A 72,089-nucleotide genomic window follows, 5' to 3' on the forward strand; every position below is an offset into this window, starting at 1 on the left:
AATGCATTGTATTTGGAATGATGTTTATAAGGATGTATGCAAATAAAAGAGCCTCTTGTGGCGCAGAGTGGTAAGGCAGCAGACATGCAGTCTGAAAGCTCTGCCCATGAGGCTGGGAGTTCGATCCCAGCAGCCGGCTCAAGGTTGACTCAGCCTTCCATCCTTCCGAGGTCGGTAAAATGAATACCCAGCTTGCTGGGGGGTAAACGGTAATGACTGGGGAAGGCACTGGCAAACCACCCCGTATTGAGTCTGCCATGAAAACGCTAGAGGGCGTCACCCCAAGGGTCAGACATGACTTGGTGCTTGCACAGGGGATACCTTTACCTTTACCTTACTTTTATGCAAATAAATCAGCAAAGAAGATGGAAAACTGTGTCTGGGCAGTGATGCTCTGTCTTCTTGGTGCTTGAAGGGCCACAGAGGGAGGGCTTCTGGAGTTCTGGCCTGGGTTTTGATCACTGTGTGAAACAGGGAGCTTGATTGAATGGGCCATTGGCATTATCCAACATAGCTTCTTTAATATTCTTATGTCTAGGGTAGTGATGCTCTGTATTCTTGGTGCTTGGTGGGGGCACAGTAGAAGAGCATCTAGAGGTCTGGCCTGCTAGTGCAGTGGTCCCCAACCTTTTTATCACTGGGGACCACTCAGCGCCGGGGACCACTCACCGGGGACCACTCAACGCCTTTTACTGAGGCCTGGTGGGGGGGGTAGTTTACTCCTCTACTCTCAACCACTGCCCTAACACTCTCTGATCGCTATGGTAATGTTTAAACATCCCTTCAAAATAAGATACAGACACGCCACAACAATGAACATAAGGAACATTTTATTTTCATGGAAATTTTAACTCATGACAATGACAAATCAATGGGAACCCTGAGCTTTTTTCTCTGCAACGAGATAGTCTCATCTGGGAGTGATGGGAGACAATGACGCCCAAAGTGTGTTGTAAAGGGCCGAGGGGGGGGGGAGAGAAGGCGTCCTTCGGGGCCTACCTCCAATTAGTCGAAGGACCACATGTGGTCCACGGCCCACAGGTTGGGGATCGCTATGCTAGTGGACTTCTTGATGGCTCCTGCATTTTGACCACTATGTGACTCAGAGGCATTTAAAGCCCCTGCCTAACAGCTAACCCTTTGTATCAGCTGCTTGGCAGGCTCCCCCCCCCATCTGATCCTTTCCAGGCTGCAGACCACAATTAGCCCGGAATGGAGGATATTCTATTAATAGGAAAAAAGCGGTCTGGATTCATCACATCCCTCAAACTACATTTTTCCCCCTATTGGTGGAAGAAATGAGTTTTCACCTCCATGGCTTGCATTTTACACACACACACAAACACATACATTTGAATGATACAGCAATGGTATGCCTACTCAAATGGATGCCCAATACAGGCTTTTCCCCAAAACACTGTGAAGATGCCTCATGTTTCTCTGAATACTGGCAGAGCATTTACCATTATTGGTAACTGTCAGTTTATTTCTATCAACAGTGCCTTCACAAGATTGATACAAAATTTATGAAGCAGACATAATGTAATGAACTAGTTAAGTATTAATTTTCTTTCAATTAAAATATGTTTTGAAATCTTTGAACACCTCTATGTTTTGTCCCAATTAACAAGTATACATTATAAAAAAAAACTTGCCGTTATCTTGGACATTTTGAATGGGAGATATAGTATCTTGAGAAGTTCATCACAAATTTTGACTGATTCATAAAACAACTTATGGATTGCCATGACCTTTCATGAATTTTGATGTCATTTGATGTCACTTATGAAGAACATAAGAGCCTCTTGTGGCGTAGGATGGTAAGGCAGCAGAAATGCTGTCTGAAGCTGTCTGCCCGGTGCTTGCACAGGGGATACCTTGACCTTTTACCTTACACGAAGAACAGAATGTAGGTATTTAAATCTCTGCTTTCTGCTCTTCACAAAGAATACCCAGCTCAGTTGTTTCGTTTAAATGGCTGAGAGCCATTTAAATCACCACTTTCATCTCCCCACGAAAAACTGTGGAGCAAAAAGCAGAGGTTTAAATGTCTCCGAGCCTGGGCATCACTGCCCAGCAGCTGAGCCATGGGAGCAGTTTTCCCTGGCTGGCTCAACTGTTTAACAAGCTTTCTGGGGCAGTGCTGGTTGCCCAATAAAGCCCCTTTAAATAGCTAAAAAGCACTGAACAGGCTGCCCCCAAAGCTCAGCTATTTAAAGGGGCTTTCTTTGCAGCCAGCCTCTGGGGCTATCTGCTTAAGAAAACCTCTTTAAACAGTTCAGTGTCCCACAGGCTCAGTTCATAGAATCATAGAATTGGAAGGGACCTCCAGGGTCATCCAGACTAACCTCCTGCAGAATGCAGGACATTCATAACTATCGGCCCACCCACAGTATCCCCAATTCCATGTCTAGATGATACTCCCCTAAAAACAACAACAGAATCTATGGCCAATCTGGCCTAGAGGAAATTGCCTCCCAACGTCAAAGTGTTGATTGCAGTTCCCTGGTCATACAAGAACGGGTCACAAGAGCCAAATATGGATACAATCACTTTTGCCCAACCACTTCACAGAATTCAGTCTGGAGTGGTGGGTGGAGGCGGGCAGAGGGGGTGGCTGGTGGATGTGAGAGGAGGCGGTGGAGCCATGGCAATGCTCCTCGATTGCTGCGCACATGCTCACGCACATGCATGCCACCTGTGAGTACGTGCACACGCTGCCTCTGCCACCACACCAGCTGCCACCAAAGTTGGGGTCACAGCAAAGAAAACATTGAGAACTGCTGCCCTAGATCCTTTTGGTATATACTGCTGTTGAGATAGGTATCCTCAATCCTATAAGGATGCATTTGATTTTGCCTACCTAAATTCAGAACTTTATATTTGTCACTATTGAAATTCATTTTATTCATTTTAGCCCAGTTTACCAGTCTGTCAAGATCATCCTGTATCCTGATTGTCTTCTGTTGTGTTTGTTACCCCTCCTAGATTAGTATCATCTGCAAATTTAATAAGAACCCCCTCTACTCCTTCATTCAAATTGTTTATTAATATGTTGAACAACACAAAGTCCAGGACAGATCCCTGAGGCACTCCACACCTGTCCAAGAGGATGATGAACCATTAACAAGCACCTTTGGGGTATGATCTGTGAACTAGTTCTCAATCCACCTAAGAGTAATAGGATCCATACTGCATTTTACCAACTTGTCAACAGGAATATCATATGGAATCTTAACAAAAACTTTGCTGAAATCAAGATAAACTATATCCACAGCATTCCTATGATTTAGCAAGGTAGTAACTGTCAAAAAAAGACATAAGGTTAGTCTGACTCATGTTCTCATTCTTGAGAAATCCTTGCTGACTCTTAGTAATTACAGCTATCTGCTCTAGCTTCTCGAGGATTGACTGTTTGTTGATTTGTTATAACAATTTGCTGTAGATGTCAAGCTGGCAGGTACGTACTTACCCGGATTCCCCTTTTCCCCCTTCTTGAATAGGGTAACAACATTTGCCTGCCTCCATCTTCTGGCACTTCATTGTCATCCAAGAACTGTCAAAAATAATGGACTGAGGTTCAAAAATTAAACCCACAAGTTCTTTTAATACTCTTGGATGCAATTCATCTGGCCAGAGGACTTAGTTTCATTTAAAGAAACTAGTTGTTTATGGACTATGTGTCTTATGCATCTTTGATTCTACTCATGGCCTCGATTCACAAGAGAACAGCTAACATTGGTTACCAGTTTGTTTCCGGGTCAAGTTTAAGGTGTTGGTATTAACCTTTAAGGCCATACGCGGCTTGGGTCCTACTTACCTGCGGGACTGTTTGATTGCTTATGCTTTCTGCAGGGCTCTCCGCTCTGCAGGTATGAATCTACTGACTGTCCCAGGCCCCCAGGACGTTCGCCTGGCCTCAACCAGGGCTAGGGCCTTTTCGGTCCTGGCCCCAACCTGGTGGAATGAGCTCCCGGAGGAGCTAAGGGCCCTGTTGGAACTACCATCTTTCCGCAGGGCCTGTAAGATGGAGGGCCTCTTCCACCAGGCGTATGGTTGAGGCCAGGGCAGAGCCCGGGTTCCATCCAAGATCCCTAATCCATCGGCCAGGTTTTCTCTCCTCTTCCTCTTACGGAATTAACGTCTGACCTCTCTCTGAACAAGCGGGGAAAGTGGGGAGAGTTACAGAATAGAATGCCATCTTTTTATTGTAATAATGGGATATTTATGGGGTTTTATGTGATTTTACTGTGATTTTATTTTATTGTGAACCGCCATGAGACCTTTTGGCGAACGGCAGTATATAAATCCAACTATAAATAAATAAATAAACACCCAGCTGCAAGGCAACTCAGTGCCTTGGAAGTGAGTCAGGATGTCTCCTACCTTTTGCGCTTAAAATCAAAGGACTCCCCTCAGTTAACTAGTATTCCTACTCAAATCCCTACCCTATAATAGGTCAAGGAAATCAGACATTGCGGGGCTCCAGTGATTTTCCAGCTCACTGGACACCCCTTCTTGTAGTGACGGGATTGGTCTCTCAACACTTACCTCCTCCATTCCAAGGAGTGCCTGCTGTCCAGTCAGCTTGTTCTTCATGACCCATTGACCTAAGAATGTGGTTTGATTCATTGTAGGCAGGTCCGCCGAATCCTCATCTGTCACCACTGTAATGGTTGGAAGTAGGCTTGTGCGATTCGGCCGCTTTGGCAGCTGTTCCCTCCGGGCAAGCCAGTGCCGTGCTGCGGGGGGGGGGGGGGTTGCGTCTGCTGTCACTCTGCTGCTGGCACCGCCCTCCCCCCCCATGGCTGAATCGCACAAGCCTAGTTGGAAGGTGGGTGGATTTTAAGGGATGAATGGGGAGAGTGGGGTCTCAGTCAAACTGCCATAACCCTAGAAGTTCCCTTCCATCCCCTAACACAGCAAATACCAATGCTCAGGTACTTAACAAAAATTAGCTTATTTCACTAGAGATGTACAGGAGATCACGTCACCAAAGGCAATTTGTGGAACAGAAGAATTGACTGTGACAAAGTTCTGAGTTTGTGATGGGGAACTATAGACACAGGATCCCTTCCAAAGATGCAGGAAGACCTTTCCTATGAAAGAATGTTTGATCTAACCAGGTGCAAAATCTAGAGACAAGCAAGCTGCAAAAGAGCTTTACCCCCCTCTAGAACAGAGTCCGTCCCATGAAATAATGGTATTTGGGAATGCCCCCATAAGAGCTTTACGCTCTGCTGCCACCAACTCGTTAATGGTCCCTGGCCCTAAAGAAGTTCGCCTGGCCTAGACCTGGGCCAGAGCCTTCTCTGTCCTGGCCCCCATCTGATGAAACGAGCTCCCAGAGTAGATCAGGGCCCTGACGGAACTAAAACAGTTCTGCAGGGCCTGCAAAAGGGATTTCTGCAGGGCCTGCAAAATGCCTTCCACCAGGCATTTGGCTGAAGCCAGGCACAATCAATTAACATCTGCAGTGCCCCTGTCCCCCCTCCCCCCTCCCTGAATCCCACTAAGACTCCTGGACTTGTTTGAATTACTATTGTTAAGTGCCAGCTTAAGTGCCAGCAGGTTACTGATGCTAATTGGGTAAATGACCTCTCAGACAGGAAGTCAACTATTTGTTTTCTGATCTTTTATGGCAATGGCATCATAAGCTGGACTAGCACCAAGCAAGAGACTATGGCAACATCTATATTAAATGCTGAACATGTGTCTGCTGCCCACAGCTGTTGAGTATTACAATGGATCTGTCAACTACTAAAGGACTTGGGTACAGATGTACCACTGCCCATACCAAAGTGAGAAGACGCACCTATTACACAACATGCAGAAAGCCGGAGCCATTAAAGTGATTTACTGCACATTGGAAGAAATGCTTGTGGATGAAGCCACTTCCTGAACCCAAATTCAGATTACTTAGAAGTCAAATGTACTTTGTATACTGAGTCAAGGAGTCATCAAGAAGGGGTGTTGGAAATGGCTTTCTGTGCAATGTCTCCTGACTTGAGATTCAAACAGAAACTCTCTTCACCAAAGAGTTAGACACGGACGTTGGACTCTCACCTTCTGATCTCACTGACCTGTCCCTAGAGGGTAGTTTCCTGTTTTGTGAGTCCTCCCTCCTCTTCTCCATTCCTGTACCCTGCAACATCATGGAGCAGAGATGCCACAAGTATCTCTCTCCATCCAGCTATTTAGTCTAGAATAGGAACTTTCTCTTTACCTCTAACTATGTAGTTCTCAACTAATATAGTAAATATGTATTAAAGTGCCACCTTGGTAAACTGTGCTTTTCTTTGTTGTTTTCTCACCCCGTGCACCCAGCCCATTGCACTTATTAGCCACACAAGGCACTCTGCTAACTTTCAGGATATTAAGACTTTACCACAAGTCTACCAATATTTAATATTCTTCAGTTTTAGAGCTGAAGTGGCCATGTGCTTACTGAACTCATGGCTTTAATTCATTCCTTGATAAATTTAAACATAGTAACACATTAGAGCGGGGGTCGTCAATCCTCGGTCCGCAGCCCACTAGTGGGCTGCAAAGGCCTCGGTGATGGGCTGCCATGCCTGCCTCTCCCCCCCCCCCCCGCAGAGAGAAGCTCACCAGGCCGCAAAAGAAGTGGCCGCCAAAGCGGCCACTTCACTCGCGGCCCAGCTAGTTTTCTGCTGTGAGAGCTGGGGGGAAAGACGCAGGCGTGACCGCCGGCACGCCAGCGGGCACAAACGCACATGCACGTTAGTGTACCCTGGTGGTGAAACCACGCATGTGCGGAGCTGCCGTGCATGCACATTTCCACCACCAGGGGGCACTAACGCGCATGCGCGGCGCCTGGGCCGCCGGCTCTTCACCATTCACCACCACTGGAGGTGAACCTTAAAAAGGTTGGGGACTGCTACCTTAGAGAACATTGAGATTTTTGGAGATTTTTGAGAATCAAGGCTCCCTCTCTCACTTGTTCCTGATGAATGGAGCTTTGAATTTCAAAATCACATAGCCTGGAAATCTTACTGGTATTTACTGGATTCAACCCCTTGTCTTCTACTACAGACCAATACGTTTATACTCCTGAAACATTTTTTTAAATTAAATCTCCTGCTTTTCCTCTATGGTTGAAGGCAGCCTACAGACCTTAGATTTTAATAGTACAATATCTCCTACAAGTGAGCATTCCTAATTATGAGGGTACAATGGGACTCACCTAAGTTTCTCCAAATGTCTAATCACCACAAAAACCCTACATAGGAAAGAAGAAGTAGCGTACATAGGAAGGCAGTGCAAATCAGTGGAATGATCAGAGAGACTTAACAGCTGAGACTTAATCTGTGGGGAGATGATACTTCAAAAAGTAACCAGTATCTGTTGTCAGACATTACTACTTGAGCTCAGTCTGAGGTACCTGAATTTAACACTGTCAGAAGAGCCACTCACAGAGAACTCTGCTGGGGACAGTACTGATGAAAGACAAAAATTGGACTATGAGTGACTGAACCTGACAGTGTTAAAGGCCCATCACACAATAGTTATCTCCTCTGCATCAAAAGCTGGTGTCAGCCCGGATCCCTTTCCAGTTGTGCCAGCACTGTTTATTAGATAGCACTGGCAAACTAAATTGTAAGAAATGTAGACTGCAAACGCTAAGACTGCTTTTCTTAATATAAGCTTGTTCTTGCCAGATTTGGCATCCTATTTTTTGCATTTTTCCATGGCTCTGGAATGCAAGATGCATTTTTCTTGTTTGAGCTACTTATTCCTCGATGCAATATTTTTATGCTGAGGCCAAAAAGTGAAGAGCCTTTTCAGTCAGGTGCACTGGCATGAATACCTGCTTGCTTCATTTCTACCCATTTTGTTTCCAGCAGGAAAGGTGACATTTCCTTTTCCTATTTATTTATTTGTCGGATTTATATGACTCCCCTCTTGCCATTGCAGGCTCAGGGTGGTTTATAACATTTATATTATATTGTTTCAGTATAAGTATAATAATAACAAACCCATAAAATCAGTACAAAGTATAAGTCAATCATCAATTTAACATCTGTTGTTGCTTCTGACATTCTGGTAGGGGGCCTGGTAGATGTTATATCTTCATACCCAACCAAATGCCTGGCAGAAGGACTCTGTCCTGCAGGGCCTGCAGAACTGAGCTAGCTTTGTATATAGTTATTATATACTTGCAACTATTTCCCAGGGAATCTCTTTTGTGCATCTGACTGAGGATTAGAAGTATTCATAAGCAGGATACTTAAAATACCTAGTTAGATTCTAACCTAAGCTGCTGCTGAAGCTAGATCAATTACACACAGAGCTGTGGCCCTTAGGTTGGAGTGAAAGATTGGCAGTAAGCAACTCCCGAGGAACTTCCCTTCCATCACTGACACTCTTGGTGGTCTAAAGAGAGGCATTAATCTGCTTTGCTTCAGTTCCCTCATCCGTATAATGGGGATAATAGCATATGCCTCCCAGGGATACAGTGAGGATTAATTAGTCATTGTTTGTAAAATGCTTTGAAGATGAAAAGCACTATACAGGTGTTAAGTGATAATTAGTATCACACTTTACATTCAATAAAATATTTCACTGTGTTCGGAGCACTATCTGGAATAACCAGGAGGATAATATCAGATGCAATTTGTCACTTCTCAATATGCCCAGAAAGGCAGTCTGCTAAGCATGTTTCCCCATTTAAAATCACTGCAGAAAAGAAACAATGATCCATTTTGAAATGCCACTGTAGTGGTATTCCTGGATGTTAGAGGAAGAAGAGAGATAACAATACCTTAGTGTGTCTGCTTTGTGTGTGTCTATTTAACTTCAATTAACTTTCATGGAACCCAACCATGCACACCTGAGCATGCTGATCCAAAACCTGGGTAAATTGGGAGGGTTAAGAAAAGACCTAGCAATCTACATTGTTTTTTTTTAAATTACCAAGAAAATCCTATGCTACAGGTCTCAAAAAAATTTGATATGGTGCCCATTGGCAAGCCCCTCAGGCCAGAAGTTACCCAACAACTGACTGTGAAGGAGAAAGGACCTGCAGCATAGCCCTGGATCTTGTGATGTGCCTGGGGCAAATTCAGCAGAAATCCCAGGTGCTGTTGCTTCCAATGGTGAAAACAAGGATCTGCACTTTACGAAGATGCACTGAATAACAGCTTGGAATGTTAGAGGATAGGCTCAAGGAAAATGGGAAATTCTAAAAAGAGAAACAGTCAGGATGAATATTGACTTCCTTGGCATCAGTTAATTACATTGGATAGATGATGGCTCCTTTCTATCAGAGAATTTTACCATCCACTATTCAGGACACAACTCCACAAGAAGGAAAAGCATGGCTTTCATTGCAAGCAAAAAATTTTCTTGAGCAGTGGAATGTTTTTTGATTAGCAATGATTGAATCATGAGAATTCAAATTTGTGCCAAGCCATTAAATATCATAGTTGTCCAAGTATAGGCTCCAAAAACTGATGTAACAGAGGCAGACAGTGAAAACTTCTATATCTCCATTTAAGACACTTCAAAACAACCCAAGAAGGATGTCATTTACATAATGGGTGACTTTAATGCAAAAGTTGGCACACAAGCAGAGAGAGACATTACTGGCAACTTTGGAATTGGAGAAAGGAATGATGAAGGTGATCGTCTGACACAATTCTGTCATGAAAATTGGTTCACATCAAGAACTTTTCATTCAAACAGCATAAATGTCTCCTATACACTTGGAGATCACCAAATGGATTACACAGGAACCAAGCTGACTATATCTTTTTTTTATATAGAAAATTTTTATTTTTATTTTCCAGAGTTAGAGACAGTGAAATACATGCAATCTACATTGTCAGTACAGAAAAAAGGAGGGTTATGCTCTTCATTTAATACACTTAGTTCCCCGTTTCAATCCCCTTTGTATTATTTTCTTAAATAATTCAGGTAAGGGCCCCATTGTTCTTGAAAGGCCTCTTCTGTTCTTCCGTTAACTATTAGTGTCAGTTTAGCCATCTTGGCAAAGTCAGCTAGTTTATTCAGCCAGTCTTCTATCGAGGGTAGTTCTTGCGTTTTCCATTTCTTGGCCAATTCTAGTCTTGCTGCTGTCGTCGCGTAGAAGAAAAAACTCTGTGTGTGGGTTGGGAGGCACTGCGGAGGAACACTTAATAACATAGCTTCAGCTTTCATAGGAAATCTAAGACCCCACATTTTCTGCGTAATAGTATGTATTTTTGACCAAAACTTATAGACTTTTTCACATCTCCACCACATATGAAAGAAAGAGCCTACTTTATCATCACATTTCCAACATTTGTTGTTACAATTTTTGGCAATTTTAGCGATCACTTTTGGTGTTACATACCACCTATAAAACATTTTATACCAATTTTCTTTAAGTATTTGACTGTTAGTATACTTTGGTATTCTAGACCATACTAACTTCCATTGTTCCATTGTCACATTAATCTCAATATTTTGCATCCATTTGATCATACATGGCTTAACCCGTTCCATTTCTGTCTCATACCTTAATAACAGTTTATATATTTGGCCCTGTAAATGTGGTTTATCTTGGATTACTAAGTTTTCAAACTCTGGTATTGGAGCCTCTAGATTTAACGGTTGCTGAAACTCTGCTTTAAATCTAGATACTAGTTGGTTGTACTCTAACCATTGAATTTCTACTCCTTCTTTCTTTATTGTTTGTATGTCCTTGAACTTGCCAGTCTTTGATATTAAGTCTTTGTACTGGAGACAAGTCAACCTTTTCTGTTGGGCTTTCCCAAAATATGCCTCAATTGGCGATTTCAATACTGATGGTGTTGGGGATAGTCTCTTATTATATCTTGACCATACATTCAAGAGCCCACTAGTCCAGGTGTTTGCTACTGCTTTTTGTTTTTGTTTTCCTGCTGGCCATAGTCTTTCATGGAAGCTGTTACCCATGGTTTTTCTTTCAAATACCAATTCTCTTGAGTGCGGTTCCCGAATCCAGTCCACTATGTATGTAAGTGCTGCTGCGTCTTTGTATAGTTTTAGATTGGGAACGCCTTGGCCTCCTCTCTCCTTCACATCTTGAAGTATTTTAAAAGCAACTCTTGGCCTTTTTCCACTCCAGATAAATTTGTTAACCACTGATTGCCATTTTCTTAGCGTTTTCTCCTGGATCACTATTGGTAACATTTGGAACAAAAAGTTGAATTTGGGCAACAAGTTCATCTTGACCGTGGCCATTCGAGCTGACCAGGACAGTTTTGACTCGTTCCATCTTTTGATATCCAATTGCATAGTCTTCCATAGTCTTTCATAGTTACCAGTGAAGAGTTCTTGGAAGTCTTTGTCTAGGTAGATTCCCAGATATTTCACCCATTTGGGATTTGTCTCACATCCGGTTTTTCGGTTGATATTTTGCACATCAAGATCTGTGGCTCCCTGTAAAATGATTTTTGTTTTATCTTTATTTATTCTGTACCCTGAATAGTGCCCAAAGTCTTTCAGTAGTTCCAGGAGAGGGGGAATTGACGCTTTTGGGTTCATAACAGTACACACTACGTCATCAGCATAACATTTTAATTTAAATTCCTGATCATCGATTTTGATTCCCATGATCTCCTCTGTAGCTCTTATCTTAGTTGTCAGCATTTCTAGTACCAGGTTGAATAACAGTGGAGACAAGGGGCATCCTTGTCTGGTACCTTTACCTTTTTTAATAGATTGTTTTGTGAGCATTCCATTTATTAAAATTCTGGCTTCTTGTTCAGAGTATATTTGTCTGATGAATTCCAGGAAAGTACCACCACAATCGATTGCTTTCAGTGTTTCAAACAGAAAGTCCCAACTAACGTTGTCAAAAGCTTTCTCCGCATCCAGGAATATAAAAGCGGCCTGCAACTTTTCTTTACGCACGTAGTCTGCCACATTCAAGACGAATCTTATGTTGTTCCTCATTAATCTTCTTGGCATAAATCCAGTTTGATCTTGGTGTATAACGTCACCGATACATTTTTTCAGTCTTTCTGCTAAGATTTTTGCCAAAATTTTATAGTCCACGTTTAGCAGAGAGATTGGTCTATACGAATTGGGTGAGTTCATATCTCCTCCTTCTTTGTGAATAAGTGTTATTGAGGCCTGTTGCCATGATTTTGGGAGGGATTTTCCAGGGTTGTCTATAATCTCATTCAATAGTTGAAGTAAATGTGGAGAGACAACATGGCTCATCTTCTTGTAATATATTGCACTCAGTCCATCCGGCCCTGGGGCTTTTGGGGCTTTTGTTGCCATTATTGCATCATTTATTTCTTGCATTGTAATTCTTTGATTGAGAATTTTTCTGTGATGGTCTGTGAATTTGCTCATTGATATTTTTTGACAGAATGTTCCAGGGTCTATATTTTGTTCCTTTTTTGTAAATATGTTCTGAAAAAATTGGGTAAGACATGAATGAATTTCTGCTTCATTATTATAATTCAGGCCTGAATATAATTCAAGCTGACTATATCTTATGCAACCAATGACGGTCCAGTTCAATACTTGCTGTCAAAACATATCCAGGTGTTGATTGCGGTTCAGATAATGAACTGTTACTGGCTAAAATAAAAACAAAACTCCACAACATCAAGAGAACATCAGGGTTAAGGAAGTAAAAGTTTGATGTAAATAAAATTCCACTCACATATGCAGTGGTGGTGAAAAATCAATTTTAGCTATTGGATGCAACAGAGAAGATGCCTGAAGAATTGTTGTAGGAAATTCAATCGTTGTTGAAACTGCAGTTAAACACATACCGCCAAAGAAGCCAGAAAAAAAGATCAAAAAGGCTCTCAGTTGATAAGAATAGCTGAATGTAGAAAAGCAGCAAAAGGGAGGAAGCAAGAAAATTAAATGCAGATTTTTAAAAGGCAGAAAAAAATAGGCAGCGAAGCTTACTGCAATCATAAATACGAGCAGTTAGAAGATTAGACAAAGGGGCACACGAGAAATGCTTTTGCACAAGTAAAAAGATTCCAAATGCTTTTTGTTCCTCACAAAAGCATATTCAAAGATAAACAAGGGATAAACATGCTCTGATCACCAAAGCATCAAGAACAGGTAGTGAGAATACACATAAGAATTATAAGCATGCAGAACAGAAGTTCATTCTTTTCAAAATTATTATTATTATTATTATTATTATTATTATTATTATTATTGGATTTATTTCCTGCCTCTCCCAATTGGCTTGAGGAGGGTCACATCAATTTCGGCTCCATTAAAATTCCCATTAAAAACATTAACTACCAACATCACAGCAAAAAAAAAAAACTGTCCTATCACTATCAATATGAGATGGAGAGAGGAAAATGGGAGGGAGCTATGTATACTTCCAACTCCCAGGGGGGGAGTGATGTCCCTAATTCGCTGTCCCTAGCCTCAACCATAGACCTGGTGGAAGAAATATAACTTGAATTTTAACTGGCCATTCTGGAGGAAGAAGTTGAATGAGTCTTGAGCCAACTGCTAAACAACAAGGCTCCAGGCATTGGCTTCATACTCGTGGAACTGCTGAGATGTGTACCAATCAAAACCATTACAGCTCTGTGTCAGAAAATCTGGGAAGCTAATAACTGGCCAGATATGTGTTCATCCCACTACCAAAAAAGGGTGACTCAAAAAACGCTTCCAATTACCGTACATTAGCTCTCATTTGTCATATTAGGATGATCCTGCTCAAAATCATACAACAATGCATAGCAACAACCATTGAAAGGGAATTACCAGATGTTTAAACTGGCTTTTGATGGGGTGTGGCACTCATGATCACAATGCTGTGCTGAATTTTGGAAAGTCACAGTAATATCTGCAGGATGTCTACATCAGCTTTATTGACTACAAGAAAGCTTTGGATTGTATGGATCACAACAAATTGTGGGAGGCCTTGCAAAATTTGAGGGAAACCAATGCATTTGACCAAACTGATGCAGTCACTCTATGCAAACCAATAAGCCATTGTATGCACAACATTTGATGATACTGACTATCATCTAATTGCTCTGGGTTGCTCAGCAATTACAAGCTTGAAATGGACACAGAAAAGAAAGTCTATAAAGCCTGACTAACAAATGTAGATTAGCTAGATCTGTACACCGCCCGTGGTGCCGCGGGCGCCACGGACTAAATAAATCAGTAAGGCGTTCTGGGGCGGGATGTGTCCGGGATGAGGAAGGGTCCGGATTGGACCCTTCCTCAGGACAGACAATTGGAGGGACAAATCGGCAGGCACTAAGTGCTTGCCGATTGGTCCCTCTGATTCCCAGCCCCAGCAACTGCGAGCTGCGCACAGCGTGGCTCGCAGTTGCTCCCGGCCTGACGCGGCGAGAGGCGTGAAGCGCCTCTCGCCGCGTCAGGCCATCGCCCCAGGGAGCTCCCAACAAGCACGGAGCGCGGCTGCCGGGGGCTCCCTGCCCGCCGGCCTGACGCGGCGAGGAAACCCCCTCAGACAGCCGCCGCCCAACACAGCAAACAAAGGCGAAGCGCCTCCCACCGCATCAGGCCGCCAACAAGGGAGCCCCTGCCAGCCACGCTGCGCCCGGCTGCTGGGGACTCCCTTGCCTACCGCAAATGGAGCCGCAGCCCAACATGGCCGCCGACAACATGGCAGCCCGGCCACAGTCTGTCGGCTTCAGGAACATGCCCGCCGACCTCAGGAACCTGCCGACGAGCCGCTGCCGCACATGCCGCACATGCCGCCAGACCGCCTGGGAGCCGCCACCCGAAGCCACAGCCTCCCTTCTCCACTACTTTCCCGGCCCGCCGCCGAAACAAGGACGCCCCGCCGCTGCTGCTACCGACCGCCCTCGACTATGCCTCCGCTTTCAGGTGCGCTTTCTTCCCGAACGCTGCCCTCGCCTATCCCTCCCTCTACCCCCGCTTTCTAGTGCCCATTGTATTTTTGGTACAATGGGCTTTTTTCCTAGTCTATCATATTTCCAATAGCCACTTATGGGTGTGAATGCTGGACAATGAAAAAATCAGACAATAGAAGAAATGATTCATTTGAACTCTGGTGTTAGATAAGGCTTTTGTGGGTTCCTTGGTCACCAAAAGTCACAAGACAAGGGAATATTACAGTGCACACAGTCTGATATATCATTGGTAGACAAAATCACTAAACTCCGCTCACTTACTTTGGCCATATCACACAATCCAACTCAATGGAGAAAACAACGATGCTAGGATTGATCAGTGGAAAAAGGATTTCAGGTAGACAGTGAGTGCAGTGGTTGGACCCTTTCAGGACACTGGCCAGAAAATTGCATGGCTGAGGGAGGTGATACAGGATTAAGGATCTGTCACAAACCAAGGTGTAGACTGCACCTGACTCAGACCACCAGATCAAATCCTCAAGACTCAGGAGAAGCTGAAGGCATAGTCTCTTTCATGATGAGATTTTACCAGGCATTTACGGCAAGCACATAGCAATGTTAAGAACAGGAACCTTGACAGAGACATGGGACAAAAGGGGCTGATATAGGCTCGGGGGTCAGGAGGGATAATATGGTGGGAGAGTGGGTTCACATAGGATGGACCTTGATTTAGAGGCACAAAGAGTTACAGCACTCTGACATCCTTTCCCAGGCCAGGCAGTTGTTGTTGAGCCACTACTCTGCAATCCAAGGAAGCCTTCCCAAGCTAGGAGATAAGGGGACTTGAAGCAGGGGAGAAGAAGCTCAACACCAAAGCCTTGGCTACAAAGGCTTTAAAAACACCAGCAAAAAGGGGGGGGGGTTATGGAAAGGTGAGAACTGAAACCGACTTGGAGGCAATTCTGACAGGATCATGGTGACAGCTATTCTATGGGATCATCAAGAGTCAGACATGCCTGAATGGCTGACAAGAACAACTTTCATGGAAGAACTGTATGCATGCTTCCAATTATAACAGATGAAGAGAGGGCTGAACTGCTTAACTCCTATTTCTCCTCAGTCTTCTCTTGTGAGGGAAATAGTGCTCAATGTGGAGAAAATGTAACACAACAGAGGAGATGGGAATGGAGGCCTAGGATCACTGTTGTGCAGTCCACAAACAACCAGTTTCTTTAAATGAAACAAAGTCTTCTGGTCCAGATGAATCGCATCCAAGAGTAGTGAACCTCTGTCCATTATTTTTGAGACTTCTTGGAGAACAGGTGAGATGCCAGATGATTGGAGGCAGGCAAATGTTGTCCCCATCTTCAAGAAAGGGAAAAAAGAGAATTTTGGTAACTATCGACCTGTCAGCTTGACATCTGTAGCTGGCGAAATTTTAGAACAACTCATCAAACAGTCAGTCCTTGAGAATTTGGAACAGAGAGCAGTGATTTCTAAGACTCAGCATGAGTTTCGCAAGAACAAATCATGTCAGATCAACCTTATCTCTTTTTTCGAGAAAGTGACTACCTTGCTGATCAGGGGAATGCTGTGGACATGTGGAACCTTATCAAATGCTTTCCTGAAATCCAGATAAACTATCCGGATTTCAGTAAAGCGTTTGATAAGGTTCCACATGATGTTCTAGTTGACAAGTTGGTAAAATGCAGTATGGATCCTAATTCTGTCAGGTGGATCGATAACTGGTTGACAGGTTGTACCCAAAGGGTACTTGTTAATGGTTCAGCATCCTCTTGGAGAAGAGTGCAAGTGGAGTTCCTCAGGGATCTTTCCTGGGGCCTGTGTTGATCAACATATTTATAAATGATTTTTATGAAGGTTTAGAGGGGATATCTATTAAATTTGCAGACGATACTAAAATGGGAGGGGTAGCAGACACAACTGAAGACAGAATCAGAATAAGGTTCCACATGATGTTCTAGTTGACAGGTGGGTAAAATGCAGTATGGATCCTAATTCTGTCAGGTGGATCGATAACTGGTTGACAGGTCGTACCCAAAGGGTACTTGTTAATGGTTCAGCATCCTTTTGGAGAAGAGTGACAAGTGGAGTTCCCCAGGGATCTTTCCTGGGGCCTGTGTTGATCAACATATTTATAAATTATTTTTATGAAGGTTTAGAGGGGATACCTATTAAATTTGCAGACAATACTAAACCGGGAGGGGTAGCAGACACAACTGAAGACAGAATCAGAATACAGAATGATCTTAATAGGCTCAAGAAGTAGGCTAAACTGAATAAAATGAAGTTCAATAGGGACAAATGTAAAGTTCTGCATATAGGTAGGAAAAACCAAACATATCAATATAGGATAGGGGAGACTTGTCTTAGCAGTAGCATGTGCGAAAGAATCTAGGAGTCTTAGTAGACCATACATTGAACATGAGTCAACAGTGTGACTCAGTGGCTAAAAAGGCAAATGGGATTTTGGGCTGTATCAAACAAGATTGTATCCAGATCACGGGAGGTGATGGTACCGCTTTACTCTGCTCTGGTTCAGCTTCACTTGGAGTACTGTGTTCAGTTTTGGGCACCTCAATTGAAGAGTGATGTTGACAAACTGGAGCATGTCCAGAGGAGGGCAACAAAGATGGTGATGGGTTTGGAGACCAAGATGTTATAAAGAAAGGTTGGGGAAGCTTTGTCTGTTTAGCCTGAAGAGAAGACAACTGAGAGAGGATTTGATAACCATCTTCAAATATTTAAAAGGCTGCCATATAGAGGATGGAGCAGAATTGTTCTCTCTTGCCCTGGAGGGATGGACCAGAACCAATGGGATGAAATTAATTCAGAAGAAATTCCATCTAAATATCAGGAAGAAGTTCCTGACAGTTAGAGCGGTTTCTCAATGGAACAGGCCCCCTCGGGAGATAATGGATTCTCCATCTTTGGAAATTTTAAAATAGAGGCTGGATAGCCATCTGATGGAGAGGCTGATTCTGTGATGGCTTAAAGTGGTGGCTGGTTACAGTGGAAGAGCGATGGGGTTGTGAGTATCCTGCATAGTGCAGGGGGTTGGACTAGATGACCCATGAGGTCCCTTCCAACTCTTATTCTATTATTCTATAATTCTAAGTTATATTAAGTTGCTTTTACTTCACAGTAATTACCTCCATGTAGCCAGGAATTGCACCCTCTTCACAGTAGATATGCTTACAAGAAAATTTGCATTTAGCTTTAACAGGCTTTGATTTATTCAGAAAGTACCCATACTTGAACCTCACTGCTTTAAAATATGTATCCTGATATTTAAAATTGTTGGGTTATGCATCAGACCGAGATTTCTAACTTTCATTACTGAAGTCTGAAAATTAGTAGAAGTCACTTGAGAAATGACTACAAATAATCTCAAAGGGTCTTTGCCTGCTCATGAACTGCTTGCAGTTTAAGGTATTTTTCTTATGTCTAGGGCAGAAGTGGCATCTTGAATTTCAAAATAATCCAAAATGATTTTTATTAACTTAATGGCAGCGGTATAAAATGAAAATCATTTCAGTTGATATCATTTTAGTCATTTTTAATGTAGTTATGTTGCCATATCAACATATATGTAAAATACATACAGAATACACATAAGTATATTTGTTAAAGGTAATGTAATTAAACACATATCAAAAACTATGATTGTATCTTCTGCAATTTACACACACAGCCGATTCCAACATGTTTGGCTTTCTGTGTAGGCCAACTATGAGTTTGGATTTTTCATCCCTGCAGTGTTTCTCACTCCTCTTCCCTCACACTCACCTGAAGTGCCATAATGCAGGGCTAAACAGTGACTACTCCTCTCACACCCGCATGCCCACAAATATCACCATCTCCACTAACCTGTTTCAGATGGTGGCTGTAGAAGCAGGGGTGGTGACTCATGCCCTTTCAGCTCTTCCTGCCTCCCTATAGTGCCATAGCCTTTGCCTGTCTCGTTCTTCTTCCCCTGCCCACTCACCTCTCTCAAAATGGTAGCTGAAATTTGTGAGCCAGGTTCATAATATCTCATTCTTTTCTCCATATCTTATTTTTCTGTAACGATGGGGGTGGACCATAGATCAGTAGAAAAATACCTCTTATAACCCATGCTCTGGGGAGACCAGGGTCAGAATTATCTATCTATAAACAATAAAATCCATGTTCTGAATGGAAAGATGACTCACTCCCTATGTGATTAATTCTCACTTGACCATGGAGGGCCAGTAAGGTAGGGATATCCCATCCATGACAACCTTCCCTCCACATTCTTCCTCCAGGTGGAAGAGCCTGCCAATATTCTGGCATACCTCCCAAAGGTAAACCTGCTGAGTGGGTTGGCTGGGGAGGGAGAGAGAGGCTGGGTTGCATGTCAGCCCCAGGGAGGCTGGTATTGCCTCGAGAGCCATCCGCCCACCTAAGATCCTGGGGTGGGAGTCCAAGAAATGGCTGCCTGCCAGCAGGACTGGACCCACAGCAGCCTGGAAAGGCTACAGCACGGCCTGCCTAACCTCAGGGCGGAGGTGGTAGAATTAACTCTGTGCAATGTCTCCTGGCTTGTGACTCTGACAGGAAACACTCTTTTCATAGAGTTAGTGAGACAGATAGTAACACTGACAACTCACCTTCCTCATCTCACTGACCTGTCCCTAGAGGGTAATTTCCTGTTTTCTGAGTCATTTCTCTCTCTTCTCCTCCATCCTCCCTGCCTGCAACACAGAAGTCAGAGAAATGCTCTATGCAGGCCTACCCTTAATCTTTATCTGGAAACTACCACTGGTCTAGAATGCAGTGGCCAGGACCCTCACAGGAACACCTTGGAGTTCCCACATCAGTTACATTCTCCAACAACTGCACTGGCTACCAGTTGAATTGAATCAGACTTAATGTTCTGGTAATCATCTTTAAGGCCATATGTGGTCTGGGCCCAGTGTACCTGATGTACCGCCTCACTGTCTATACCCCCCCCCCAAAGAGCTCTATGCATTACCACTTCCAACTGACTGGTGATCCTGGCCCCTAAGGAAGCAAGTCTGATCTCAACTGGGTCAAAGCTTTCTGGAATGAGTTCCCAGAAGAGATCAGGGACCTGCTGGAGCTAGCATAGTTCTGCAGGGCCTGCAAAATAGAGCTCTTCCGCCAGGGATTTGGTTGAGGTCGATGGAACCAACAACATCCATCAGAACCCCAAAACCACTCCCCACCAACTGACCAACCTATGGGATCATAGTTAATCAGGTTCATATTATTACCACCAATTACTGGAATATTGTTAAAACCACTGCTGTTACTGTTTTAGTCCACACTGTTGCTGAATTGTATTATTCCCATGTTCTCCCAAGTTCTATGTAAACTGGCTGAGCCATAAGAGAGGGTGGTATATAAATATAAGAATAAAAAATAATAAATTAATAGAATTAACTGGTGTATATAGAATCACTTGTGCAAAAAATGATGGTTGAGGACCAAGTAAACTGATCATCAGACATTTCATTATATTCTTGAAAACTAGCCATAGAAAATGGGTTTTAAACTGTGGCCAAAGCACTATTTTCAGATAGAAATCTCCTTTTTGTAGCTATTATCTTTAGCATAGGAAATAGCTGGTGACCTGATGTTTTAATATACTACAGCTAGCAATTTTACTGAGTTGGTGACTTCTTGCCAGGAAAAGGCATGAGAAAAGTTAAATGCCACATGCCCAGCACCATGGCCCAAATCCACATCTGCAGAAAGATGACTGAAGCTGATGGAAGATCCAGCCCAAATGAGTCCTCAGCTTTTCCAACCAAACAGAACTATTATAGGGATAACTGAACAAGAAAGAGCTGTAAAACATTTCATAAATTTAGAAGTGCTATAGAAAGGACTTTTTGTCTTCACTATTCTTTCTTTGCCCATTGCTGTGTGGCACACCACAGAGGAAAGCTGACACCTGATTCTGACTTACTCGTTTGGATTTGAATCAAATATATGATTTAAAGGACTGAGTGCATCACATATAACTGCCTCCAGGATACTGAAGGCATTTATCTTGCTGGGTTAGGCCAGTTTTAGGCTGCCTCGGGTTAATAAATCAAGGAATCAGCAGATGCCATGAGGTACCAAAGCAAGTATTCAGTTGAATAGGATTTGTACGGGCAGGCCATCAGTTTGATGAAGCAAAGCCTATGGAAACATTGTGGTTTATAAACAATCCATTTTCATGGAATGGTCTATTCTTGCCAGAAAATGTTGCTCCAGAGGCAATAATTCTGCAGTTCCCATAAACAAATGTATATTCCTGTCCTTTGAAAATCCAGGGTGTTAATTAATTCTGGAAATATAATAAGAATATTACTTATCACCAACATCTATCTCCCTATTGTGTGTAGCATTTTGTTTCATTTTCAGAATTTTATTAGGTTTACTCAACAAAACACACAAATACAGACAGAGAGAGAGAGATTCCAAGAAATACAGCAGCAACACATGCTTCAATAGATATCATGTGGCTGTGTTTGGATGCTGTGACACAATTTACTAATGTAACAGGATTAATTTTTGTTTAAATATTCCTACTACTAGTTTCAAAGCCCATTTGTAAAAATGGGCTTTGAAAGGGGAGTATGGGGAAGGGAGACAGGTGGGTGCAGGCAGCAACTCACGCCGATCGATGGGGGGCACCCTGGCGGGAGTGGTCTGGGCGGGCGTGGTAAGGAAGTGAAGGGGAAAGGCGGGGGCAACTGACCTGGTAGGGATCCTGGGTGCGGAGGCCGGCGTGGCCGTGGGGGTGTAGGCGGCAGAAGGGCGGGCGAGAGTGTGTAGGAGGGCTCGTCGTGGCGTCAGGTGTGGTCCTGTGTCCATGGCGGGGCTGGGGGAGCAAGTAGCAAGGCTGAGGGGTGGTGGGTAGGACGGCAACGGGAAGGCCGGCGTGGCAGCGGGATTTAGCGCATGCGTGGTAGAGGGGTGGGGCGGGGCTGCATAGGGAAAGGGAACCAGGCATGCGCCGGAGTCCGCGGTGGATGGGTGCGGGCATGTGTGTGTGTGGATGGGTGGCTCTGTGTCGTGGTGGAAGCGGGGGCAGGATGGGAAGTGGTTATTGGGGGCGAGGGGGGTGATGGAGGGGTGGGTGCATGTTTGCATGTGTGTGTGGGGGAGCGTATGTGTAGGAGTGGAAGCGGTGTCAGTGTGGGAAGGGTTATGTGGGGGGAGGTGGGTCTTTCGCGGTGGGTGGGAGCGTGAATGTGTGTGTGTGGGTGCGTGTGTCTCATAGGGAGGCGCGGCGTCGTGAGCAGGGGCTTGAGGGAGAGGGGATAGCTGTAGGCATGTGTGAGCCTTGGGGCGGGCAGGACAGGAGCTGGGACGCCGCATCTTCGACGCAGCGTCCCAGCTCCTGTCCCGAGGGCAAGGGGAAGGTGCCAGGAGGGCTCACCATGTAGGAAGGCTGCTTGTCTTTCTGCACAGTGAGTCCCCTGGCGGGCGAGGCCGTGCCAAGAAGGCATTGCCTACTTGGCCCTCGAGTGGCACTCGGAGGGGCGAATCAGGAGCCGCTTTGCGGCTCCTGATTCGCCCCTCCGAGTTTTTATCATGGACAGAGCCCGCCCTAACTCCTCCCCATTAGCCCTTAGGGCTTTATTTTATCCGCTCCGCAGGAGCGGTTAAAGATTATGATGGTCAGTTCATAGTCTGAGGAAGAGTGCTTGCACTCAAAAGCTCACGCCTTGAATAAATCTTTGTTGGTCGTAAAGGTGCCACTGGACTCTGATTTTATTGTACATGCTTCAATAGTGATGACCACTATTTAGAGTAAATGTGGTCTCTAAAAGAGGGAAGCAGAAAGCAGAGAAGTGTTTTTTAAGGCAGTCATAACCTTAGAAATGTGAGAACAATTAATTAGTTAAATTACATATGTTAATGCCTATGACCTTTTCCAGAAAACTTAAGCTAGTTATTTGAAAGAATAACATTGCAATACTAAGCACAATTACACACTTCTAAATCACAATGGAAGTCAAAGGTGGCTATGTTTTTATAATGCAGCATGAAGCTGTATTTTAGTAAAAATCAATTTCTCCTTCACTTTAAATGGCAGGCATAACTTGGCATTTCAGGTATGGAATAAAGAGTGAGGTTCACTAGAGAAGTCATATTTAGGGCAGAATGAACAAACCAGCTCCTCTGGATTCACAGTTATGTTGAAAGGCCATGAAAGGAGACCACTTTGACCCCTCAAGAGAGTTCTGCAAATGGTGAAGTTTATTCATGGGGATGGTGATAGGCAGGTGCATAGACAATTGTCCGTAGACACTGGTACCCACCCACTGGAACTGAGGGAAGAGTGGTCAATAGTAGATGGAGCCAACTAATTCTCATGTATTCTTTAATTTCTTTCATTTTAACACTGTAGAAAACAACATAGAAAACCTTCTAGAACAAATTCCCCTATTGTGGAGAACATCAATCTATATAGTAGTGTCAACCTGATTAATCCTGTCCTCTTGTTACTATATTGTTATAACAATCAGACTACTCAAATGGAGAAGGAAAATTATGCCACATGCCTCCCTCCTTCCTAAAACCCATAACTTGGGTTTGGGTGGATTCAGTGGAAGAGCCACTTAATTTGGAAGAAGACTTTTTACATTGGAGGAAGGCTTCAAACTTGAACCAAAAAGTAAGGTGAGATAATGCTTAATGGGTGAATGAATACATTTTTCTCAGTGGAGTGGTATGATAGAGGTAGCATCCAATCCACTAATCAGTAGAAAAGAATGTGAGTACAGTAGAATCTTTAAGACAAATAAAATTTGTGGTAGGGTATGAGCTTTCTCGCTTTTTCAGGTCATCAGAATCTTTTCTACTGCTATAGAATAGAGATGTATAAGGAATGGTAGAGGATAGGAAGGCCTGGAGGATCATTGTCCATGGGGTCGCGATGGGTCGGACAAGACTTCGCACCTAACAACAACAACATTTGGCTAAATCCAAGCTTGGGGGGGGGGGATGCTAAAATACCTTATTGGCATTTTGGGGCTATTCTTTCAGACAGATGAAGATTGAGGCTGAATTTTGGCTATTCAGGATTTTCCATGACCACTAGACAGTCAATGTTAAAGGGCATTTAAAGGGTTTGCAGTCATTTTGTGAAATTGACAAGTAGCTATGATGCCAGTTTTCATATTGTAAAGGTAGGGGACTCTGTGTTATCAGTCACTGTGAAAAATGGAATGAGTCATACAATCTCATAATATGGAGAAAACATGTTGAATGAACAGAATACACAGTAGAACCCACTGGCACTGAAAGCTTTGATAGTTGGCAACATGTGTGTGTATGTGTGGAAAATATGGAAAGTCAGCCGAAACGTCATCATGCTTTGTGCAGGGTTGCAGTTTGTATGGGGACAAAAGCTCTGAAGAACTTTTTAAAGTCTTCTGCCACTAAATTGTAAAAAAATTATGGTATTTTTGTCAATGCCCTAGTGCAGCTGCACAGTAATTCTAATTTCCTTGAAAATTTGTTTCCTCTTTGTGATTCTCCAATTTGATCCTGCACACTGGTTGTGAACTTGGCAGTTTTTTAAAGCCTCTCCTGCGCTGATTGTATTCTTTCCTCCAAATGGATTGTACAGTGGTTTGCAGAAGGTCAATGTTGCTCAGCTGCCATTTTAATGTTAGGTTTCTACAAACTGCCAAAATGGTTTCAAAAGGGAAAAATGATTTCAAAGCTTTAGGCTTCTCATCCCAGTCTCTCTCTTTTTACATCTCATGTTAGTTCTATTCCTCACTGACAATACCTCCCTGTTTTCCCAGAAGACTTGACAATGGTTCTTCTGTTAGGATCTCGAATCAATAAGCACACCAGTGGATGGGAGAAATGCTATCTTTTGTTGATCACAGTTGTAATTAATTGTTGTAATTAATGTAATAATTAAAGTATTGTAATAATTAAAAGTTGTAATTGTAATTAACAGTATAACATAGATATAACAATCTTTCCACTATCGTATTTCATTAAGGGGTAAGTGGGCAGAGAGTGGGTGGGGCCAGTCTGGGTTAGGGGCCAATCAGAAGGCACGAAGGCTGGGCTGCCATGGGGGGGAATAAGGCCTTCCCCCGAGCACTGAAAGCAAACCCGTGGCCTTGAAGAGGCCATGAGTATGCTTCCCAGGCTGGGATATAGGCCGGGCTTCCATGGGGGGGGGGGTGCGGGTGGGAAGGAAGCCTTCCCCCTGGTCCTTCAAATACATGGGTGGAGGCCGCGGGTATGCTTCCAATACTGGGGGAAAGGCCGGGCCACCGCAAGGGGGGGAAGGAGGCCTTCCCCCAGGGCCTGGAAGCACACCCGTGGCCTCGAAGAGACCACGTACGTGATTCTTGCCTGGGGGAAGGCCGGGCCACTAGGGGGAGGGGGGATGGGGGGCCAGGGAGAGAGGGGGCCAGGGATGGCTTCCCAGAGCACACCCGCACCCTCCCTGGGCCACTGTGTGTGCTTGCCACCAGGGGGGTCATTCAAAGCCCGTTCTTACAAACAGGATTTGAGTATGGTAGATGTAATAAAATAGCATTTATACATACCAAGCAAGTGTATCTCTCATCAGCTGTTAGTACAAAAGCAGCAATACAAACCCCAGCCAAGGTTATGCAGCATTTGACCTCAGCCTACACTAAAGCTTTATTTGCTAAGCCATCCTCCCGTCTTTTTATGCCTAATCTTAAATGGTAAACAGGGTTGATGGATTACACCTGGCTCCCAATTCCTCATTTCAAGGATGCATAACACCTGGGGCCTGTTCCATTAGTAACTATAAGAGCAGGTGAATCCAATCCATCTTGGGACCCTCCTTAATGTTCTACGCTTGTAATTTTCCCCAATTACAAGGAATTTGTGTAAACATGTTTTTTTGAGAGAGATACTGCTTATCATCATGATTCAGCAGAATAAGCAAAGCAAAAAAGTGTATTATCTAATTTGTGTGGAATGGGCCAGACAAATTTAGAAAAATTGTACTCTTTTCTGTTAATTTTGAAAGGTGTGCTGAACATTAAATGTGTGTGTTAACCCAGCAAAAGTTGACTTGTCTTTAAAGAATCTTTAAGAGAAACTAGTATGATGCATGATATGGAGAGCAATATTTTATAACAAGTGCAAATTCCTTTCTAATTTTAATAGCTTTGTAAGTAAGATTGTGGTTTGTTTGTTTTTTTGTAGCCATGGATAGTGCTTTAGCTGCTCCCAAATGTATGGTGGGATTTGATTGAAGCTCCTGAATTTTACACATTTCCTCCTTCAAAATGGCACATAAAGGATATTATGCATTCCTAACTTGTCAGCTTTGGCTGCATTAGAGAGTGCTCAATTATGTTATAATCGAATAGCTGCCCAATATGAACCACATAATGGCTTCCTGATTATCTGCCTTTAAATGATATATGAAATGAATAAGTAACGCTCTTCTCCAATAGAACATAGCTAGAATGTGAAACAAAAAATGATTTCATGTTCCTTTTCCTTCCCAAACATATTTTATTTTAATTCACTGCAGCAGTTGGTCTGTTGCTTGTTTTCCCTTCATCAAGATAAGCACTGATTGAGCCACCTCAAACAGCATTCATCTTCATTTCAGCTTTCAAACAGCTCTAAAGGTGTTAAACATTGTTTAAATTGTTCTGTTTCCCCTTTCCATGTTGTGTTGTTGATAAAAAAAGAAATCCACTCACATTTATAAGAACTATCGGTGGGGATAGTTCAGTATTCATTGGCACTGTATCAAGTCTCATGTGAGTAATGTGCTGCAAAGGAAGGAATATTAAGGACAGAATGCATTATTTATTGGCAATATTGCCATTATCTTTAATCATTTGCCATTTGCGATATTACAACTGTGCAATCAATAGGCTATTGGAAAGTCACTCTAGCCTTCATTCTCCGCCTCTACAGTATGCCTCAGAATGTGTGAGAAAACCACAGTAGAACTGATATAGTGCATATCCATATGTATAGAATATGTCTGGCAGCTTTGGCACATGATAAAATGACCATATGATGGTTACACCATGTACCAGCTTGCAACTCAGCCCACAATGACGGCCTTCTCACCAAGTTGGCAGAAGTGGCTTTGGCAGTGATGTGATCAATATGAGCAGAGATCCTAGCTGGACATATGGTGAAGCTGTCACACACACCGCCTCCTCACATACCAAGCTTTGTCCAGATTCATAGAGCATCTTCTCAAAGTACTATGGGTAGTTATCCTCTCAGTCCAACAGCCTTCCCATGCTATTTGATGTTATTGAACCGTTTGAACATTATACATTATGCTGTGCTCCCAGCATTATTTTATTTTGCTTTCTATCCATGGTACAGAAATTCACAGAGACTTAATGTAGAGATTTCTCATTTGTATCACACAAAACTGTACAACCTGTTTTTAGTTGAAAAAGCCATCACATCCAAACTTTGTAGGTTCTCAGTTATGTGAATCAGTCTTAGTTCATATGCAAGGATGCCAGTTCATGCAGATTGTGACTGATTTCAAAACTGTGAAAATCTCCTCACAATTTGACCATTTCCGCAATTCAGGCTTAATTTGTTATAACACTGAATTTGATACTTAAAGTTTGCTCTACTGGTTCCACAATAAGGCCTTTAAGCAAGGATCAGATCTGCTGACAGCATTTTGCATTTACGTCAGAAGGAGTCCACACCCCCTCCCATCATGCAATTCATCATTTTATAGCCTTTTTTTGTGCTCAGCAACAATGTACTTTTTTTTTTTAAGACTTGTTTTGCAATACATTGAGGGCCAAACTGTTCTCAGTCACAGAGAATGTTGCTGGGAGTGACTGGCAGATTATTGGCTGAATCAATTGATGCAGGAAATGGAGGAAGAAGCAGACTCATCGGATAAACAAAATTTCCTTCCAGGTAAGAGGAAAAAATTGTATTATACCAGAATTCACAAACTGTGCTGCAAACAAAGAGTACATTTGGATTGACAATGGAACAGCAAGATTTTTGTGTGAACATTTTGTGATTCAGTGGAACTTTAGGGTGGCCATTGTGGCATTTTTGGTGGCTATGGAAACAGGCTTTCTTTCTCAAAATATACTAACCTGATCTCTACTTCTTTTTTGCCTTATTATTATTCAGATTTCAGAACAGTGGTTCAGTCATGGACAATGCAGCCAGGGATGTTGTTGTCCCAGTACCCTTGAAATGAAAAAGAACAAAAAGGTATCAATTGGCAGGGACAGTTAACTGTCCAGCTACAGAGGATAACCAAGAGGAGAACATGAACTTTTAAGGCAAGGCAGGTGGTGCCAAAGCCAGAGAATTTTCAGAGGAGACTCACCTGGTGCCTGCCTTACCTTCTTTGAGGCACCAAGCTAAAACAAGCATTTTTACCGAGGCTTTTAAGTAAGAGGCTTTATCTTTATATATTCTATGGCTTTATATATTCTATGGTTTGCTTCTTGCCTGTGAATAATTTTATATATACTACATTAGGCTGATTTAGGTGTATTTTATTTTATTGTTATTGCCCCGGCTTATTCTAATGTGTCTGGCCTATTTTTAAAGCTTGTATTTTAATGGCGTAGTCTTTAAGGCTTGTGTTTTAATGGTCCTGCTTGATTTGTTGTAAGCTTCCTCAAGCAGGTCTCTGATGAGGTGGCATATGGAATATAATAGATTCCTGAATGCTCTGCAGGACCTGAAGGCCTCTGGTGTCTTGCTGGCTTTGGTGGAAGACTGGCAGTCCTGCCTGTCAGCTGCCAATGACGAGACAGCTTCTCGACACACTCTCCGACCTTGCCTCAAACAGGCTCTGTAGGAGCTTCAGGAAGGGAAGAGGGAAGTGAGATGGCTAGAGTGAGTGTGGAGGAAGACTAACAATGCACACTTATGAAGGCGTATGAGATGGCAGTGAAAGCAGCGAAGCATGACTTCTTTGCTGAGGAAATTGTGTCTGCAAGCTCTCACCCAGCACAACTATTTACGGTAATTACATCTCTTACCACCCTTAAGGAGGGGTGCCAAAACTCTAGTGAATTGGATCTGTGCTGGGGGGCATTAGGGATCTATTTTGTAGACAAAATCTTGTCACTCCTCCAGGACCTACCTGCCACAATTGGTACAGTAAGAGAACTGGAAGCTCCGTGGCTGTCATAGGGGTTAGTGTTTCATGGCTTCAGATGGCTCTTGTGAACCAAAGTGGACAAATTGCTGGGATCAGTGAGGGCGACCACTTGTCCCTTGGATCCTTATGTGTCTTTGTTGCTCAAATTGGATGACCAGCAGATAGGAGGCCCTTTGAGGGAAATTGTGAACCTCTTCCTTACATTGGGGGAGTTACCTGAGGGGCTCAGGGAGGCAGTGGTATGCCCTCTCTTGAGAAAAAAAACATCGCTGGACCTGTGGGACCCTGCCAGCTACCGCTCAGTTTCTGGGGAAGGTAGCAGAGCGGACTGCAGCAGACCAGCTCCTAGAATTTTTGGAGGAAACTTCGGACCTTGATCCATACCAGTCTGGCCCTTGCCACAGGGAGGAGACTGCACTGGTTTCCTTAATGGATGATATCTGGCATCAGCTGGACCGGGCGGTTCAGCCATCCTAGTACTTTTAGATCTGTTGGCCACATTTGATGTGGTTGACCATGAGTTGTTGGCCCACCGCCTTGCAGGGTCCAGGATTAGGGGGACTGCACTGAAATAGCTGGTCTCCTTTCTCTAGAATAGGACCCAGAGGGTTGCTGTGGGAGATGAGATGTCGGACCCCTTCGGGCAACCTTGTAGAGTACCACACGGGGCAATACTCTCTCCCACACTTTTTAACATCTTTATGTGCCCTCTAGCCCAGTTGGTCCAGGGCTTTGGACTGGGTTCTCACCAGTATGCGGATGACATCAAGCTCTACCTCATGATGGACAGCTGGCTGGACTCCCCCTTAGATATATTTGCCAGTTGTTTGGAAGCAGTGGCTGTATGGCTCAGGCAGAGTCTTTTGAAATCCAATGCCTCCGAGACAAGAGGTCCTATGGTTGGGCAGAAGGGGGTGGGATCAGGAAGCACATCTCCCCTGCCAGGAAAGGGTGCAACTAACACCTACAGCAGCCACTAGGAACTTGAGGGGGATCTTTGACGCCTCCTTGTAAATAGAGCTCAGATCACAAAAGTAGCCCAAATGGCATTTTTCCATCATTGCCAAGGTCAACTACTAGCACCCTACCTGTCCTCTGAACACTTGGCTACAATGATCCACACAACAGTCACTCCCAGATTCTGTAACTTGCTCTATATGGGCCTGCCCTTGTCTTTGATCCAGAAACTGCAGCTAGTGCAAAATGCAGCTGCGAGGGTCCTCACTAGATCACCTTGGAGGGCTCATTACAACATGTATATCCATCATCAATCCCATTTGATAGAACTGGGGGGGAGGTCAGTATTCCAGATCTTTCCTGGCTGGGCAGAAAGACCCGTATTACAATATTGGAAAGAAATGTCCGTTTTTGGTAAATCAGTGGATTAAGGTCTTTCGACCTCGTTCAAGATATGAACATATGACATAGACATGACAATTGTATATGAACTGTTTTTTTTAAGATATTTGGAAACATTTTATAGAAACTTTTGTGAAGATCTGGCATCACAGTTATATTTTTGGATCTGCTTTATGTATTCCCCACCCCCTAAAATTCTGATTAGCTGCTGGATTTTAAGTTTATCCCCTTATTTTTTTCTGTTTTGCTTAAGAAATAAATTTAAAAAATGAGTTAGTTATGAACAACCTAGAACATCCCACCATTATATGAGATATGTAATACTTGATGGTGCTGATCAGTCATTTAAATTAGTTAAATTGATTATGTTCTGTCTTTATTAGAGAAGGGTTCTGGGTACAATTGAAACTGTGATAGACTCAAACTAGTCTATGAATTTGGCATCTCTGCATTTATGTATTTCCTAATATCTTTTCCTAAATATCTTTTGCTTATGTTTTAGGAGACTGATATGTTCATTCACATCTTTGTATGTTACCCTTTTAATGCTTGATTTATGCCTTCATAACTCTGCATTATGTAAAGGCCAACCTGTTTGCCCTAGGTAAACCTTAAGAGAAGCATTCTTGGCAGGAATGCTTTATTAACACAAAAACAAAATCAAACATGGAAACTAGCCATATTTTTTATGAATACTTTAGAATGAGAAGGCTAACAAAGATGTACAAAAAAACATACAGGTGGTATTTTTTTAAAATGTGCTAGACATTGAAGGAACCTGGCTGTGATTCTGGATGCTTCCCTCTCAATGGAGGCCCAGGTCACAAGTGTACTATGGCTGGCATTCTCCCACCTTCACCAAGCCAAACTACTAGTTCCCTACTGGGCCCTGGAACACCAAGCCACAGTGATCTATGTGACAGTCACCTCGAGGCTAGACTTCTGCAACTCACTCTATGCAGGCCTACACTTAACCTTGATTCAGAATCTACAGCTGTCCAGAATACAGTGAACAACGTCTTCAAAGCAACACCATGGAGGTCCCACATCCAGCCTGTTCTCCAACAACTGCACTGGTTACCAGCCTAAGGTTTTGGTCATTACATTTAAAGTCAAATGTGGTCTGGGTCCAGTGTACCTTAGGGACCGTCTTTCTGCGTATGCCCTTCAAATAGCTCTGCACTCTACCACCTCAAACCGGCTAGTGATCCCTGGCCCCAAAGAAGTCTGCTTGAGCTCAACCAGTATGAGAGCCTGATCCCTACCTGGTGGAACAAGCTCTCAGAAGAGACCAGGGCCCTGACAGAACTAAAACAATTCCACAGGGCCTCCATCAGGCATTTGGCTGAGGTTGACCAAAGCTAAACAATGCCAACTAGAAACCCGATCCTTCTTCCTTTGAACCTATATGCGGACCAATCATGTGTCTGTTAGATTGTTTACTGTTTATTGTTAGAATGTTATTTTCTCTGTTTATTGCTATTGTTATTACTGTTACCTTGATTCAATATAGTCATGGAGGAAGCCAAGGTGGCTCCATAAGCAGTTGTCAAATGATTTGAGGAATAAAAAAGAGTCATTTAGGAAATGGAAGGAAGGCCTTATTACCAAGGATGAGTATAAACAAATAACCAATATTTGTAGGGAGAGTGTAGAAAAGCTAAAGCTCAATATGAACTTAGGCTAGCAAGAAACGCTAAACATAACAACAAAAAAAGGGTTCTTCAGTTATATTTCAAGTAAGAAAAAGAATAAGGACACCATAGGACCACTGCAAGGACAAGAAAGTGAAATTATAACAAATGATGAAGAGAGGGCTGGAAAGCTTAACTCCTATTTCTTCTCAGTCTTCTCTTGTGAGGGAAATAGTGCTCAATGTGGCAAAAACGTAACATAACACCGGGGATGGGAATGGTGGCCTAGGATCACTGTTGGAGCAGTTCACAAATACCTCATTTCTTTAAATGAAACAAAGTCTTCTGAGCCAGATGAACTGCATCCAAGGGTACTAAAAGAACTTGCAGATGTAATCTCTGAAACTCTGTCCATTATTTTTGACACTTCTTGAAGAACAAGTGAAGTGCCAGATGATTGGAGGCAGGCATATGATATCCCCATCTTCAAGAAAGGGAAAAAGGAGGATCCGGGTAACTATCGACCTGTCAACCTGACACCTGTAGCTGACAAAATTTGGAAACAAATAATCAAACACTCGGTCCTTGAGCAGCTGGAACAGAGTGCTGTGATTTCTAAGACTCATTATTGATAAGAGAAAAAAGAAGATCCAGGTAACTACTGACCCGTCAGCTTCACATCTGTAGCTGGCAAAATTTTGGAATAAATAGTCAAACACCTGGTCCTTGAGCAGCTGGAACTGTGATTTCTAAGACTCAGCATGGGTTTTGCAAGAACAAGTCATGTCAGACAAAACTTATCTCTTTTTTCGAGAAAGTGACTACCTTGCTGGACCAGGGGAAAGCCTTGGACATAGTTTATCTGGATTTCAGTAAAGCTTTTGATAAGGTTCCACATGATATTCTTGTTGACAAGTAGGTAAAATGCGGTATGGATGCTAATTCTCTCAGGTGGGTCAATAACTGGTTGACAGATCGTACCAAGATGGTACTTGTTAATGGTTCAGCATCGTCTTGGAAAAGAGTGATGATTGGGGTATCCCAGGGATCTGTCCTGGGGCCTGTGTTGATCAACATATTTATAAATGATTTGGATGAGGGTTTAGAATGGATACTTATTAAATTTGCAGACGATACTAAACTGGGAGGGGTAGCAAACACAACCAAAGACAGAAACAGAATACAGGATGATATTGTTAGGTTCGAGAAGTTGGCTAAACTGAATGAAATGAAGTTCCAGAGGGACAAAAGTAAAGTTCTGCATTTATGTAGGAAAAACCAAATACACCAATATAGGATGGGGGAGACTTGTTTTGGCAGTAGCATGTGCAAAAAGGATCTAGGAGTCTTAGTAGACTATACATTGAACATGAGTCAGCAGTGTGACTCAGTAGCTAAAAAGGCAAATGGGATTTTGGGCTGTATAAAATGGAGTATCGTGTCCAGATCATGGGAGGTGATGGTACCACTTTACTCTGCTCTGGTTTGGCCTCTCTGGAAGTACTGTGTTCAGTTTTGGGCACCCCATTTGAAGAGGGATGTAGACAAACTGGAGCATATCCAGAGGAGGGCAACAAAGATGGTGAGGGGTTTGGAGACCAAGATGTCTGAGGAAAGGTTGACAGAGCTTGGTCTGTATAGCCTGAGGAGGAGACAACTGAGAGGGGATCTGATAACCATCTTCTAGTATTTAAAAGGGTGCCATATAGATGATGGAACCGATTTGTTCTCTATTGCCACAGAGGTGCAGACCAGAACCAAGAGGATGAAATTCCGTCTAAACATCAGGAAGAAATTCCTGACAGTTAGAGTGGTTTCTCAGTAGAACAGGCTTCCTCGGGAGTTGGTGGGTTCTCCATCCTTGGAAATTTTTAAACAGAGGTTAGATAGACATCTGACAGAGAGGCTGATTCTGTGAAGGCTTAAGGGGGTGGCAGGTTACAGTAGATGAGCGATAGTTTTGTGAGTGTCCTGCATTGTGCAGGAGGTTGGACTAGATGACCCATGACATCCCTTCCAACTCTATTATTCTATGATTCTATAATTCCATTATTCTATGAGTTTGATGTATTGTACTTTGTTTACATTCCATGTGAACCACCCTGATCCTTAGGGGAGGGTGATAGATAAATGCAGTCAATCAGTCAAAAAATAAATGTCATAAATCTATGTGGTAAAGTAATGACATTGGAGAATGACTATTTATTAATCACTGGCATTGGAAAGTTCTTTTGTGATGGTCCACTCTAGGGAAATATTCTCCTCTGGCTTTGGGACATAGTGGTTTCTTTTTTGTCCTCCATCTGTCCTTCAGCCAAAACAATGTCTTTTAAATCTAAAATTGCTAAAGATTTTACTAAAACATAAAGAAAACCATCTGCCTTGAGGAATCATTCAGTCTGCTCAGGAACCTGTATTGGTTAAACTTCCTGTTTTTCTGTGAGGAAGGTGTTTTTTTCATGAATCTCATTGATTCCCCATCCTCCTCCCCTGAGGATTCATATCTATTGGGGCCTATTCTATTCTTTTTGTAGGCTGCCTTAGTTAGGCAATTTAGGGCATTTTCCTGTGATTAGTACTGGCATTTTTGGCATCTTTTTTCTTATTATAATTTTGTATTTCTTCTCTCATGAGAGATCTAATAATTTTGTATTTCTTCTCTCATGAGAGATCTGTATAATCATGGCTGTCACGTATCTGATCAGAGGCTTGCATCTTGGATGCTGTAAAATGGTCACTTTGCTGAGGTGCTTCTGATGCAGCTGATGAAGCAACTGGGCTACTGTCCTTCAACTTTTTGGTGGACTGCTCACCTTTAATGCTTTCTCACTCCCCCCACCCCAATCAGTGGCGAAGACAGCCCAAAATGGAATGCTTGTCTGCCATGCCTGCATGGTCTTTTCTCTCAGGTACCAGAATGAACGGGGCTTTCATTATCAGACGAGAAGCCCTCATCCCTGCCAGATTGCGCCATGATTCTGTGTGGCCCAAAAAAACATGGCTCGTGAAAGCAGTCGTTTCATTACCTAAACATGGGTCACTGACTTAATGATTGCATTAGCAGTCCCTGATGCTCGTTTTTACCATTTTTAAATAGTGCTAGATATAGAATTGTTAGATTAGGTAAGAATAGTAAAGAATAGAAAAAGTAGCCTAGATTATATAGAGATAGCTAGGAATAAGGCTAGAGAGGTAATCTAAAGCCTGCAACTCCCTATTGAGGCAGGAAGAAGACTGATGAGGGTGCCTTCCACCAGCAAGAAAACAGGAAATGGAATCAAGTCCTGCCTCTCTAAGCAAGTGGCGGGAAACACCCACTGAGATGTCCTCCTGGCCCAACAAGGAAAAAGAAAAGAAAGAAATCTGGGTATGGGGTGCCTTTTTCAGAAACGCAGGTATCAATGAATCCATAAATATTAAGTTTCTGGTTGCAACTGTGAAATAATGGCTTCATGTCCTGCTTCAAGCAGGCCACAGCTTCAAGTTGCACCGCAGCAGCCTCACAGAGAAAAATAAATCCAAGAGGCAAATCTCTGCTGAGAGAAATGTGGGCTTCTGGAACTCAGTCACTTGAAAACAGAGCACAAAATGAGGGCAAAACCAAGTCTTGGGAGGAAAGTCTTGCAACTGGGAGCTAGGAAGTTTTTGAACTGATGCCCTGGGACAGACTATTTCGCTAAGTCATCTTTGGAGGCACTGGGGAGGAAGTTAATCTGGTAAAACATAGAACATCTACAATTATACTGGGGGCTTTAAAAACTGGTTCTTCAAATATAGCAAGTTGGATCCATTCCTGGATATCGCAGAGGAAAGATAGGGTCACCACAGATCAATCATGGATGTTGCAGAAGGAACATTTAAAGTGCCAAAAATCAAAATGGAAATTGAATACAGTGCAGAGGGGAGGGGTTTATTTGGGCTGGGAGAGGATAAAAAGCAAAGTGCAGACTTGACAACAAATTGATCACAGTAGATATTTTGTTCTAGAAACTGATAAAGAGGTGTGAAACTATTGGATTGTAGAATGATTTTGATTTGATGGGATCAGCAGCTCACACTGTGATCACTCCCCTCTCTTTCTCTGTCTCTCCCTTACTGCTCTATCGTGACAGTAGCCATGATTCCAAGCTCTGCTTTTAAACAGTATTTTTTTCAGTATTTGTAACAAGCAATAAAGAAGCATAGCCTCCTTGTGAGCCTTACTGGGTCATGGCCAATGTCCTTCACAATAACTCTGGGGAAGTCACTTACATAAATAATTCCAAAGGGTGTTGCAGCAAAACAGAAAACAACAGCAAAAAACAAGCCTTGTAGTACTGGTGTCTGATTTATTGTTGCATACGCTTTCATCGATCAGAGCCCACTTCATCAGAAGAATGACGTATGTCCTGTTGCCTGCAGGCAGACTTCCACATCTCACCAAGTGGGCTCTAATCCACAAAAGCAATGTGCCACAATAAATCAATTAGTCCTGAATGTCCACAATTTTTTATACCCTATTCAGGGATATTTTTAGTTACTTTAAGCAGTATTGTCAGCAGCATAAAACTGAGTATATGATATCTTTAGAATTAATATTAATACATGCCAGAAATGTACTACCATGTGCTCACAAATACAGCAGTAAAAATTCATTAAAATCAATGTTTGGAAATGCACAGGTTGCAAATCCAGGCAATTCTAGCTATCCATTTTTATCATGCAATTTCTACAGGACTATCTGCTTCCCCAGTCTATGGCCACAAAACCCCTGTGAGGTTGAAATAGACTAACTGATCCAAGGTCACCCAGTGAGTTCGGGTTTGAGCAGGAATTTGAACCAGGGTCTCTCTGGACCTAAATGGACAATCTGATCATTACATTCCTACTGGGAAATCAGAGTCCAGTAGCACCTTTATGACCAACAAAGATTTATTCAAGGTGTGAGCTTTAGAGTGCAAGCACTCTTCCTCAGACTATGAACTACCATCATTACAGTGGGAATATAAAGCAAAAATTAATTCTGTTAAATTAGTAAACTGTGTCACACATCCAAATATAACCATATGATATTTCTTTGCCAAAACAGCCAATCAGTCCCCTCGAATTCAGTTGTAGTTCACAAAAACACAAGAGAAATAACACTGCCTATGTCAGTGATCAACGGTTCCCAACCCACTATTTGCTGCACCATCTGTCTTCGTCCAAGTGTGACACATTCCTGCAAGTGAATTGCTGGCCTGGCAACTATCTTATCCCAAGACCGGGGAATTAAACTCAAAATTCCATCACATATCACTACCATCACCTTACAGTCACATTGTCCCAAATAAAATATATTGTGAGGAATGTGGATACACGAGTTAAACAAGGTTAGCATGCGTTGTTGTTGTTGTTGTTAGGTGCGAAGTTGTGTCCGACCCATCGTGACTCCATGGACAATGATCCTCCAGGCATTCCTGTCCTCTATCATTCCTCAAAGTCCATTTAAGTTTGCACCAACTCCATCCAGCCACCTAATTCTCTGTCGTCCCCTTCTTCTTTTGCCCTCCATCACTCCCAGCATTAGGCTGTTTTCCAGGGAGTCCTTCCTTCTCATGTGGTGGCCAAAGTATTTGAGTTTCATCTTCAGGATCTGGCCTTCTAAGGAGCAGTCAGTGCTGATCTCCTCTAGGGCCTATTATGCATGGCCGCTGAAATGGCGGCATGGAGAACGCGGAGGAGGAAGAAGCAAAGCAAACCGCTTACGCACGGGACGGAACACAACGGCGGCAAAACCCAGAGTATCCGATTATTCACACGGCTACTCTGGAACCGCTTCTGGTTGCGCCCTGGCCCCGGGAAGCTCCATTTTCTTCTGCATCTCGCTAACGCGGCTTTTTTGGCGGCATACGTTGACTCTGCGCCTGGTTGCAGGCCCGCAGCGTGCATAATTGGTGATTTTAGCTGCCGACATTCCACCCCGAATGCGGACCTTCCACTCCATGCATAATGGGCCTAGGACTGACCGGTTTGTTCGCCTTGCAGTCCAAGGGACTCACAAGAGTCTTCTCCAGCACCAGAGTTCAAAAGCCTCAATTCTTTGACGCTCGGCCTTCCTTATGGTCCAACTTTCACAGCCATACATTGCAACTGGGAAGACCATAGCCTTGACTAGACACACTTTTGTTGGCAGGGTAATGTCTCTGCTTTTTAGGATGCTGTCTAGATTTGCCATAGCATTCCTTCCCCAGGAGCAAGCATCTTTTAATTTCTTTGCTGCAGTCCCCATCTGCAGTGATCTTGGAGCCCAGGAAAATAAAATCTGGCACTACCTCCATTTCTTCCCTATCTCTTTGCCAGGAATTGAGAGGTCCGGATGCCATGATCTTTGTTTTCTTGATGTTGAGTTTCAAGCCAACTTTTGCACTCTTCTCCTTCACCCGCATCAAAAGGCACTTTCGTTCCTCTTCGCTTTCTGCCATTAGAGTGGTATCAACTGCATATCTGAGTTTGTTGATATTTCTCCCTGCTATCTTGATCCCAATATGTGACTCATCTAACTCTGCCTTTCTCATTATGTGCTCCGCATACAAGTTAAATAGGCAGTCTTGCCAAACTCCTTTCTCAATTTTGAACCAATCAGTGATTCCATGCCCGGTTCTCACTGTTGCTTCTTGAACCTGCATATAGGTTTCTCAAGAGACAGATAAGATGCTCTGGTATTCCCATCTTTTTAAGAACTTGCCACTATTTGTTGTGCTCCACAAAAAGGATTTAGCATAGTCAGTGAAGCAAAAGTAGATGTTCTTCTGGAACTCCCTAGCTTCCTCCATGATCCAGCGTATGTTGGCAATTTGATCTCTAGTTCCTCTGCCTCTTCGAAATCCTGCCTGTACTTTTGGAAGTTCTCTGTCCACATATTGCTGGAGCCTAGCTTGTAGGATTTTGAACATAACTTTGCTAGCAGGATAAATGAGTGCAATGGTGTGATAATTTGAACAATCTTTGGCATTGCCCTTCTTTTGGTTTGGAATCCTGTAGCCACTGTTGAGTTTTCCAAATTTACTGGCATATTGAGTGTAGCACTTTTACGGCATCGTCTTTTAAGATTCTGAATAGTTCAACTGGAATGCTGTCACTTCCACTAGCTTTATTGTTGCTTAGACTTCCTAAGGCCCATTTGACTTCACATTCCAGGATTTCTGGCTCCAGGTCAGTAACTACCCCGTTGTGGTTATCAGGGATGTTAAGCTCACTCTTGTACAGTTCTTCTGTATAATTTTGCCACCTTTGTTTAATCTCTTCTGCTTCTGTTAGGTCCCTACCATTTTGGTCCTTTATCACAGTGGTCCCCAACCTGCGGTCCGCGGCCCAGTGCCGGGCCGCGAAGGCCAGGGTGCCGGGCCGCGGTTCCCTCTCCCCGTCCCCCACCGCAGTAAAAAAGCTTCTTACTGCGGGAGGGGGGGAGAGGGAATCAGGGCCGCGCATGCGCACATGCGCAATGCGCAGCCATAATCACGCATGCGCGCTGCATGGGCGGGGCAGTTGCCCCGCCAGTCCCCAGCAGGAAAAAGGTTGGGGACTACTGCTTTATCATACCCATCTTTGCATGAAATGTTCTCTTTATATCTCCAATTTTTTGAAGAGATCTCTGGTCTTCCCTATTCTATTGTTTTCTTCTATTTGTTTGCCCTGATCATTTAAGAAGGCATTCTGATCTTTTCTAACATGAATAGTGAGATAAAAAAATCTATGTCCTTGTTGAGTCCAGGGTATGTCGTAGTTTTGAGTGTTGTAATTTCTGCAATCTCCCTTTCTAGCCTGTTCTTGAAGTTCCTTTGCAATAAAACTGCTACTTTCAGGTCTCTTATTGAATGTCCTGGAAGGTTGAAGTGTTCCCCTACAGGTTTTTCAGTTTTGTGTTTTTTGATGTCAGACTTGTGTCCATTAATTCTTTGGTGGAGGGTTTGACCTTTCTGCCCTATGCAGATAATAGAGGGGCATTGTTGGCATTTGATGGCATATACATTGTTGGAAGATGAGCAAGTGTATAAGCCTTTGATGGTGTAGGTGATAGTGTTAGGTCCAGTAATTGTGGCATTGGAGTATATATGGCAGCAAAGTTGGCATCTGAGTTTGTTGCAGTGTCCATGTTCACATGAGCTGCTGCACTGTTGTGGGTAAGTATAAGACCAAAATTTTAATCTTTTCCAAATCTTGGAAGCATGCCATTTGGAGAGTTACAGGAAAAAAGATTGAACAGGTTAAGTCCTTCAGATATCTGGGGCTTCTTTTTCATTATAACCTAAAATGGTCTCCCCACCTTAATACCAGTCTTTCGTTGGCCAATAATAAATCACAGGCCATTAGTCGCTTCCACTTCCAGAAGGGCAACCAATATGTGCCTGTGCCTCTTCGGGTTTTTCAAGCCTCCGTGATCCCTCGACTACTCTTCGGGATTCCTGTATGGATCCAGTCTCTGAACAAAGAAGCTGACTGTATGTCTGCGGCCTTTTACCGCAGAATTTTATACTTACCGAATTCGGTAACCTATTTGACATTATGTGCCGAGCTGGGTCTACACACTATCGAATCACGTGCTTGGATTTTATCCATCAAATACTGGGTCCATCTTTTCTTTAGTCCTCCGCCAAATAGTCTCCTTGCACTTCTTCCATCTGACTATTATACTTCGAAATGGTGTCAGGCCATTGCCTCTAAAATTAAATCCATAGGCATTGACCTTGATTCTTTAGCTAACTTTGGAGAGGATCATATTTTTCAAACTATCCAAAGAAGAATCCTGGACATTGATCTCCAAATAATTTATGCTGGGGCAGGGGGACCGTGCTCCCCATGAGCTTTTGGTCTATCCTATACCACAAACACTATGGCACATTATTTCTCCAACCTTATAATACCTTCAAATCACAGAGCGTTTATGTTAGCCAGACTTAAACGTATTTCCTTCTGCAATGTTTGAAGGCAGGTATAGGAGAATTCCCAGCAATGAAAGAATTTGCAGGTATTGCCATACAGAACCAGACTCAGTTTGCCATATCATTTTGCGACGTGAGTTGTATAACAACAAACGTTCTGACTTGATCTCCCCACTTCTACCCTTTCCTAACGTCTCAGATGGCAGGGCTCTTGAATTGCTGCTTATTGATAATTGCTCAGAGACCACTGAACGGGTAGCCAAGTTTTTATCTATAGTAATGACCCACAGGGTAAAGAAGTAACGTCACTGGCTTCATCTTTCTGTATTTGCTGCTCTCTTGCCTGCAGTAACTTTCCTCACAGTTTTTTAGACTTGTATTACAGAATCAATTTCTATATTGTTTTATATCGTAATGCCATTAAAGGTTTTGTATTGTATCGTATTGTATTGAAAGGTCCAGTAATTGTGGCATTGGAGTATATATGGCAGTAAAGTTGGCATCTGAGTTTGTTGCAGTGTCCATGTTCACATGAGCTGCTGCACTGTTGTGGGCAAGGAGTTGTTTGAGATTGGGAGCTGTCTGTGTGAAATAAAAGGTTTACCCCCCCCCCCCCAGTAGAATCTATCCCTACTGGAGTATCACTACACGGGAAAAAGTAGAAAATATTGTATTTACTGTTCCAAAGGTTTTGTAACAAAAAGATAATGTCACTATCATTTGCAGAGGAAGAGAGGACAATTTTTTGAAAATTTCCACTCCCCTTCTATTCCCCCATCACATTTTCCCCATGCTGTTTATACCTTGATCTCCATTCACAGAATTTCCAGGGGCTCAGTAGACTGCAGAAGCAAAGGAGAGATGAAAGTGTCCTGATCCCCCAACTTTTAGATTCAGCTTGAAGATTTTACCATGGTGCACAATTTCCAGGTGTAATTGAGAATCATTTATACCTGGAAGATCCAACATGAGATGAATTGACTCAATAAAGGAAGCCATGGCCTTCAGTTCACAAGACCTCAGCAAAGCTGTTAACAATAGGATGTTTTGGAGATCATTAATGCATAGGTTCGGCATGGGTCAGAAGCAACTTGACACACTTACACCCACACTAACACACCCACACACAGCCTTGTTAAGAACAAAGACAGAACTGGGCACAGCTTGTTCATTTCATTTAAAGGGCCCTTCTAGCTTGTGACAGTTATACTTCTTTAATTCTATTAATCAGATAAGATCTTTAAAAAACAAAAACTCTTTTTACATATGCTTACTCTGCATAGAGATTAACTTAGTGTTCCCTTCAGGATGAGAAGAGGTAACAATGAAAGCACACAGCAGGAGATGCTGACATTCATAAAGTTTGAAAGACATTTTGGAATTTCTAATCTTTTTATTTTGCCATATGTACTGTTCCTAGTGTGTCCGAGAAAAAAATATGAAGGTATTTCCTCAATTTTTCAGCGTCCATTTGTATATGAAACCAAACTTTTCATTTTATCATACAAATGAGTAAAGGCCCATATGTACAAAGTTTTTAAAGGAAAAAAACACACCATTCTTTTGTCTTGCAATAGTCTGATGTATACCTAGGCATCACTGAGTACAAATTCTTCATGAGCATTTGGCTAGCCAGAAAATATGATTTGGCTTAATTATTGCTCTCTGAAGAAAAATAACATTTCTGCCTCAACCCCCCCCCCCCCCATGTAATAATGAAACTAGGAAGATTTGTGCCTATTCATCCAAAGAAATTCTGTTATATGTGCAACTATACAACCATATTATAATTCATGCTGCTAAATAAGTAGATGAAAATATATGGACTTTTCTATCATTAAGTATATAGCATGCGACAGATTGCAAAACAATCCCTGATAACTCTGAATCATTTTCTTAGTCTAGAATTGGGTTTCTTCAGTTCACAGAGATGCTGTTATTTTGAAGTCTGAGGGAATTTCTGCACATCGAAAAAAATAGCATCACGCAACACCTTGGTGTAATGCTATTAAATAACATGCCTCCTGCCATTCCTCACCTGCTGGCTCTCTCCCTTCTCTCTGCCACTTCCTCATGCTTCTAATCACTTTGCATGCCAGCTTGAAATGGTGGGAGAGAGGAACACACTATACTCGTGACTCTCCTCCACCTGTCAATCGAGCCAGGCAGCCAATCACCTTTCTTCCTGATTTAACAACCCGCAAAGCAAGCTAATTTTTAAAAAGTAAAACATCTTGTCCCTTAAAAAAAGCCCTTGGTTTTCTTTGGAAGACAGACAAGGGGAGCGTGGACAAGACCATGGCATCCACAGAAGGGGGACAGGGTTGGGGGGGGGGTTGAGATGGGAAGGGAAGTCCATCTTGCTGAGGGGTTTGCAGGCTGGATTCTGCTTTGGGGAAACAGTTGCTTTGTATCTGCTTATCTCTCCCACACTCCAAGCCCAAACAACCCATAGGGAATGTGAGAAGCTTCCAACTGCAGCTGCAATTAAAATAGCAGTCTCTCTCTCTCTCTCTCTCTCTCTCTCTCTCTCTCTCTCTCTCTCTCTCTCTCTCTCTCTCTCTTTCTCTCTCTCACAGGCAGGCAGGCAGGCAGGCAGGCAGGCAGGCAGGCAGGCTGGCTGGCTGGCTTCACCATTCCTACCAGCCATTCCTTCTTTAAGGCTTGCTGGGTTAGTGAGCACATGTGTTTGTTGACAGTTCCCTCTGTACCTAATCATTGCAAACTCATCCCTCACTATGTTTGGGGTTGCCCGGCCGATTCATTTGTGTTTGGGATATCTGGGGCTGTCTGTGGTTCTGTCTAGTATTATCCAAGTGTCTGGGTGACTTCCTCTTGATCCGTGGTGTGGCAGCTGTCAGATTGGCTCAGTCTGATCTTCTCAGGACAGGACTTTGTAAGGATAGAGTGTAAACGGGGGCTCTGATAATATCTATATGTGTTGGGAATTTTTTTTTTTGCTTTGAATGGGTGATTTAATGCATATTTGTTGCTCCAGGCAGTTTGCTTAAAAAAAAGAAAAGAAACTCCCCATTCCTGGGAGAGGGGAGAGGGAGGCGGGTGTGAGACTGGGCACTAGAGGTGGAGATAGCACTACTTCAGCTCCTCACATTTCCTTGTCATGTGGCTTGCTGGGTGTTCTCCTCTCGCTCGTGCTAAATAGTTGAGGAAATCCACTTTTTGAGATTCCCCAACTATCGCTTTAAAATGGAGGATGTAGCTGCCGATTTGCTGCTGGGACACTGGATGTTGACAACATAATGCAAAACACCAAAAATATTGTGTATGCATAAGGTGAGCATTTCACTTTTTTATCGGGTGCACAATAGCCCTGAGTTTCAGTTTCTAATTTTGTGAAACAAAGAATGTAGCAATTACAGCAGAAGTTCATTGCTCTAACCAAGGCCATATCCTGCTATTTAAACAGCAGCACAGGATTTCTATGCAGCTGAGATCTTTTCTGCATCAAGAATCTGAAACAGTGCAGCGCTCATTCGGTCCCAGAGCTAATTTCCACTTCTGAACAACATCAACGCTGGTCTGGGGTGATCCAAGGCCTGGTGCAACACAGGCCCTCATTCAACCTGGAGCAAGGGAATGTGGAATTCCTTTGCCACAGGGCATATGAAGGCCAGTGTCACATCAGGTCTGGGACCAACATAATCTAGAAGTGGAAATTAGCTTCTAGAAATTATTATTTATTTGTTTGTTTGTTTGTTTGTTTATATACCGCCCTCCACGAGGGCTCAGGGCGGTTTACCAAAAACAGGGAGGATACAATTAACACACGGTAATAGGTAACAGTAACAGCAGTAATATTATAACAATAATAATTTAACAAGATAATAATAATACCATAAAATAGAAATTGTAAGAGCCTCAGCTCAACTCTTACTGGACCCTGTGGGCAACCGATTAATGTTGGTCATAGAGGGGGGGAGCTTGAGGGCCAATTGGAAGTGGTGGTTTGGTCGACCTCAAAAAAGGAAAAGGTCTGAGATACCTTCTGGTACCTGACACTATTGAGTTTTCAGGTTTGAAAGGGGTTTTTATACAACTATAATTTCAATGAATCTAACAATCTAACTTCCAAATATCTTCAAGTAACCTAGCCTTGTTTTATATTGCTGGATTTGAGTCTGGTAGCATCCCATAGATCAACAAGAGCTTAGTCTCTCAAAGCTTATACTTCTAAAATCTTGTTGATCTCTAAGGTGCTTCTGGGGTTGAATCTAGCTATTCTACTGCAGACCAACAAAGCTACCCTTTGAATCTATTTTATTATAATAATTATTTTGTATCTATGCCATGTAATGCCATACATTAATTCCAGAAACTATCAGTTAAAGATAAACTCTTATAAACCCCATTGTTTTCAGTAGGGGAGCTAAGCATGTGCTTGAATATTTCCAACTGAAATCAATAGGCTCTAGTAGTAGTTAAGTGTGGTTTGACCATGCCTTCTGCCATTAAAACTGGATTATCTATCCACATTGCACACTACCATGAGCCACATTGGGCCATATGGTAGTATGCCGCTTCAGTAATCAGCATCACATTGTTTAATTATTTGATGTGAGAAATAAATGTGTCCAAGAAATCATCATTTGCTGGGTTATCTGAGGAATCTTATGGGAAACACATCTTGCAAAAAGGGATTGACAAATACAATGGAAGGTTTAAGAAACGCTGTGGTGGTGGGGGGGTAATCTCTGCTATAAGACTTGTAGATTGAAAGGGGCCTTTATTATTTTCTTTCTTTCAATCCTCTGTCACAATAATTTCTTTGGTAGATTTTCATTTCTTCCTTCAAATATATTGCAGTTTAACATGAAAAGAAATGATAAATTACATTCAGTTCATTTCTGTTTGTTCATCTCAAACATCTTAGGACCATCAGTGCTGTATTTTGGTGCGTGCTATACCTTTGTTCTTGCAATATATTTTTGTATTAAGTGTGAATGCAATGCATTCAGTGTGCCATGTACAAAACGCCCTAGTTATAACCAGTCTCTTAACAAAAATTGGAAAGAGTCACATGGTTTGAATGTAGCTTTATTTTTAAACTGGGGAAAAAAAAAACATGTTTGTCTTTTCCAGGCTTTTTCAACCAGGCTTTTGTGAAATCTTACAGTTTCTTGTGGGCCCTGGAAGGGTTTCCTGAATGATGATGCCCTGAGTGCCTGCTGCTGCATCCATATGCACCCACCCACCTCTGACAGTGCCCAGCCTCTGGAGCAGAGCTGCCTGCCTCACTTTGAGCCAGCAAGAATGGCAACAGCCATGCCACAACCCAGCTGGAGTTGTGGCTGCCAGGAAGCATCTGGATGCACACTTTGCCATATGCAGAGCATGCATGAGCATGACCCACCACCCTCACATCACCAAGTCCCACCCACCTACCCTGGGTGCCAAATAGGTATGACAATTTTTCTTTTTCTCCTTGCCTGGTGCCCACTTGAACTCATGCCAAATCTGTGATGTGGAGGAGGTTTTTTTTAGAAGGAACTCCTTGACTTGCTGCACTGCATTTTAAAAATTTCCTTAGCCATCTCATTTCTGTTTCCTTTGATCAGTCAATTTCAATAAACTGTTATTGGCATACAAGATCATCATTTCATAGGTTAAGATACAGAGTGAATAACAGAAATGCAAATTAAATTTAAAAACTCAGCAGCTTAACTTTGTGCAAACTCACTATCCGCAGTAGCCATAAAACCCCAAACATTTAGCCGTTTGAACACAGAATGCCCAAATCCTTAGTTGTACAGGTTTGTACCCTTTTCCGGGACACGATGGCTAAGAATTCTGCTATGTGTTCCATTACTGCAGAGGATAGGTCTGTTAATAACTGTGAACAGATTATTTGTTAGTCTGCAAGAGAAGGCAAGAGTATTGTTTATAAAATAAAGAGCAAGAGAAGTAGTGATGTGCATCTGGAAAAAAATGAACCGATTGAATTGATTCTGTGAAGGCAAAGGGGTGGCAGGTGACAGTGGATGAGCGATAGGGTTGTGAGTGTCCTGCACAGTGCAGGGGGTTGGACTAGATGACTTATGAGATCCCTTCCAACTCTATGATTCTATGAACTGTTTCAGTTTTGGAAGAGCCTAATTCAGCCCATTTGAACCCTGTCAGAAACAGATGTTTCAGATTTGGAGCCAGCTGAATAATTTCAGTGCTCTCCAAAATAGTTTGGCTATTGAAATCAATGGGCACCATTTAAATCAATGGCAATTTTCTGCCTTCTCTGTGGCCTGGGGGAGTGGAAGTTTGAATTAGAGGCTCACAAATTTCATTGTATCTGGCAGAGCCTCATCTCTGAAGACCGCTCCAAGTTTCAAGAATTTTAGACCAGGGGGTCCAATTCTACAGGCACCCAAAGAGGGTGTCCACATCCAGCCCCATTCTATTCAATGATGGGAAAATAGATTCTTTGGTTTGGTCTTGCTCCATTATATCATACAGACTAATATAGAGAATCTTTTCCCCATCATATGATAGAGAAGAAGAATAAGAAGAGTTGTTTCTTATATGCTGCTTTTCTCTACCCGAAGGAGGCTCAAAGTGGCTTATAGTCGCCTTCCCTTTCCTTTCCCCACAACAGACACCCTGTGAGGTGGGTGAGGCTTAGAGAGCCCTGATATCACTACTCGGTCAGAGGTAATGACTGAGAGGGGATCTGATAACCATCTTCAAATATTTAAAAGGCTTCCATGTAGAGGATGGAGCAGAGGGGGGATGGACCAGAACCAATGGGATGAAATTGATTCAAAAGAAATTCTGTCTAAGCATCTGGAAGGAGTTCCTGCAGAGCGTTTTCTCAGTGGAAGAGGCTTCCTCAGGAGGTAGTTGGTTTTCTGTATTTAGAGATTTTAAAACAGAGACTGGATAGCCATCTGACAGAGAGGCCGATTCTGTGAAGGTTCAAGGAGGTGGCAGGTTACAATGGTTGAGTGATCGGGTTGTGAGTGTCCTGCGTAGTGCAGGAGTTGGAGTAGATGACTCAGGATGTACCTTCCAGCTCTATTATTCTATGATTCTATGAGTCACTAACAAGTTTAGTATATCTATCTCTGTGCCTAGATAGGGGGAACAGGCTGGTCTGCCACTAAAGACCAGAATTCCTTAGTAATTTTGCCCTTTGCTGCAGAGAGAAGTTAGAAGAAGAAGAAGAAGAAGAAGAAGAAGAAGAAGAAGAAGAAGAAGAAGAAGAAGAAGAAGAAGAAGAAGAGTTGGTTCTTAGATGCCGCTTTTCCTTACCGGAAGGAGGCTCAAATCGGCTTACAGTCGCCTTCCCATTCCTCTCCCCACAACAGACACCCTGTAGGGTGGGTGAGGCTGAGAAAGCGCTGATATCACTGCCCGTTCAGAACAGTTTTATCAATGCCATGGCGAGCCCAAGGTCACCCAGCTGGTTGCATGTGAGGGAGCGCAGAATCGAACCTGGCATAGTTTCTCATAATAGGAAGAGACAGCCCTCAAAGTATAATTATAGTGTAATTCATGGCATATTTGACACAATTGGTTTTTGGCAGAAAGATATTCAGCATCAAATCAAGTGTGTTTAACCATAGTAGCACAAGACAGTTGACCAAAACTCCTAAGAGTATTAACAATAGCCTTATAAGTAGTTAGTGTCTCAAATAAGGGTTTAGCATTAGATAAGTTGCTTTTCAATTTTTAAGAATAACTTAGCATCCATTGGCTGATTTTGGACTGGGATGCTGAGGACCATTTAATTTTTATGTATTGTGGTTGGTCCTTGCTATTGAAATAAAGGAAATCAGCTCTCAATTTTAAGGACAGTTGAGTTGGGAAATGCACACATTGTTTGGACACCGATCTTAAAATGGTAAAATCTCTCAAAGCAGTTAAATATAACACTTAGTTTACAATGCTAGAGCCACTTGGGCCCATTATGCACGGCTGCCGAAACGGCAATTTCGGGTCACATGGAAAACGCAGAGGGGGAAGAAGCGAAGTGAACCGCTTATGCATGGGACGGATGCAACGGCGGCAAAACCCAGAGTAATTGATTATGCACGAGGTGACCCTGGCGCCGCTTCTGGTTGTGCCCCAGTCACCCGGAAGCTGCGCTTTCTTCTGCATTTTGCTAACGCGGCTTTTTCAGCAGCATGTACCGAATCTACGGCTGGTTGCAGCTGGCACCATGCGTTATCAGTGATTTTAGTCGCTGCCATTCCACCCCGAATGCGCGCTATTCCTCCTGTGCATAATGGGCCATGGGGAGACTTAATTATAGTCAGCATGAGAATCAGGAGAACCCAAACCATTTAATATATAGAGGTTACATTTAATACAGAGGTCTACCAAGTATGGCCCTACCTGATTTATTAGTTTGTCTTTGGATTCTCTGGAGAGTGTAAATATGTAAGGAATAAAATCCACATTTTTCCAATTCATATGATTAGCTAGTATTTCATTATTTCTACCTAGTCTGGCATTAAAATCTCCTGCCTCTAAAAAAGGATCTCAGAATGGGTCTTCATAAGACTATCTGGATATGAATTTAGTAATTCCCAGAGAGGAGCAGACACACTAATAGAAGAGAAAGGAGGCATATAAACATTTATCAATAACAACTGGAAATGATTTGTAGATAACTGAAAAGCCTGGGAAAGTGGAGGGCATGGTTCTAATAGATTTATCCTACATTTAAGGGCATTGTTAAATGGCCATTTGTATTATTTCAAGGCAGGGAGTACAAAGGAAGTAAAACCATTAATAGGGATCTCATTAGATGACCAAGATTCTTGTAGAAGAATGATGTCAAAGGTCTTGATAAACTTTAGTAGATCAGGTTTCCTTCTTGGTCTTTTGCCTAGATCAACTTTAGTTTCTTTTATGTAATGCTGCTCTGCTTTTTCTCAGCAGTGGGTCACTGAGGTGTTTTTAAAAGCCACTTGTTAATTATCCACTTGGTGTGGCTATTGCAACAGACGACCAAAGGAATGACCAGGAAAGTTGTTTGTGGACTGCTCCTACTTCTTTGCTGTTATGGAGGGATAGAATGATCTTGTTCCTAAATCAAACTCCTGAAACAAACTGAACCAAAAGCACAGAAATGAAACAGTCACTTTGGGCTGATCTGTTTCACTGCTCCCCAATTAGAAGTAGGGGAGAGAAAAACAGATGGCTGAAATGGCTGCCAGCTGATGGGTAGACCACCAAGGTTAAGGTGACCAGATTGTCCCACTTTTGGAGGGACATTTGGGGGTACCTGGCAAATTGTACTTATGTTGCAATTAATATATATATATATATATATATATATATATATATTACAATACTATTTTTGTGTTCTATGAAATTTTTGTTGCTCCATATAGACCAAATTTTTAATCAAGAACCCTCCCCCCCCGGTCAATGGTGTCCTGCTTTACCAATGTTAAAATCTGGTCACCTTAACCAAGGTAGAAGCCATTTCACCAAGCAGTTTCAATATGACCTGCTTCAAACCAGGGGGGATCAGAAGAAATCAGTGAAATTGTTGACAGCTATTTCAGCAGTCCATTTCACTCTTCTCCCCCCACCCCATTGGAAGAAGGGGAGAAAAATGGACAGTTTAAATGACTCACAGGCATTTCAACCTAAATACTGATGGGCAGGTGGTCCTGCTCAGCTGCTAAATTTAAATGGGCTGAACCCCCAAACCAAGCTGGACAAAGGTCTGGGAAATATTCAGGGAAGGCCCCTCCCATGAACCTCAGTTTGGGTGGGGGACAAGAACTGGGCCACATTCATAATGAATTTTGGCTTGTGAATTAGTTCATACCCATCCCTAGTTATAATACATGAAAACTATGGCTGTCAAAAGCCTATTGTCCAAAATTCTTGTGGCAAGATTTAAATTGGTTGCTATATCCAGTAAATTTGGATTTGTGTGCCATCATACCAATTAAGATATAAACTGGTGGAATAGCAGAATGGATAGTAATGCAGCTACTCTCAAAACACTAACTGAGGAAAACAGTTCATTCTAATTCAAGAGTATACTTTTATGCTGTTCTTCCTCTAACAAAATCAGAAACTGATTATATATGGTGGTGGTGGGGCAAGGCTGGGCCAGTGTTCACATGACAGTGGGGCAAATTTCCGTTTGTGCATGACATCAATGCCAGCCCAGCCTCCTTCCAACCCTGGCCTCTAATGCCCTGCAGCAAGGGAACACTGATTTTTTTTTCATGTTTCCTTTTTTTCCATGGTTGCCACCAGTGGTCATGCTGGGCCAGGCTTCTGCATACAGGAAAGAGCTAGGCCTTGCATACCTGGCTCCTCCCAGGCCTACAGTGTTCTCAATATAATATAATAAATATAATAAATATAATAAATATAATAAATATAATAAATATAATAAATAAATAGGGGCAAAAACACCTTATTCAGATTCATGGCACTGTGGAGCCGAATGAAGCAATTTTTAACCTTCCACAAAGGTGGCATTACATTGTCATGGAAGTAACCCCTCCCCCCCCAGTGAAGTGCAGCGGAACCTTCCACCCCTGAGTTGTGCATGTGCACACAGAACTCTGGGGCATATTGTATACTCTGGGGGAAATCACCCCCCCCCCATTTGTACATTGGAAGTAGTAGAACAGGGAGACCTGCGGGCCCTGCGGGATCTTTCAGCATTCCACAGGGCCTGCAAAATGGAGCTCTTCCGCCAGGTTTATGGTTGAGGCCAAGGCTGACAATATAGACCTATACCCCCTCCCCCTGGGATTTGGGATTAGGACCTGAAGTAAACACCATCAGGACCTGAAATAAACACCATCAGGATCCCCTCTCCACCCGCCAGTAGTGGGAGGGGGGGAAGTTGAGTTGCCGATCTTGCCATGTTGGTAATGCTAGGAATGTAATTATTGTTTTAATGGGGATTTTAGGATGTTGTAACCCGCCACGAGCCGCAAGGGAGTGGCGGGGAATAAATCTAATAATAATAATAATAATAATAATAATAATAATAATAATAATAATAATAATAATAATAATAATAATAATAATAATCTGCTTCACCACAAGAAACTGGCAGTGGCCTGGCATTGCTGCCACCATGCATAATTATTAAGAGTGGCACATTCTGATGTGGTGGTTAAAGAGATATGGCCTCTAATTAGGAGAGATAGATTTGATTCACCATTCCTCCACATGCCGCCAGTTGAGTGACCTTGGACCAGTCACAGTTCCCAGAGCTCTCTCAACCTCACCTACCTCACAGGGTGTCGGTTTTGGGGAAAAGAAGGGTAGGTGGTTGTAAGCCACTGAGACTTCTTCAGGTAGTAAAAAGCATGGTACAAGAAACCATCTCTCTTATCTCTCTCTCTAATTCTCCAGAGTAAGGGGTCCTATTACTTGCCTACACAAAGCTGGCTTCAGATTTCTTATTATCCAGATTCTTAGTTTGTCATCATAGTTGTTACCGGAATTTATCACTTTCTCAGAAGATTCACCCTTCCCTTTGCAGTTAGTGTGGACACATTTATTAGGCCTATTAACATAGGAGAAAGAGGCTATGTAGGGAAATTTTTCCCCTTGTGCTCAGCCTCTTTCTGGAATAATTTTGGCCAAAACAGAAAGTGGGCCACTGCATACTGACAAGTTTCAAGTATGTATGTGTGTATATATATCTCCTTGAGTACACATGGTAACAACAATACCATCTTCTGTTTTGCTGATGTGGCAAAGTTAGAGAAGTTTAAAGAAAAGCAAGCTGTAAAATAATTATATTACTTGGTTTCATTTGGTACAGAACACAAGAGTACATCAAACCAACTATATAGTATATACAAATAAAATATGTTCACCTGACACAGCAGATAGGAAGGAGTTCTCAATGCTATCTTATTTATTTTTAAGAATCATGTCCTACTTGTTCATCATAATAGATCCTCAAAGCAGCTCTCCACAAACTAATACAATGTACAACAAAGATTATCTTAATGGGAAGACTCTCCTAGTGAAAGGCAATCATTCAGATAATCTGGTTCCAGACTCTTCAGGGCTTGAGAAAAAAACAGGACCTTGAATTGTACCCAGAAAGGAACTGGCAGCCAGTGATATGTACTGTTAATAATCCTCCTGCCATACATTAAACCAGTTCAGCTTTCTGAATGATCCTCAGAGGCAGGCTTTCTCAACCAGAGGTTATAGCCCTGGAAGGTTTTCCTGAATGGGTGGGAGTTTAACTTTTTATATATTTTTAGAATTGTTAAACATTGGGTGATATGACCATGTATGGCCATGTTGACCCCCTCAGTGGCCAAGGGGAGAGGGAAGGGGAGAGGCCCCAGATGGGCAAGTACACAGCTATGCTTCCCAACCATATTCTACATGAGCATTCCAGTTCTGGGGTTTCTCAAAGCCTGAAGAATGTTTCAAGGGTTTCTCAAAGGTAAAAAAAAAAAAAATAGACAAAGGCTGCTCTGAGGTAACTCCATATAAAATGCGTAAAGAGCATTGCATGTAGACTGCCCCAGGATCTATAATTTTTTTAAAAAGTATCAGATAGCCAGTGATGTGACAGCTCTATATCAGAGACCTTGGAGAAATGCTGGCAATATTATTCAAGATGGCAGCCAGGACAGTCAGATAAGTTGACTGCTCCCATGCAAAAAACATCTAAAGCTGCCAAAAGCCACCAAAACCCATCAATTTCAGCCAAATTTGGCAAAGTACCAAAGTAGCAAACCAATGTGATCAACTTAAAAAAAAACAACATTTACTCCACCAGCAGTTACCCAGCAAGAATATCAATGATAAAAAAGAAAACCACAAAAGAGCCCCCAAAAGAAAATGTAGGGAAAAGAAAAAACAAAAAACCCCACAAACAACTCCGTTCCCGCCCACAAACACCAGGACCTGGCCTTGCCTGGCACAGACAACCACCGGAGTCCTCTGCAGTAGCTTCAGCTTGGTTCCCACAAGCCCAGTGCAGACAATGCTAGAACCCTCTGCTGCCATCTAGGCCCAATGCCCACCTTCCGGAGGCCCTGCACCAGCCTTGGCCCAGCATCCACTAACTAAGTGCAGACAATGCCAGAGCTCTCTGCAGTTATCTTGGCCCGATGCCTACGCACTGGAGCTATTGCAGCAGCCTTTGCCAAGTGCCCATCAGCCAATAAATAGGTAAATAGGTAAATAAATATATAAATAAGGCAGTGGCATGTCCTTTGTTGAATAAATCTTCCCTGGATCTTTGGGAGCCCACCAACTACTGCGCTGTCTCACACTTAATGTTTCTAGGGAAGATGGCAGAAAGAGCTGCTGCAGACCAATTAACAGTGTTCCTAAATGAAGCTTTGGTCTTAGACCCATCCCAGTCAGGCATACGGCCTGGCCATGGGGTTGAGACAGCACTGGTTGCCCTGATGGATGACCTCCATCACCAGCTAGACCAAGGCAGGTCAGTGCTGCTAATGTTAGCCTATCTTTCAGGAGTGTTTGACACAGTAGACCACAAGCTACTAACTCACTGCCTTGCCGATGCCAGGATATGAGGAACAGACCTCCAGTGTCTGATCTCTTACCTCCAAGGTCACAGACAGAGGGTAGAATTTGGAAAGAACCAAATGATAGACTTGTGGGTTCATGAATGCTTATGTATCATGCCAAGAACTTGTATTGTATTGCCATTTCTCTAGTTTTAATGTAAACCGCCTTGAGCCAAAGGGGTGTGTGGTATAGAAATACAAATAAACAAACAAACAAACAAATAAATCTGATCTTGATAGTGTATGCTTGATTTTATATCCAAGTACTAGTCCCCAGTTTCATTTGTAAAGAAAGCTCATGTTTCTTACAAAATGGATACATACAGGATGTATGTGTGTTCACTGTAATGTGTCAACAGGGATAATATTAATAATCTTTGTGTGTGCAATGATTTACAACTGTACAGAAATATCAGCTGACAGAAGAAGAAGAGTTGGTTCTTATATGCCGCTTTCCCCTACCTGAGGGAGGCTCAGAGCGGCTTACAGTCGCCTTCCCATTCCTCTCCCCACAACAGACACCCTGTGGGGTGGGTGAGGCTGAGAGAGCCCTGATATCACTGCCCGTTCAGAACAGTTTTATCAGTGCCGTGGCGAGCCCAAGGTCACCCAGCTGGTTGCATGTGGGGGAGCGCAGAATCGAACCCAGCATGTCAGATTAGAAGTCCGCACTCCTAACCACTACACCAAACTGGCTCCCAGTTTGGAATTCCAATGATGAATTGGAATTCACCATTGGTATAACAATGGATTTTCAGCCAGAACAGCTGCATGCTAGTTAACCCCCCCCCCCCGCCAAAAAAAAACAAAACAAAACAACCCTGTTTCTGAATCATCAGTATAACAAAAGATTGTTCAGGAAGCTCCCCATTACTCCCTTCATTCCACACTCTAAACAACAGGCATCAACACTAATATTTCTCTCTCTCTTAAATATATCTGTAATTTGAACATATTTGGCAGCTTATATTTCATCCAGTGAGCCCAACCGAAAACAATCATCAATATTCAAACAGAACTAAAAAAATTCTTCTGTATCCATTTGTACCTTGTTTTTGCCCTCTGTTTGTCTGCAATGGAATTGATCTTCCTTTCTGCTAGGCATCCTACTCCTTTTTCCTTGCATTGCTCTTCTGGCTATGAATACTTACTTGCACTTTGAAAATTTTGAAATGACTACACTCATATCTTAGCTTACACTGCTGCCTGGCAGACCTCAATTTTATTTGGACTTTCATTAATGAGCCTGATCCGGCAAATAACTGCTAACTTTCACCAAGTGACAGTACTTGCATACTTAAATTTGTGCACACTAAGATAGATGGAATTATATGGGAGAAATGTGGGAAAAGATAGGATTCAGACTCATATAAGAAATCAATTTGAGTTTGATTCTTTAATATCTATACATATTACTAAACCAATCATATAGTCATTTTTACTGGTTTCAGTGGGAAACACTGATCTTTAAGTGAAGGTAGGCTTTCTGTTTATTTGATTTTTAACAAAATTAGAGTACAGGTGAAGGGGAAATTTCTCCTAGTCCAAGTGCATTGTTGCATTGTTGTGATATTTCTAACAATGGAGTGAAGTGGAGTAAGGAGCAGGGAAGAGAAATTACATTTTGTTTAATTTAAAAATACTGTGTAAAGTGCTTGTCAGTGTACTTGAAAAAAGATACCATAGAGCTTGAAAATGTGTAGAATAAAGGGCTGGTTAAAACACTGAAGACTATTTAGACTAGACAAAGATTTATACAATTATCCATGATGTGGAGAGTGTAGAGCAGGAAAATATTTTCTCTTTCCCTCTCCTTCCCTGTACTGGAATCCGGAATCATCCATTGAAGTGGAAAGGAGATTCCGGACAGACAAAGGAAAGTATTTCTTCACACAGTTTATAGTTAGTTTGTGGAACTCACTGCCACAGAATGTAATCACAGCTACCAACTTGGAAGAATTTAAAAGGATAGTGGACAAATTCATGGATGACTGACCTAGCAACGGCTACTAATCATGATGTATAGCTACTTTCTCCAGTACTAGAGAGAGGCAGTATGCCTCTTTAAGTCAGTTGTTGAGGAGCATATCTGTAAACCAGTAATAAAATGCTAAGGGCAATGTGGGAGGAGAAAGGGCGGGCCCTGTCTGGGATAAAAACTCGGAGGGCCCAATCAGGAGCCGCGTCAATCCAGGGCCAAGCGGCAGCTCCCCATTGGCTGCTTGGCCCGGCCTCGCCTGGGCCAGCTGGGGAGTCACCACTCAGAAGAAGAAGCCTTCCCAGGCAGTAAGTCCGCCAGCCAGCTTCCTCTCGCCCTTGGGAAAGGAGCAGGGATGCTGCGGGGAGCGGGCGCAGTAGGCGGGGGCCTTCTCCCGGCCACGGGGACAGCCTTGCCGCATCGCAGACGTAGCGAGGCTGCTCCTGGGGCTGGGAGAAGGCCCCCAGCTCGCAGGTGGCGGGTGGGTGGCTGCCTCCCTTCTCCCAGCCCAGGAACATCCTCACCGCGTCGCAGATGTGGCCAGGCTATTCCTGGGCCAGCCTTACGGCCCTGCCTGCTAGTACCCGCTGTATTTTTCTTACAGCGGGCTTAAATTTTAGTAGGCAGAATAAAGCTGTAGCAGTCTTCTTGTTTCTGAGCTTCCTGGAGGAAACTGGTTGACCACTGTGTGAACAGAATGATAGACTTGATCATTCTGGTTCCATATGGCTTCAGTTATTTCAGTGTTTTTCACACTAATTTTTGTGCTTTTAGTTGTTGCTTTTTGTTGCTTCCCCTCCCCTTCTCCCCCTGTTTCTTTTGAGATCACATTTATTCTGATCTTTTTCTGGAAGCTGATTTTGGGTTGCTTCATTCCTATGTGTAAAGTTTCTCTCAGTGTTAAGATTAATATTATTATGTTTCATAAATATTGGACTTAGCCACTGAAGAAAAGTAATACTCTTGAAAATGGGCTCATATTAAATATACAGACCCGTTTTGGCTGTACTTTTTAATTTGTTGAATACAGAGAACACATTCATCAAATGGATTAAAGTACTTTATTGAGAAATCATATTGCTGTTTCTTTTCTTCTTCTCAGCAGTTTGTGGAATCAGCTTGCCTTCTTTGTTCCCTTTTGACCCTTTTGTCATTACAGCAGTAAATAGTTATATTGACATTTTACTGTGATTTTTAAAAATGCTGCTGTAATACTGATATATCAATTTAATCATGAGTAAAAAAAGTGTTGTGACACGACTGTTTACACCCCTGATTCTGACAGCATGCTTCCTTGAAAATTTTGGTAATTTAAGGCACATCTTGAAAAAAAATAACCAGACTCCAGATTTGCAAAAATACATAGGGAGAGCCGACATGCAGAAAAATGTGCCCAGACTAAATTCTTTTGGTTTTAGGTTGCAAACTTGGCAATTTTTAAAGAAACCATGTCTGTTTCTTTAAGCAATTAACATTGCTGTAACAAAATGCAAATTTTGTGAGTTTCTCTAAGACTATAACCTAAAATATTACATTACTATTTATTATTTCTAAAGCTTTACTCAATATATGTGTGCATTAATTAACATGACATCAATGTTGCAGGTTTTGCTTTCAGAACTGAGCTTGTATTTTACAAAAGCGGAATGAATTGGGTCTCTCAAAGAAATTATGAAATAATGAAAAGACACAAAGCACTTTTTAAAGGGTGGGGTGGTAGATAATAGAGGAAGCTTTAAATTAAATATGGACTTTGTGAGAACATTAATAGGTAGCTTATGGGTCTTCAGTTCTAATTAATGGAATCGTAACTAGTCATGTGAACAAAAACTGGTTGAGTTGCTCATCTTTAACACTTAGGTGTATTAATATTTTCACAGAGCCTTCCGGGGTGGAACTGGTCTGACCTTTGCTTCCAATCCCTGGAAAGTTATGGGCAAATTAGGACATGCATAGCAAAGCTGTGCATATCCTGACTGGGCTGGCCCCATTCTCAGCCATCCCCAACAAATGGGGCAACGAGTACTCTGGCATGCTCCCCACCATTCCAGGCCTGAACACCACCGAGAAAGGACTGTTGGGACTAGCCAACTCAGACACCCACCTCCTCCAGGTGTGTCTCCCTAATACCCACTGTCACTCCAGCTTCTTGTCCAGTTTCTTGAGGGCAGCCGGGTCATCGACCCACACATGTTCGGGGAGCAGTTTTGCCACTCAGATGGGTGCCCAGCAGTGAGAAACAAAGGTCAGAGCCATACCTGACCAAGGAAGGCTCCTTCCCACCTACTACAGATAGTTGTATGTCTGGGCCTCACTGAGGATGAGCTGCAGCTTGGCCGATAAGCTGGCTGGCGTGGCCTTTCTTGGTCTGCTTAAGGAGCTGCTCGACCAACTGCTTGGTCCGTTGCTCAGCCTTGCTTTTGGCTCCTGTGGCCTTCTCAAAGCAATGGCAGTCGTCATTGCCGTTCCTAGAGGGAGCAAGGGAGGCAGCGAGTAAGGAGCCAGGATGCAGCGCCCCCTCCGAACGGCAAAGCCTTGGCAAAGACAGTGAAAGCCTTTCCCCAACAGTCAAGCCAGCTGCTGACCATCTGCACACCTGCTCTGCCCCAGTCCTGCCCCCATTGGCAACATGGTGGTGGAGGCGCATTGTTGGGCACAGCTTGGATGAGGGGGACTCCATCTTGCTCCTGCTTTTGCTGGGCCCACTGCTCTGGATGCTCCTCCTGGCGACCCTGCTTTTTCTGCTGCTGCTTCTACTTCTTGCAGAGCTGCTGTTTCTCCTTGCGGGAGAGCTCCACACCGGGCACCTGCAGAGGCCACAGGGATAGAGACTGTGGACTGGAACCTTCCTCACCCACCAAACGCAGCCTCTGCAATACTTTGTCCCCAATATATTTATAATCCTGGTGTGGTAATAAATGCCCTCTATGTAGTGGTTGATCTAAAGAGATAATCAACTTTGAAATAAAGAAAATGTTACTTCTACTCTGAATTCTCATACTGTATTCATATAGATAGGGGCCTGTGATAGTGAAGCCTTTTTGGAGCTCCTAGTTCAAGTGTTTATAAAGCTCTCATTGCTACTGCTAAGTACTGAACATTTTGAAAGTCAATAAGGAAAAATGCTAGAGTCAATTATTATACTAGCGCTAATATAATGGCTACCACACCAATGTTATGCTGAATAGGAGGTTGAGGTTCCTGCTGGGTTTTTCAGCATTCGCTTCTTTGATGACCATTGTTATTAAATCTATATATTATATCATTCATCTCAGAATCCTCAGCATTTGAATGGAACTTTCTAGCCTATTTCTGACACCTAAAATGGTTGTAATAGAAACACAGAATTTCCTGGAGTCGGTTCAGCTATGGGAAATTACTATAAGAACAAGCCAACTTCTACTGCTAAGGAGCAGTGAGGTAACAGCAAACTGAGTAGGTTTCTTCACAGATTAAAAAAAACCCTCTAGTTCTGTCATCATGTCTTCAATATGCAAGGTAGATGCTATATGCTGATGTCCCTGTGCTCATTTTCATGGTTTTAACAGAAGATATAATTAGCAGGCGCGACTTATTGCGGCTGCTGTTGACGCTGCAGTGGCGTCAATGAAGAGCGAGGCCGGCTCTTGGGTGCTCGGCCGTGGCCCGGGTCATGCGGAGGGGGCGGAGCATGGCCTATTTAAGGCTGGGCATGTGGCTGATCTGCCTCTCCGCATCTGAGCCGTCCAAACAGTGACCCTCCCTCCCGCCCTGTTGGTTGTGAATTTAGATAATTGTACAGTTTTTGTCGCAGCTGCGGGTTAACCCAGGTAATGAGCCTGTTGACAGGGAGGCCTGTCTGCGTACAGGACCCCCTGGGGGTGGTGGGTCTCATTAAAGAGACTGGCCACAAAAAGGGCGTGGTCTACCCAGCAGGGAGGCCAGGGGCCTGTGGTCAGGCGGCTCGAGATCCCAATGGAGGCGGATGTCCATTGGTCCCCAACAGGTCGCCTCCCATGTGACTTATGCTGTGATGCAGTGTGACCTGCTTTCCTGGCTCGGAGTGTTGCAGTGACCCTGAGCATCACGGCTTGACATCTAAGCAGCTGGATGGCTGAGGGATCAGGTCACCTTACCTGGTGGTAAGGTGGGGCCAACCATCCTTGTGGGGCCAACCCTCCCTTGAGGGTGGCAATAAAGGCTGCGGCCAATTTAAATGCCAAACGGAGTCGCCTCTTCTTTGAGCTAGTAGCCACCTGCTAGTCAATTGGGATTACAGAAAAATACTCTTTTATCACTTGTGTAATTCATGGAATTGTATCACTCTTGAAATAGAGGTGTGCTATTAGGTAGCAAGTTAATGGCAGTTGTGCATGCATGTTCACATATATAGGAGAGATGTGGATTGAAATTTTATTTGCAACTATGTCTTATGAGCCTGCATCGCAGGACAGTATACAAATTCATTGACAACAACAACAATAATAATGGTCATGCTTCCTTTCCACACTCCTGAATTAAACATCAAGCAAAATATCTGGTAGCAGTAATAAAGAGCAATATAAATCCACATTACAAAATTATTCAAGCCAAGTTAATTGCCATAAATAAGTGGCAATAATTATAGTGAATTCCCTTGCAGACAATTGGCATTAAGAATGCTGAAAACCCAATTCACTGTCTTTGAGGAATCTATAAGAGTAAATTCTTCAATGTTATGTAGACATGGTAAATGCATTGTTTCAACTGAGGATTCTATAGTTCTTTATGAAATGATGTCTTCATCATTAGCTGCAGCATCCTTCTATTTCCTATTACATTAAACCATAGTGGGCATACACATACTTGCTATTAGGTGTCTTTTAACAATGTTATATTTGGTATGAGTAGTAGATTTTCATTTCATTTATCATTTAAAGACAGATAATCAGAAAGTCATTACATCAGCTGATATTGGGCCCTTCAGTTGATTATATCATAATTGAGCACTGCAGAGCATGTGCCAAATCTAATGGATAATGAATATATTATGTCAGCAGAATCACCTCAGTGAGGATCCTGAGGGATAGGAGGAGGGAGCTGCTACAGTGGCATAGAGGGTCACAGATGTTGTGCTGATTTACTGATAGAGTGACTGTGTAATTAGGTAATCAATGATGGATACAAGACTATTTCTGAGCAACTCACTTTATACATATAAAGGCTGCTAAACCTATTATACGAGATAATGTCTAGCAAGGTGGCAAGACTTTGGTTTGGTTTGGTTTATTCCTGGACAAATATTTGACCGATGCTTAGGACTAGGAGTTGCACAATAATGGAACAACTCAGTTTCCACATGCTTATTCAAATGTTACAAATGTATTTCTTCATAAATAAATGAAATTTCCACAGCTTTACCATTTCATAGATCTGCCTTCACATGAGAAACTGCTGGCAAACTGCATTTACACCACAGTGTCTTCACATGATGCACCAGTCAGACACAGTGGCTGGTCTTGTCATCAGCTAGCCAGCTGAAGAGTGTCTCAACTTTTGCTCCATAATAATATTTTTGGAAGCATGCAGACAATTGCAAGGGGTCTTCTTGCCCAGGTACTGCTTTTCTGTGCATTAACTATTTACTATGAAATAGCCTCCCCATGAATGCTATTTTGAAAGGATGCCATGTTTATGATGTTCTCAATTGCCGCACAGTGATGGAGACACACCAAGCAATAACACCATTTCATACCTCCCAAGGTGAACTGTGATTTTGACAATAGCTCCTCTTCTCTGCTAGCAAACGGCATTCATTAGAACCACAGGTGAGGTGGTAGCATCATTTTTTTTCCTTTTCAAAAAATCATTAAGAGTGTAATTCATACCTGTCTAGCAGTGAAATAACTAGCACTGTGAAAAAGCAGCCTCCTCCAAATCAAATGGGAAGACTGAGGGCTTTATAAATGATGATAAACTATAGTGAAATCTGAATATAACCTTTCTCTGCTTTTAGACCTTAACTCCATTGGATTTCTTTCTTAATACTGGCATAGCAAAAACCATTAATGTAATTAATTTCTTGAATCTTGGGGGAGGGGAAAATCTAGATTTTGAAGCAGTCTTGCTCCAATTTAATGCTACATCATATCAACACAAGGGGCAGCCATTTCTGTTGTTCCACAAATGCTGTATGAAGCTGATCCCTCCCATGTTCATCCTTCTTATGCTTCATTTCCCCATGCTCAGTCAAGGAACTTCTCTCCCAGCCTGTCATTGATACTTGAAGTAAGTCAAGTTAAGAAAAAAGAGCTTAAAAGTATAATGATATAAGGCAGTGATCTTCTTACCCACACTTATCATGGTTGCAAGAAGCAGGGCCTTCTTGTGCCCATCTCATATATAAATTGAACAAACACATGAACAACCACGCTCATACCTGCTCAGACTGGAATTTCACATGGTTCAAACAATAAATGTTCCTGAAGTTTTATATTGTGACATTCATATGGATGCTTTTCAGCAAGTACAACCTGAAGATGTGGCCAAAATCCTTTGACAGATGAAAACTACGATATGCGTTCTCAATTATTCTTTGGCAAATTAAATTTAACAAGAAAGGGCAAATAGGCACAATGAATGGGGTAGATAATTAATGCCTCACAACAGGACTAGCCCATTCCTATGGCTATGACAGAAGCAGTAATACTATTATTACTGTAAAATACACTCATACCGAAAACACATTTTGATCCCTCAGATTTGACTAAATATCAGCCTGCAACGAGACCTCCTAGACCCAGGTTAGTATAGGTTGCCAGTAGCCTCTCAGACCTCATCTTGTGATATAGACTTCTGCAGTCAGCGACCATCTTGCTAATCTGGCATGGTGCCTTTTAGACTAGAGTTTTCTTCAAGCACATAGCCTGTGTTGGTTAGTTGGATGAGGTGAGCTGACAGGGCCAGGAGATACTCTTGGAGACTGGGCAGAGAGAGGGATGAGAGACTATGGAGTCTGAGCCTTGGTTTGTCCGTGGCTTGGTTTCTTTCTGCTCTTCAGAGCTCTCTGCCTGTTGAGCATCTGGATAAGCTAAACTCTCATCCAACTGAGGCTCAAGTGAAGCTGGGAGTTCTTGGTTAGACTCTTCCTCAGAGCAGTCCTCACTAACAGGACCTGGGCAGAGTCTGCACTTACTTTTTTTATTCCATTGTCAATCCTGTTGAATTCACATTGCTTTGAACTCGGATCTTCCTCTCCCCCCCTCTCCCCATTGAAACAGGAAAGTCTTCTACACATGGTTAGGGAGGCTCAGAAGGTGAGGGGTGGTGGAGGCAAATGGAGACTCTTTCTTTGTTTTCTTGAAGGGGGGGAGGATCCAAGAAGTCAGAGGAGGGAGGAAAAAAATATTTTCTTTTCTTGAAGGGGGGGAACGAAGAAGGCACACAAAAAAATCCAAGGCTGACAGAAGTTGAGATAACTTAGGGGCTTCTCCTTTAAGGCAGGCTTGTCACATGACCACCTGTAGCCAATCACGGGTCCTCTACCACGGAGGAGAGCCCAGATTCAAAACAATGCAATTTTCTGAATATATTCAGGATTTTCAGCACTCCAAGATAAAGCACAATAAAGGTAGGGTGACTCCGGATCAATCCTTCTTGCTGCAGAAGGAAAATAAAATCGCCCCAAATCCAAACGGAAATCGCATTCTGTATAGAGGGCAGGGACTGAATCGATCTGGGGTTGGAATAAAAGCCCCGTGCAGTTTATACCCTGGACTCACAGCAGAAGGGATGGGGGTACTTTCAATAGGTTTGGTCTTTCAGATTCATACATTTCAGAGCTGTTGTTGGGAAACTGTGCTTCCAGTTCTAGATATCGTTAAACACTCTGTCTTCCATGCTATTGATATTTACATGAAATTTCAGCGAACAATTGTCCAGAGATTTGGAGTACTATGTCATCAATGTACTTAGGACTTGAAATAATGGATTGGACACAGCAATTTACCAGCAGGAGGTTTCAATGGGGAGGGGTAAGGAGACAGTTGGACCATAAGGAAGGCCGAGCATCAAAGAATTGAGGCTTTTGAACTCTGGTGCTGGAGAAGACTCTTGCGAGTCCCTTGGACTGCAAGGCAAACAAACCGGTCAGTCCTAGAGGAGATCAGCCCTGACTGCTCCTTAAAAGGCCAGATCCTGAAGATGAAACTCAAATACTTTGGCCACCTCAGGAGAAGGAAGGACTCCCTGGAGAAGAGCCTAATGCTGGGAGCGATTGAGGGCAAAAGAAGGGGATGACAGAGATTGAGGTGGCTGGATGGAGTAACTGAAGCAGTAGGTGCAAACTTAAATGGACTCCGGGGAATGGTAGAGGACAGGAAGGCCTGGAGGATCATTGTCCATGGGGTTGCGATGGGTCAGACACGACTTCGCACCTAACAACAACAACAACAAAGGAGACACAACTGCTCTATCTGCCATTTATATCATTCTGAGTCCCCTTGACCCCCTGCTTTCTGTTCTCTGGAAAAGCCATACAAACAGCTGAGCAACAGGGAGGTGCTCCCCGATGCACAGCTGTTTCAGGCTTTCTTGTGCAGTCTCTTAAACTTTAAAGGGACCACAGAAGTTGTTTTAGGGCTGTCTTCCATCAGTCTAAAGGGACAGCCAAGACTGCCTGAAACAGCTGGCAACAGGGAGCAAGCTGGTTTCTATTTCTCAGATGGGTTTTTTGGGGGGTTGTGGGGCTTTCTGCAAATTCCATTTAACAGGACTGCAGTTCCTTTCAACTGAGTATGTGGGGCCAAGAATCATGAATTGGTTTGATTTGTGGACAAACCTCTGGGTTTGGTTCTTGGTCCAGTTAGTAGTTCAGCTGCAAACTGAACTGAATCACATTTTTCTGGTTTATGCCCATTCCTAGCTGTCAGGGGGGAGATAATGTGATTTTGTTTCCAGGACTATATTTTACTGGGGTCCGAAAGGGCAGTGGGGGGAGGAAAATTTGAGAAAGATCTATAGTTCTCCAATATGCTTTTCCATCTAATTATAGTTCAATGGCAGAAATTCTTAACCTTTCTTTGGAGATGGTGGGGCAAACTATGAGCTATAAATATAGATGGATGGAGGAAGAGTATGATTATGAAGGACCATCTTCTTCCATATGTTCCTGTGTACCAACTATGGTCCATTGGCTATCCCACCATTTCATGTGTCCCATCTGGCACTCACCAGGGCCCAGTCATTTTTCATTGTGGCTCTGATTCTGTGAAAAAGGCTCAGTTCAGGAGTCATTGCAAGGCTTGCCTGTCACCAGGGCTTAAATGGGGTTGAATGGCAGTTATCTTTTAAGGGGGAGGAGAATTATGGTTTGCTGTTTTATTTTTGGTTTTAAGTGCAAATGTGTTTTACTATAATTGTAAGCCAACTTGAACCATGGGGAAAGGAAGGAAATAAAAAGTTTGAATAAATACATAAAATTACCAAGAACTATGGATGGAGTTGAATTTCTTCTGAAAGGTGAGGCCTGCAATTATTCCTTGAAGACCAGACTGTAGAGGTGGCCAGAAATGAACTTTAGTAGCTTCAGATGGCTTTCTATCTGCATCCATTCCTGGAAAGGGCAGATCAGGACATAATCATGGAACACATACTTTGTAAGATGCTGTATATGCTGAAGAACTTTGCTATCTGTCATACCCTTTAGACCTGGAAATACTACAAGGAGAGTCAAAAATGACATGTACCCAAAGAATTCTTCTCTTCATAATTTTAAGATGATCATTTCTTGATCATTTCTTGATCTGCTTTGACACCTGAACAGTCTTTCTGGTGGGAACTTTGGAAATAGGAAAATAATGGAATTGAGGATAAGAAGAAGAGGGAACAAGAAGGAGAAGAAAAGGAAGAAGAGTAGGTTTTTATAATCTGTTTTTACTACCTATAGGAGTCTCAGCGTGGCTTTTAATCTCCCCTTTGTTTCCCCACAACAGGCACTTTGTGAGGTAGGTAGGGATGAGAGAATTCTGAGAGAACTGTGAATGGTCCAAGGTCACCCATCAGGCTACATGTGGAAAAGTGGTGTCTCAAACCCAGTTCTCCAAATTAGAGCCACTTCACATATGCTGGCTCTTATTGTGCAGTATAGCTTTAAATTTCTGTCCAGAAAACTGTGCTAAGACCAAGGCAAATTCTGATCATCTGAGGAGAAAAGGCCCCTATAGATAGCCATTTACCTGAGGCAAGCTCCTAGTAAACATAATAGGGCTTGCAAGGGACTTCCATGAAGTCATGCAAGGGACAAAGCTGAACAAAATCAGACTGGAGGATGGCAAAAGTGTCCTGTTGTTCTGATTCTTCTACAAGTTATTTTCTTCATCCCCTCCCTCAGAAGCATAAATCCAGATGTTCTTCATGGGAGGGTGTATATTTCCTCAGAACTGCATTTCAGGAGGCATTTAGGGCTGCAGTGGACAGGAAAGGCAAGAAAGGTGCACTCTATAGGCTGCAGTTCTTTCATCCATTGAAACTCAGTTGAATCCAAGCCCTAATCATAAACTTTTAGAAGTCCAACTCTGATGAAGTATGCTTGGCATGCTCTTAGTAAATGTATCAAGAAGAACTACTTTGATAGCATCAGATGAGGAAATTTTAAAAGGCGCTATGTCTAAAGATAAGCTCTGAATGTTTATTCCTCAAATCTATGGGGAGTTACTGTTCAGTGTTAAATCCAGATCTCTTCAATTTCTTTATGGATGCCCAGGCATTCCGTTAGGAAAGCTGAAAGAATTAAAAGTCATAGTATAAAATGAAGACTTTCTGGTAAAATATAGATCAAAGTAAAACAAGAAGTGTAGCATACAAATGATCTCACACTTCTAGGAACTGGCAGAATGCGCTTGAAAATGGAGGTTGTATACTGTCACCTTGCCTATTTAACTTGTATGCGGAGCACATCATGAGAAAGGTGGGGTTAGATGAGTCACAAATTGGGATTAAGATTGCAGGGAGAAATATCAACAACCTCAGATATGCAGATGATACCACTCTAATGGCAAAAAGCGAAGAGGAACTAAAGAGCCTCTTGATGCGGTTGAAGGAGGAAAGTGCAAAAGCTGGCTTGAAACTCAACATCAAAAAAATGAAGATCATGGCATCTGGCCCTCTCAATTCCTGGCAAATAGATGGGGAAGAAATTGAGGTAGTGACAGATTTTATTTTAAGGATCACTACAGATGGGGACTACAGCAAAGAAATTAAAAGACGCTTGCTCCGGGAGAGGAAAGCTATGACAAATCTAGACAGCATCCAAAAAAGCAGAGGCTTCACCCTGCCAACAAAAGTGCATCTAGTCAAGGCTATGGTCTTCCCAGTTGCAATTTATGGCTGCGAAAGTTGGACCATAAGGAAGGCCGAGCGTCAAAGAATTGAGGCTTTTGAACTCTGGTGCTGGAGAAGGCTCTTGCGAGTCCCTTGGACTGCAGGGCGAACAAACCGGTCAGTCCTAGAGGAGATCAGCCCTGACTACTCCTTAGAAGGCCAGATCCTGAAGATGAAACTCAAATACTTTGGCCACCTCATGAGAAGGAAGGACTCCCTGGAGAAGAGCCTAATGCTGGGAGCGATTGAGGGCAAAAGAAGGGGACGACAGAGAATGAGGTGGCTGGATGGAGTCACTGAAGCAGCCAGTGCAAGCTTAAATGTCCTTTGGGGAATGGTAGAGGACAGGAAGGCCTGGAGGATCATTGTCCATGGGGTTGCAATGGGTTGGACACAACTTCACAACAATAACCATCAATGGAGGGTAATGGTGTTGGGATTCTAGTTGCCAAAAAAATACAGAATGACCGATTATGCAGCAGAGCAGCGGGGCTAATCCCGGATTATGCATGACACTGCCACCATCCCAGCCCTAGCTGAGCACTGCACCCCAGACAGTCCACAGTATGCAAATGTGGGAAATCCCGCATCCCCCGCAATACTGCAGGCGCCACCCACGGCCCACTGGTGCCAGCCCCGTGCATAATCAGAAGATATCTGTATGTAAAATCAATATGTAACTCAAGATGTCTGTATGTAAAATCTCTCCATCCCTGACCTACAGTGTTCCTGCAGGGACACCACACATCCCTGTCAGCTCTGCACAGCCTTGGTGGGAGAGTGGCATGCCACTCTTCTGTCATTGTGCATTGGGGACCCCCTCCCCCCGCTCCTCCCTCGCTGCTGCCACCGCCGCACAGCACACTGGGCTGTTGTGCGCGCTACGTGGGACAGTCTGCATATACCGGGGGATTCCTTCCCCCGTTCATACATGGCATGCCAGCCCATCATAAGGACCTGGTAGCAGCCTGCTGTGGTGGCTGCCATGCATAATCAGTCAATGAGGTTCAAATAAATGATGCATTTATAATGGGGCTTGGGCAGGGAGGGGATGTTTATGTTTATATTATATTGAACACTGGCAAAGTCACTGCACACTCATAGGAGTTTACAAGACTTCATATTACAACCAAAGACATGTGATAAGACTCATAGGATTTTAAATTAATGTGCTAATCTCTTCCTTTGGTGTGTCATCTCTATATGCCAAATCTGTTTACTGCTCTGCCTGATGTAAATCAAAACAAAACTGTCCTGGTTCAAAGTAAGCATCAACTATATATTGCAATAACCTGGTAAATGGTCATAGGCTACCCTATGCTGTATGAAGCATTTTATAATGCTGTAGCTCAGGAAGAACATTTTAGATTACATTTTTGAAATGGTTGCAGATTTGGGAACATTCATACATCTTGAATTTGCATAGAGAGACTTCATAAAGATTTTTAAAGTCTCTATTTTTAAGGGCAATCAAAAGGATACTAGAACATTTTGATTTATTTTTATCAAACTATTATTCCAAGAAGTAAAAGTTGGTGCAACAAACTCATTACATTTTATTTGTTTCCTTTATACCCTATCTTTATTCTGCCATGAAACTGAAGATATATGTATGTAAAATCTTTGGTAGTCTTCCTTTTAGGAATGGAGCAGCCATGGACTTGCTAATTTCAGCATATTCCTTTCAACCATACCCTGGGAGAAAGGAATCTTATTTTGAAAGCCACCTCATGAAGTAGTTTAGTTCAAAGGAGAGCAGTAGACAACTATTATCAAGTGGAGTTAGCTGACATTTCTTATCTGGACTGCAGTGGGTACCATAAAGTATAATTTTTAAAAAATCTAGCCTCCTACACTGCTGAGAGGAGTAGGAGGACACGAAAGTAAGGTCACTCAGCAGGGTAGAAAATTCATTTTTAGCACAGGATCCTTCCCTACAAAAGCCTTCACTGTGACCCATTATGTACGGAGGGGAAGGTCCAGCTCAGAGCTGGAACGATGGTGGCGGAAATCCCTGATAATGCACGCCCCCACAGAGACCGAGTACAGGTTCGTCACAGGCCACCGAAAGACCCATGTTAGGGAAACGTGGAAGAAAGCGAAGCCTGCCACACGGCCAGGGCACAACCAGATGCAGCGCTGGAAAGAGAGCGTGCCTAATCAGGCAGGGCGGCTGCCACCGCGGCTGCCCTGCACTCCATCTTGCAATCTCCGGCCCCTCAACTACTGTGGGCCGCTGTACCCTCCCTTGCCCTCTGCATCTGCTGGCTCACCCTCTTTCCATTTCCAGTGGCCTGGATGCACCAACCACAACTGGCACATGTGTTGTCTGTGCCTGTGCATGCCCTTGGCAGCCCGGCTGTCGGGCACTTCTGGTGCAGAAGCCTGCTTGAGGGTCTCGGTCTGGGAAGCCCCACAGTGCGCTCCCATCCCATTTGTTCCGCATTGCCGTCTCTTTGGCCGTCACCCTTGGGTGCTCCGGACGTTGCTGCTGTGCTGTTCGTACACAGATTACTGCGCAGCTTCCTCCTCCGGATCTTCCGTCCGACCCCCAGCCGCTGTACTGGTGGCCATGCATAATGGGTCTGTTTATGGCCAGAATATGGTCTCACCAGTTCTACCAGTCAGTCTTCCAATGTTCCATGCATATGCCCCTCCCCATTAAACCTTGCCTTCTTTCTGCCTCTTGGTACCCATCCAATATGAGTCTGAGAAATAAATCACCTACTCTTGAATCTCATGCACTTACCTGCTGCCTTTGACTTTTCTCTCCTCTTTTGTAACCTACTATCCTTCCAACCCTCTACTTGAAAAGTGATTAATTTTTGTGTGATTACAACCAAAGATAGATGTACTACAGCAGTGGTCTCCAACCTTTTTATCACCGGGTACCGGTCAATGTTTGACAATTTTACTAAGGCCCAGGGGGGGAAGGGGGTAGTCTTTTGCCAAGGTCGTCGCCACCGCCGCCTGAGCCCCTGCTCCACTTGCTTTCCTGCCAGGGTCCCTAACTTTCTGCTTCCCGCTGGGCGGCACTGCCAGAAGCAACTGCACAGTGCCACACCGAGGGGGAGCCCCAACCATGGCAGCCGCCGGAGTGCACCAAAGGTGAGTGGCAGGGCAGCCCCTGAGGCAGCAGCCGGGGAGGAGGACGAGGAGGAGCCGCGGCCTGGTACCGACTGATCCATGGACCGGTGCCGGTCCCCAGACCTGGGGTTGGGGACCACTGTGCTATGGAACTCTTTTCAAATTATTCCATTTGTTTTGGTTTGTTTCCCTTATCCTGTAAGCAAAGATTAATCCCTGAAAACCTGACTTCAGTTATTTGAAAAAGAAAAAGATCACTCCAAATCCTATTTTTAAAAACCAGCTAAGGTAAAGGTAAAGGTATCCCCTGTGCAAGCACTGAGTCATGTCTGACCCTTGGGGTGACGCCCTCTAGCGTTTTAGCTTCAACTATTTTGAACCCTAAGCCAGCCTAATCTTTAAATAGGACAGGGTCCTATTAAATAAAAGAGTAAGGCCACCTGGGGAGGAGTTAGGGCGGGCCCTGTCCAGGATAAAAACTCAGAGGGCCCAATCAGGAGCCGCGAAGCGGCTCCTGATTGGGCCCTCCGAGTGTCCATCCAGGGCCAAGCAGCCAATGGGGAGGCGTGCAAAGTGCCTTCCTATTGGCCCCTCACCAGGACAGACCAAAATTCCATTCACCCAGCCCAGTCTGGCTGCCAGTCTGCTCCTGACCACCAAAGGGAGAGGAGGTCAGTAGAGCTGCCAAGGGGGATGAGAACAGAGGCTTGGACAGGCTGTGCCAGCCCTTTTCACCCCAAGGCTGTCCTGACTGTCATGTCCAACTGCAAATGGCCTCAGAACCCTGACAGAGCTGGCAGGAGGCTGCAGAGTGCTCCCCCTCCCCCCTTCAGGCCTGCTGCAAAGGAGCCTCTGACAGGCCCTGACTGAGGGGAGGAGGCCTTTCCAAGAGTAACACAGGGGAGCCTGAGGGGCTTCCTTTTGAGGGGGGGGGACTTTCCCCTTCTGCCAAACAGTTGCTTGACAGGGAGGCCACAGAAAAGCCCCTTCTCACTTAAAAAACTGTTCTGGCCGGGGGTTAGACACAGCCAAGCCATGTGTCTTTCTTCTTTGCAACTCTCTGCAGATTTGAGGCCACTGCACAGCGTTATTCTGCAGAGGAAGCTGGCTCTTTTGTCTCCTGTTTCATCTGCACAACAACCCTGTGCAGTAGGCCTCAAGTCTTTCAATTCAACAACAACCTGTGTGGGAAGTCTTAAATGTTTCTTCTCTACCACAACCCTGTCCAAAGTAGCCCTTTCTGCCTGGGGAGCTGATCTTTATACTCTGCAGGTGAGCTGTAATTCAAGGAGCT

The sequence above is a fragment of the Paroedura picta genome, chromosome 3 (assembly GCF_049243985.1).
Source record: "Paroedura picta isolate Pp20150507F chromosome 3, Ppicta_v3.0, whole genome shotgun sequence".
Classification (NCBI taxonomy): domain Eukaryota; kingdom Metazoa; phylum Chordata; class Lepidosauria; order Squamata; family Gekkonidae; genus Paroedura; species Paroedura picta.